This window comes from Perognathus longimembris, chromosome 8 (assembly GCF_023159225.1).
Source record: "Perognathus longimembris pacificus isolate PPM17 chromosome 8, ASM2315922v1, whole genome shotgun sequence".
NCBI classification, from domain to species: domain Eukaryota; kingdom Metazoa; phylum Chordata; class Mammalia; order Rodentia; family Heteromyidae; genus Perognathus; species Perognathus longimembris.
In genome coordinates, this window is record NC_063168.1 from 72,137,766 (window position 1) to 72,208,163 (window position 70,398).

Here is a 70,398-nt window from a genome sequence, read left to right on the forward strand (position 1 = left end):
GCCATGGGTCTGGCCCAGAAAGGAGTCGCAGGTTCTCAGTTCTGCCCACCCGGGAGCCATCCTCACGAGAGTCAGTAGTCACTACCTGCCCGGGACTGCCGGTGACACGTCCCCCGGGGGGCTGCGGAGCAGACGGCCTGGGCCATTCCAGTTCCAATACCCCAGGTCCAAGACTTCCTTTAGCCTCCGAGTAGGGGGGGATCTGAGCACCCCACCCCCTCGGAGCTCCGCCGGCCTCTCTCTCTCTCTCTCTCTGTTCTCTCTCTCGCCTGAGCCTCAGATGTGCCGTCCCGTGAGGAAGAAGAGCGGCCGGTCCTCCTTGGCGTTGGCCGTCTGGAACTCGTCCCGCAGCCGGAACTGCCACTCGTCTTCTAGCTCCAGGCGCACGACCGTCTGACGCAGCGAGTTGCGGTCCTGGCAGATCACGCACAGGGTGGCACCTGCGACGGCGGCAAGGGCAGAGGGCTGAGCTCCTCCCAAAGGAGAGCGGCAAGGAAGGGCGAGCAGGAGGAGGACACGTGGCTGGCGTTCCCCTCTGAGTGACTATCCATCACGGTGGGGCTGGAACCCGTCCGGCCAGCCTTGGTTGCGAGGGCAACATGGAGGCCAAAGAAAAGCGAAAGGGCAGGGCCGGGCACAGGTGGCTCAGGGCAAGCACTTTCCCATTCCTGTGCCTCTGTTTACCCACTAGCAAATAGGGATCAAGCCAGAGGTCCTGCCATCAAAGATGGCAGCCTGTCGAGTCAGGAATCAGGACAGGGGCGTTACCTTTAAGGAAATGGAACTTCTTTAGGAAGCTAGCTCCCACGAAAGAGTCGCAGAGGTAGAGCAGGAGCCCGCTGAACTTCAGCTCGGAGCAGCTGGTGTTGAGGGAGTGGGGCCTGGAGCTCACGTAGCACACGGAAATCTGCAAAAGAGCGGGCCCGAGAGAAGCGTCACTTCCACGCCCAGCTCGGCAGCCCAGGGCCAGACCCAGCACGCGCCAACTCCTTGGTCAAGTTCAAGATTGGCAGAGAGCCGGGGCTGCGGGGGGGGGGGGGGGGAGGAGGGGGAGAGACATAACACTGTCATGTTATTTCCAAACTCGTATCCAAAAAGAATCAGCTCTCGGAGGTTGATCGTGGTTTGTTAAACTCATGAATTGCTCCGAGATTCAGAACTATCGCGGCCTCTGAGGTGGGTGTGATTGCGACCATCTTCTACTTCCACCCTACCCAGCTCTCGGCCTCGGTCTTGCTCATTAGCAGGCGAGGATAAACAGCGGAGAGGGAGGGTTGAGCCGGGGTGGCCCTCGGTACCCACAGGTTCCCTCCGCATCCCCGGACCCAGCCAAGCACCAAGCACAAGTACTTGGGAAAACTCAGGAACCGGGTGGTTCACGCCTATAATCCTAGCTAAATACGTAGAAGGCTGACATCCGAGGGTCGTGGTTCCAAGTCAGCCAGGGCAGACAAATCTAGAAGACTCTTATCTCCAATGAACCAGACAAAAGCCAAAAGTGAGGGCACAGCTCAAGTGGCGGAGCTCTGGGCGTGAAGGAAAAAGCCAAGCAAGATCACAAGGTCCCGAGTTCAAGCTCCAGGACTGGCACAAATGTGTATGTACGCACGCATGCATGTACAGGTATGTGTATGCGTATGTGTATATGTATATACGTGTGTGTATAGATGCCAGAGCACAGTCATAGATAGAAAAAGTTGTGTCTGTACCGGACACGTGTAGACTAGTTCCCTAAGCGATGCCCACTTGCACGGCCGCAAGTATGAACGATGTAGACCCGGCTTCCAGTGCCCCGGAGGATGCGGCTCAGTGACCTGCCAGTGTTATACCGGCGTCTGGGGTGGGGGGCGCGGGGTGCTGGGGGGGGGGGGCCCATCCCCACGGGTTCCGTCCTGGCTGCCGGCCCATCTCCGTCCTCCAGGGTCCCTCCACCACCCCCCCCCCGCCCGGGTCCCGGGGCGGGCGCTACCTGCGATCCCAGGTTGAGGTAACAGTCCACGGACAGCACGGGGTGGCTGTGGTTCCTCAGGGACAGCGGGAAGAAGCGGGGGCTGTGGTACTGGAGGAATTTCTCCAGCAGGAGCTGGGCCGGGGCCGCCAGGAGCGTGTGCTTGCTGTCCGGGGCGCAGATGTACTGCGCGGGGACCACGGCCACGGAGCTGTCGGACACCTGCCGGGGAGAGCGGAGCGGGCATCAGCCACCCTCCCCCTCCCCCCCCCAGGAGGGGGGACCCGGCGGGGGGAGTGAGCTACAGGAAGGAAGAACTCAAGCCTCCGGTTGGGCGCCGGTGGCTCACACCCGTCATCCCAGCCGCCGGACAAGTCCAAGTGACTGGAGATTTCCAGCGAAGGTAGAGTGCTAGCCTCGGGTGAAAAAGCTAATAAGCAAAGGCACGAGGTCCTCAGTTCAAATCCCAGTACCGGCACAAAAATACACACACCTCAAGGATAAACGCGCCAGGAAGAAAGATGAGGCCTTGTGAACAGCGAGCGTGGAAAGCCACCCGTGCGATCGGGCACGGGGTGGAGGCGCGGCGTATCCACGCAGGAAGCGGAACGGCCGGTCCACAGGAAGCCAAAGAACAACGGCAAGGCTGCCCAGAACCCCTCCCCCCCCGCCACGGCCCAGCCCTCAGAGCCCTTGCCGCCCCCAACACGGCTCCCATAGAAAACGGAACCAGAGCCTCTGTCAGAAAGGCCTAGATCTTTCCCACGCTGGACGTGGAAGCAGGCCCAGCGCCTCGCTCCCGCCCCCTCCCGGCCGTCGAGGCTTCCTGCGCCGGGAACGCGCCCTGGGCGGCCAGTCGCCCTTCAGTCACGTGCACCTGCTCCTCACCACGGACTTGAACCTGTCTAACCGCAGCCTCGGCGGCAGGCTGCGTCCATACTGTGACACACACAGGCGTGGAAAGAATCAGGTGGCTTCGCTCCCACGAAAGGCCACGAAATGTACATACATTAAAAGAAATAGATAAGAGGAAAGGCCGTGAAGTGGTTCAAGCTTTCCTCGGCAGAATCGATATGCAGCCTAGCCTAATAGGAAACTGACATTACGTTCAGGATAGAAATGAAGGTCTGAAAATGGCACCGAGGAACACAAAAGAAAACTGGAGTTGTAGAAGTGTATCAACCAGGAGCGGTGACATTGTCCAAAGAATGTGCTGCGTACCTCACTTGTGTAACGGTAACCCCTCTGTACATCACCTTTTTTTAAAATAACAATGACACCAGCTGGGCGCTGGTGGCTCACGCCTGGCATCCTAGCTACTCAGGAGGCTGAGATCTGAGGATCGCAGTTCAAAGCCAGCCCGAGCAGGAAAGTCCATGAGTCTGTTACCTCCAATGAACCACCAGAAAACCGGAAGTGGCGCTGTGGCTCAAAGTGGTAAAGCACCGGCCTTGAGCAAAAGAGCTGAGGGACCGCGCCCAGGCCCCGAGTTCAAGCCCCATGACCAACCAAAAAACAAACAAACAAACAAATGAAAAAGACTTCAGTTCTTCTTAACTGGAACTATAAAGCCAACACGGTTTCGAGCCTCCATCAAGGGCTTAGCTCACTGGCTCCCAGGTTCAAACGCGAGGCCTCCTGCTTGCAGGCGCGGCTCTTCTGTTCAGAGCCGAGGGTGGGCGGCGGGTGAATCTAGGCCGGGCCCAGCTCCGCAGAGCGCCGCGCTCACCTTGGAAGTGACGTGGAAGGACCTGTGGCCGCCCACGGCGATCTGCTTCTTCATCACGCTGAAGCGGTTGAAGCGGCAGAGCAGGAGGCCGGCGCTGTGCACCCTCAGGTTGAAGTCGACGTCGTCACACGTGAACCTGACCGAGCAGAGGAGCCCATGGCACCGGCACGGCCCGCGGTGGGGGGGGGGGGGAGCGCCACTCCCTGGAGGCCCTGGGGCTACCAAGGTGGGTGGCCTGATCCCTCCAGGCCTTGTTCTTCAGGAGGCTGAGGGAAGGGAAGGGGGGAGCCGGCAGGACCCCAGGGGGAGGGCCGGCACTTGTCCTAGCTGAAGAGCGGGCTCAGAGAGCAGGCGCCTGGCGGCTCTGCCAAGCTAGGGAGTGGCAGAAAGCGGCTTCAGCGGGATGTCCAGCCCGACACCCCCGAAAGGGCCACTCGCAGAGGGGACCTCAATAAACACACTTCCATAGCTGGACGTGTGGGAAGCTACTCATGGAAAATACTTAAAAGCTAAGGGACGGCCCTCAGGCCCTGCGTTCAAGCTCTAGAACCAGAACCAGAAACGAAAACGAGAACCCAAGCGAGGCACCTGAAGAGGGAGTCCCAACCAAGCCATCCACAGCACGCGTGAACGCACTAACAGGTGCTGCGCGTTGAGGCGCGAAGCGGGATCATTTTATGGAACCACGCACCATCAGACAACGCTGGAAACGGCTGAGGACTGAGAGCGGGCGGGGCCGGGCTGGGGCAGAGCCTCGGCGGGGCTGTCCGTCAGGCGGAGGAGGCGTGGGGGTGTCTGCAGGGTCGGCCCGAGGCCCTCCCCATGCCCAGCCTGTGCTGGGGGACCCCCCCCCCCGCCCCCGGGAGCAGCCGGGCCCGGTGCTCACCGGTTCTGGTTGTACTGCACGTTCTGCGTCAGGTCCACGTTCAGGATGATGAAGTCGTGCACGTGGCAGCGGGAGAAGGGCTCCCGCACCTCGCTCTGCCGCGTCTTGCTGGCCCACTTCCGCAGGCCGATCAGGGCGTAGTGCGTGATGTTGGGGGACGCCTCGATGTGCTGCAGGATGTACTTGAGAGAGACGCTCCTCTCCGACCACGAGAAGTCCCTGCTCGGGGGAGGGAGAGCGAGGGTCCCAGGCTGACTCGCCCTCCGCCCGCACCGCCCCCAGGGGCAGGCGCCACGCCACGCCACGCCACGCCGTCCACCCTTGCAGTCATTTCCTTCTGTGCCCTAAGCTCTCACCCACGTTCTAAACTCGGGTCATAATTCATTTAAGCTTCACCGGAAAGGGTAGCCCAGGTATCAACACCCTCCAAGGTGAGGAAATCGGACCCCCGGAATGATCTAGTCCCTGACCTAAAGCCTAACAAAGCCAGGAGCTGGAGCCAGCCAGCCAGCCAGCCGGGGGGGGGGGGGGGGTGGGCGAGGGGGGGGGAGAGGGGAGCCCAGATGGAACCAAGAGGGGCATCTCCGGGGTTGTCACCTCCGCTCCTAGACACGGGGCTCATCAGACAGGCCTGCTCCGTTTGTAAGGACTTCCGCCTATGTATCCTAAGTAGTTCCCTTTCCTTCTTTCGTGGGGAGTAGGGTTTGGACTCAGGGCTCTGTACTGCGAGGCAGGCACTGCACCCTTCGAGTCACGCCTTCAGACGTCAATGCGCTAGTTTAGGATGGGGTGTCATTCTTAGCCCGGACTGCCTGCTGTGGGGTGACAATGACCATGTACCACCACGCCCAGCTTTTCTCTGCTAAGATGGAATCCTGAGAACTCTTCCCGCTGCTGGCCTCGGACCGTAATCCTCTCCATGTCAGCCTCCCAGGGGGCTGGAGCACCAAGCAGAAGCCACCAGCACCTGGCTGGCTTTCATATTTTTATATTTATATATACATTAAGTTACTATACACGCATATTTATTTATGGGGTTCCTTACTATGTGCATATTTAAGACCTACACAGGACTGGGAATATGGCCTGGTGGCAAGAGTGCTCGCCTCCTACACATGAAGCTCTTGGTTCGATTCCCCAGCACCACATATATGGAAAACGGCCAGAAGCGGCGCTGTGGCTCAGGTGGTAGAGTGCTAGCCTTGAGCGGGAAGAAGCCAGGGACAGTGCTCAGGCCCTGAGTCCAAGGCCCAGGACTGGCCAAAAAAAACCTACACAAACGTGTCCCTGTGTACGTATGGACGGTGAGTCTATGGCGTGTGTCTGTTCTATGTCACAGACCCTAAGAACATGGAGAGAGCTGGGTCTGGAATGGGGGTCCGCTCCGGCCACAGCCGGGGGTGGCCTTGGTCAAGAGCCCCCCACTGAGGGCCATGCCTGTGGAGGGAGGGAGGGAGGCTGTACCCCGGGAAACCGCCCACCGTGTTCCCCCACCCCCGCACAGTCCACGCCCCCCGCGCCCCCTCACCTGCCCCGCCCACCGCGCCCCCTCACCTGCCCCGCTCCCCGCAGTCCACGTCCACGCGTTCCACATGACGCAGGAGTCGTCTGCGATCACGATGAACGGCCAGATGTCCTGAGGCCGGATTCCCAGCTCCTCCTGCCGGTTCCGCTCCAGCTCCAGGTTATGGTAGGACAGCTCCTTGATCAGGAAATGGGCAGCCCCTGGAACGGGAAAAGATCCAGTTCCCGTGCGCCCTGCGCGCTCTCACCGCGGGGGGCCTGACCCCATCCCCTGCCGGGCCGGCCACCCCTCCTCCACCGCCCACCCAGGGGGAAACGCCCCGCCCCTTGCCAGCTTGTCCGCACATCTGTGCAGAAGAGGGATGGAATCCGTAACCAGACATGGGAGTCTCTACTAGTCAAACGAATGCCTTTAGGATTCCAAAAGCAGAAAGGGTAACGTCAGCGGCTGAAGCCTTCCAGCTCTCAAATGGTCTCCCGGTCACAAGAGTTTTAGCTAGCAGGGTGTGTCAAAAGGCCGAGCCCGGGGGTTCAAGCTTGCAATCCTAGCAGCTTGGGAGGTGGAGATCAAGGAACCAAAGTCCAGGCCACGCGAGACCTTATCTCAAATAATAACCAACATGGGGCTGGGAATATTGCCTAGTGGCAAGAGTGCTTGCCTCATATACATGAAGCCCTGGGTTCGATTCCTCAGCACCACATGTACAGAAAATGGCCAGAAGTGGTGCTGTGGCTCAAGTGGCAGAGTGCTAGCCTGAGCAAAAGGAAGCTAGGGACAGTGCTCAGGCCCTGAGTTCAAGGCCCAGGACTGGCAAATAATAATAATAATAACCACCAACATGGCAAGGGCTGCCTGAGTGGCTCACATGGTGGTCGACCTGTCTAGCAGGTGTGGGGTCCTGGGTTCAAATCCTACTGGGGGCGGAGGGGAACACCTACCGACTCCAGCACTGTTGAAGATGCTCGGGAGCACCAGCATGATGTGGTTGGGCCAGTACTTCTTATAAATGGCCATTTCATACTCCTTGACCACGAGCACGTGCAAATGGCTGGCCCCGTCCATCGCGTGGTACAGGTTGAAGAGCCCGTGCTCGTGGCGGCCCGTGGTTGGAGTGAACGTTGGACTTTTTATGTACTCATGACTCTGTGAAGGAGAAATCCTAGATGGGGCGTGTGCAAAGGTGGCCACGGCCCTCCCTTCCTTCCACAGGAAGATGGGGAGTCTTCCTTCCACGCCCCTTGAATCCCAGAGAGACGTGCGCCTCTATTTTACCAACAAAACGCGGCAAAAATGATAAGCAGCCAGTTCCGAGCCCCGCTCACGCCTTCCGCTCTCTCAGAAGTCACCCGTGAACGGGCCTGAGCTGCCTGGCTTGAGAGCCCCACCGAGCAGGGACGCCAGGCCGGCCAGGCTCCTCGAGACCGGAGGCCCCAAGCCAGCTGCCCCACCCCCCCAGTAGCTCAGAGCTCAGCCCAGAGGCCAGCGCCCCTCGCCCAAGCCGCAGGCTCCCAGGAGAACAAGCCCAGTGCAGCTGGGGTCAAAGGAAGCCTGGCACCCATCCACGAGCCAGAGCCAGAGCCTTCGCCCTCTCCGGTCAGAGGCTACTCGTACGCGCTGAGCACATTCTAATGGATGCTTCCAGGGTTTCTCACGCGATGAACAGAGGGCATTCTAGATGGTCCCTCTATCATACCCTGGGGCTAGGGGTCTTTGAGGTCAGCAGCTCTGTTTCCTTCATCCTGAATAAGCACCCGGCTGGGTTAGGGCTTCTCCCTCTGAATCTCTCAAAGCACCTGCTGGACAGGTGTGCATGCAGCCGGTGCTCACGGCTGATGACTGAGAGGCTGAGAGGCTTCTTCTGACAAATCCACAGCCATCGCCGTGACATTCTGACACAGGGCCGCCACACATGCCTTATCCCCAAGGCCTCATGGGCTCTGGGCAACAAGATGGTGGGCGAGATGGCGGAGCAAGATCCAGCTCCCAGGTGTCTGGCACTCAGGAGGAGGAGGGCCAGTGCTTGCCCCTTGGGGTGGACTCTGGGCTGTCCTGCTGGACCTGCCAGGTCAGGAGCCCAGTGAGGGGCATCTCAGGGACAGGGGTCATTGAGGACAATCTCTTCATGAGACAAGGAAACGGATCTGCGAAGCCAAGCCCTGACGTTCTTATGGGTGAATGGTAGGATGTCAGGGATCTGCCCCCAGAGGTACAGGAAGACCAAGAACGAGGACAGAACACGCAGCTAAGCGGCAAGAGTGGAAGCGGTCTCTACCTCAGCCTGTGCAAAGGGAGCTACCACCACCTTAAAGAAATGAAGAAGGGCAGCAGGCTGAGATCTGAGGAGCATGGTTCAAAGACAGCCCAGACCAGAAACTCTGTGAGATTATCTCCAATGAGCCACAAAAAAAAAAAGCCAAAGTAGAGGTGGGACTCGAGCAGTAGAGCACCATCCTGGAGTAAAAAAAGCGATGGGCACAGTGTAAGGCCCTGAGTTCAAGTACCAGCACTGGCGCTAACCAACTATGGGTGCCTTCTGGTACTGTGCTGGCACCTCTGGCTGCTTATTCCAAACAATTCTCACGAGCTTTTTCAAGAATGACTCCCCAGCCTCACAGATGGGGAGCCCGGCTCAGATATGAGGAGACAAGTTCCCCTGGCACCTAGTGAGGGGCAGCGCAGGCTGAGTGGCCGCCATATTGTTTCCGGACGCGTGAGGCAGCCTTGCAGCCGGGATCCCGGCTCGGGGATGCCTGGCAGCCGTTCCGAGTCACCCCACGGAGCCCGGGCTGTACCTTGTCAGTGACGAGGGGCAGGCGCATGCTCTCCAGCTGGCCTCCGGGTTGGCTGAAGACAAAATGGTGCTCCTTGGACTTGGGGATGATGAAATGGAGCTGGATTTCCTCTCCTAGCATGGAGTAAGAGAAGGCAAAGGCGTGCAGGGTGGACTCATAGAGCTGGGGTGCGAGGGAAAGGACAGAGCTTACCATCAGAGTCCAGCCTGTGTCCCAGGACCCCGGCCCTTCCTGGCCACGGCAACGCCACGGCCATCCTGCCCCACAGAGCAAAGAAATCCACACACCCAGGGGCCACCGCTGCCACCGCCACCCGGCACGCATGCCCGCCTGCCCGCAGTGGGGGGGAGGGGGTCCCCATCGGGAACCCCATCAGGAATCAGGAGCCACCCAGTCCTGTCACAGCTTCTAGCCTCAAGCCCTCTGGACTGTGGGTTTGAACCCAAGGGCCTCATTCTGGGTTGTCCAAGGAGTCATGCCATAGAGTTCACTTTTTAAGAGGAATAAGTATATTTTTCCACCGTGGGTACATTGTGAAACCATCTCTTAGGAAGACAGTATTAGCCAGGTGCCAGTGGTTCACACCTATCATCCTAGCTACTCAGGAGGCTGAGACCTGAGGATCATGGTTCAAAGCCAGCTAGGGTCGGGCAGGAAAGTCCAGGAGACTCCCATATCCAGTTAACCACACACACAAGAAAGTGGAGCTGTGACTCAAGCGGCAAAGTGTTAGCCTTGAGCAAAAAGGCTCAGGGACAGGCTCTGAATTCAAGCCCCAGGACTGACCACCCCCCCCCATACACAGCAATAATACGGATAACCGCCAAGCTAGCACATGCGCGGCAGGCCCCAAGGAGCCCACGGCTGATCATTCGGCCTCCTCTTCCCAGGTGGCCCTGTCTGCGCCCTGCCGCTCTGGTGCGACTTCCCGCCTAGCGTTGCCCTCGGCTCAGGCAGCCTGTTGGGGGAGGGGGGGCCCCAGGCTGACCCTCAGCTCTCAACTGACAGCCTGGTGGGGGCACTGGGCACCCCAGGGCTGCGGAGAGAGGCGGGTGCCTGGCATGCGTCACCTCAAACCCTGCCAGGCACAGCGGCTTCTTGGGGAAGAGAGGTTTGGCTCTAGGGCTGCAGGTGCGTGCAGAAGGGCGTAGGGGAGGAGGGGGAGCCTTGGGGGGGAGGTAGAGAGAAAAATGAGGGTGTGGGGGGCTGGAAACCATAGTCAGGGGCTGGCAGGGGCCTGGTCATCACTTGCTGGACGGGGTCATTCTGAGCATGCTCCTATCCTCTCTGTGGCCGCAGAGCGAGGGTGGCCAGGACAGCCCCTCTGCCCCTCCGCTCCCTGGCCTCCATTCATGCTGCACAACCACGCTTTAAGTTTAAACGAATTCACGGCTGCAACTCACTGGAACCATCAGTGACTACAGCTTGAATTTCAGAATCAGGAAAATAGATTCACACGTATTTCTTTTTTTCCTTGAAAGAAATACTTCATCTCCGAGCTGGGGGTAGGGAGTGGGGAGATGATAAAAGGGTTTCTTTGGTCAATGGGGTTACGGCATAACTTGGTCCTTTTAAAAAAATTGTTCAAGTGGGCACTGGTGGCTCACACCTGCCGCCTCAGCTATTCAGGACGCTGAGATCTGAGGATAGGAGATCAAAGCCAGCCCTGGCAACAAAGTCTATAATAGACTCTTGTCTTCAATACACTTATTTTTTAAAGACAGTCGAAGCGGAGCTGTGGCTCAAGTGGTAGAACACTAGTCTTGAGCTAAGAAAGAAGCTGCTCAAAGATTGAGCTCGGGTTCCGAGTTCAAGCCCTAAGACCGGCATCAAAACTAATAAACATCATAATAATAATGTTCAGATGCGCCAGGTGCTGGTGGCTCGTGCCTGTAATCCTAGCTACTGAGAAGGTTAAGATCTGAAGAGCGCGGTTTGAAGCCAGCCCTGGAAGGAAAGTCCCAGGAGACTCTTATCTCCAACTAACCAGCAAAGAAAAAAAAAAAAAAAAAAACCTGTCAGAAGTGGACCTGTGATTCACGTGGCAAAACACCAGGCGTGAACCAAGTGAGAGTGTAAGCCTTGAGTTCGAAGCCCAGTACCAACTCCCCCCAACTAAACATTGTTCCTATGTACTTTATAATTTCAGCTCAGCCAGTATCTCCGCTCCTTAGACGGGGATCCCCAGATTTAGGTGAGGATGAGGTGAGAAACTTGACACCCCGATGGAGTGCAGAGGTGCGGCTACACCTGCTAACCAGCCGGAGCCGGAGCCGGAGCCAGCCGCGGCCCTGGGCTGGGAGCCGTGTCCGTGCATGCACGTCCGGGTCAACTCTGTCCCTCCGCTCCCCGGTGCTGGAGAGGCGGCAGGCCCGGCGCCGCGGCCTACCTGGTAGCGGGGGTGGAAGCCCCTGTACTGGTGGCACTGCTCGCAGTGGTGGTAGGTGTTGTAGGCCGCGTACTTGGACAGCCTCATCCGCGCCGTCTGGCGGCGCACGTACAGGTCCTCGGGCTTCCGGGGCATCCCTCTGTCTGCACAAAATCGCTCGGTGTCAAGGAGCCGCACGAGTCCCCGCACACACGTCACCCCGGCCTGCCGGAGCCCAGAGCGACCCGGCTACTCAGGAGGCCGAGTGCCGAGGAGGAAAGTTCAAAGCCAGCCAGGGCAGGGAAGTCGATAAGACTCTTATCTCCAATTAATTACCAAAGAGCCAGAGGCGGAGCGGTGGCCCAAGTGGTAGAGTGCCAGCCTTGAGTGAATACCGCTAAGGGACAAAGGCGACGCAGCCCGGGGGAAACTGAGGAAGATACAGCTCATACCAGGTCTTATGGAATGTTCCTTAAGGGCTGGGAATGTGGCCTAGTGGCAAGAGTGCTCGCCTCGTATACATGAAGCCCTGGATTCGATTCCCCAGCACCACGTATATAGAAAATGGCCAGAAGTGGGGCTGTGGCTCAAGTGGCAGAGTGCTAGCCTTGAGCAAAAGGAAGCCAGGGACAGTGCTCAGGCCCTGAGTCCAAGGCCCAGAACTGGCAAAAAAAAAAAAAAAAAAAGAATAATCCTAATGAAATGTTCCTTACACACAGTGACAAGTGGAATGGATTGTACCTAAACATATAAATGCCATCATGCTGGTGAGTACTTTTTTTTTTCATGCCCCAGTAATTTTTTTCAAATAATGTGGCAAAAACAAGATGGGTTGTTGATTTGGGGGGGGGGGAGGGGAGGAGAGGGAGGGTAGAGGAGGTTTGTGCCAGTCCTGGGGTTTGAACTCAGGGCCTGGACGCTGTCCCAGAACTTCTTTGCTCAAGGCTAGTGCTGTACCAGTTGAGCCACAGCACCACTTCTGGCTTTTGGGTGGTTAATAAAGTCAGGATGGCACAGATTTGTCTGACGTCGGTCTCTGGAGTGGGTAGGATTACAGGGGTGAGACGCAGGTTCCCGGCTTCCATCTTGGTTCTGAGCCAGGCTCTGCAGATGGCCGGGAACCACCAGCCTCCATCACTATGGAGGAGCAGCTCAGCCCGGTGGGATTCTGTCTAATGCGGAAAGGGCTACCGCCCACCCCCCCCCCCACCGCCCGGGAACTCCACAAGCAGGGCTGACCTTCGCTCTTTACGCCCTGATGGTGCGAACAAATCAGACTGGCATCCTCGTACTTGGGGTCATGAATGACATAGTCGAAAGGCATCTTCTGGAACAGCTCCAGGTCCGGCCAAGGGTCTGTGAGCTGGAGGTAGTGCCAATCTGCTTCTTCTCGGAGGCCTACAAGATGGGCACAGACCAGAGGTGAGGATGAGCTTTGTAAACGGTGGCTGGGAAAATGATCCATGGCACGTAGCTCTTACTGACCCATGGATTCCCGGGGAACCCCAGCCTATCTCAAGGGCTTCTGGCCCTGGTGGACCTCCGCGTGGTCCTAAGATGGCAAGCATTTGCATGACGCACTGTGTGCGCCCGGAGTCAGGGCCCTGGGCGGCACCCCCCCCCCCGGGCCGTCTGCCCTCTGACCTTCATGGTGACCTTCCCTCATCCCAGAGGCCTGCCGGACCCGCAGACCCGGGCCTCTGTGCTGGCTTCTTCCTCCGACGCCACCAAATGTGGCCCAAACCACATTTCTACCGTCTCCCACCAGGACGGAATGCAGCCCTAATATTCAACGTAGGTATGCAAAAATGGAAGAGGACAGTTGGAGCGATGGGTGGGGCGGGAAGGACCGGGGAGAATGAGGACAGGAGTGGCACTGGTCAAGGCACACTGTGTTCACGAGCTGACATTTTGAATTGCGACTCCTTTGTACGACTAAAGATACTAAATCAATCAGCGTATAGGCACTAGGAATACAAAATATATCAGTCTACTGACATATTATACAACGTTGATGTGTTTATATGTTGTTTATGTGTACGTTATATAATTATATTTGCATACGCCGATGTGTGTACATTATATACGCATCCTTCCCATTACGGGCAGTGTACAAGTCCAAAAGGAGGAGGCAGAGCAAGGGGTTTTATATCCTATGTAGTTGCTCAGAAATCAGGAACGATTACCATTTTGCAGGAGAAAACTGAGTCAATCGGGAATTTAATAGGCCCGGAAGTCAGTCCGGTGAGGTGGGTTCAAATTCTGTCTTTTATATTTGGTGGACGTAAGAAAGCCAGGTGACGGAAAGGCGACCATCCCGCTGATCTTCATCAGAGACGCTGCCTCAACCCACGGAAGCTCTGAGCTCCGCGGGGGCCCCTCCCCCACAAACCATAGCACAAGCCCAGCCTGGGACAGGAGTGGAGGACTGTGTGAGGGACAGACGGACAGCAGGCCGCCAGCCACGCCAAGCCCCAAGCCGATGCGAGTGCTCACCGCCAGGTGGCAGTCGCGCGCACACAACAGGGGTCTTCCCACAGGGATGACAGTCAGTCAGTCAGTCATCTGTCAGCCGGAGGCTACAGCCCTCCAGGCAGAACACAGATAGGAAGCGGAGATGTGTTTCCCGGAGGCTTAGAGCGAGGCCGCCCCGGGCGGGCAGGTCTGCGCAGGAAACGGGATTTGCCCACACTTCACCTACTTCAAGCGGGCCCGGTGGGCTCAGCTGCCTGGGGGCCGGGCACCGAGTCCCCTGGATGTCCGCCCTGCCACTGCCCAGCCCGGCCCCCGAGCTTGTCACCCGTCAGGAAAACGGGGCGAGGGGCGCCCACACCACTGTGCGGAAGGACAAACTTGGAAGTTTCTGTGAAGCACCCAGCGTGGTGTACCCCGCCCGGCAGGGACTCCGCCACCACTACCTACCCTTCCATTCGTCATTCCTCCCCTGGGGCTCTCGATCTGTGAGAGCCGCAGCTTGGGCCACCCCGGCCACTGACGGAGGCGACCGGACCCCCGGCCCGGCCCGAGCCTCCCCAAGCAGGCGACTCACCGATGTTGATCTCTTCTTCATCGTAAACATCCACTTCCGTCAGACGGATGAGCATCCGGGACAAGATGCTGAGAAACTGCAGGTAGGCGCCCGTCTTCCCGATCTGTGAGGACCCTGGGGTTAGAGCCGCCGGCAGGAGGCCCCGGCGCCCCCCCCCCCCCCCCCCCCCCCCCCCCCGTCTGTGAGGACCCAGGGGTGAGAGCCGTGGGCAGGAGGTTCTGTCCCGCACCACACCACAGCTGGAACATCTGCCTGCCCCGGTCCGTATGGCCCAGGAAACCCACATATCAAGGGAACAAGAGCGGCGTGCACACCCGGCGAGGGAACCCCAGCCTCAAGCCATGGGGCCACAGACACACGGACACACGGACACCAGGAGTGGGAGAGACGGCTGCCCTCCCACCACCCCCAATGCGTCTCTCCGTATCACCCCACTGCAGGCCATTCCAGAAGCTTCCAGAGAGTGAATGAGCGGGTACCGTCAGCCAGCGCCTTCTCACCGGCTACAAGGACATCCCCCCGAGTCCCGGAGCACACGGGGGACACTGAGGCACGGCACCCACCTGCGGGGGCCCGCTGAGCAGCAGCCTGCGGGGGTGGAAGCCGTCGGGGCGGCCCTCGGCCCGGTTGCCGTAGTCCATGTGGCTGGGCCTGGGCACGGTCCACTGGCGGTAGTAGAGGGACTGCTCGGTGGAGGTCATGGTCTTGCTCAGCAGGGGCCGGAAGGAGCTGGTCCACATGACGGACGGGGCGGGCAGGAGGGAGGCGGCCTTGGGCAGCCCGCTGCTGTCGGTGGCCAGGACCATGTCGTACACCAGCTTGGGCAGGAAGACCACGGGGGGCTGGCGGCTGGCCTTGCTCATGGCGCAGGGCGGGGCCTGGGGCAGGAGGGGCCCGGCCGTGGGCGGCGGGCCCGCGGGAGAGGAGCCGGAGGGCGGGGCGGCGGCCACTTGCGGGCGCTGGCCGGGAGGGGGGGCCGGCCCGCTCACCGCCGAGGGGGCTCCCTGACTCGCTCGGAGCCCCTGCCTCTCGCCAAGCATCCTGCTGTCCTCCACGGAGCCACATGGGGCGGGGGGCGAGGCCTGCTCCCCCGGGGGCGGCCCCAGGGACTCACCACCACCGAGCACGGAGCCTGGGGAGAGACGCGCCTGCTCAGGGGCACCCCGGGACACCCAGGGGCACCCCGGGACAATCGGGGACACCCAGGGGCACCCCGGGACAATCGGGGACACCCAGGGACACCCCGGGACAATCGGGGACACCCAGGGGCACCCCAGAACAATCAGGCACACCCCGGGACAATCAGGGACACCCAGGGACACCCCGGGACAATCAGGGACACCCAGGGGCACCCCGGGACAATCGGGGACACCCAGGGTCACCCCAGAACAATCAGGCACACCCCAGGACAATCAGGGACACCCAGGGACACCCCGGGACAATCAGGGACACCCAGGGACACCCCGGGACAATCGGGGACACCCAGGGGCACCGCGGGACAATCGGGGACACCCAGGGACACCCCAGAACAATCAGGCACACCCCGGGACAATCAGGGACACCCAGGGACACCCCGGGACAATCAGGGACACCCAGGGGCACCCCGGGACAATCAGGGACACCCAGGGACACCCCAGAACAATCAGGGACACTCAGGGACACCCCAGGACAATCAGGGACACCCAGGGACAGCCCAGGACAATCAGGGACACCCAGGGACACCCAGAGGCACCCCAGGACAATCAGGGACACCCAGAGACACACAGGACAATCAGGGACACCCCAGGACAATCAGGGACACCCAGGGGCACCCCAGGACAATCAGGGACACCCAGGGGCACCCCAGGACAATCAGTGACACCCAGGGACACCCAGGGGCACCCCAGGACAATCAGTGACACCCAGGGACACCCAGGACAATCAGTGACACCCAGGGGCACCCCAGGACAATCAGGGACACCCAGGGGCACCCCAGGACAATCAGTGACACCCAGGGACACCCAGGGACACCCCAGGACAATCAGTGACACCCAGGGACACCCCAGGACAATCAGTGACACCCAGGGGCACCCCAGGACAATCAGTGACACCCAGAGACACACAGGACAATCAGTGACACCCAGGGACACCCCAGGACAATCAGTGACACCCAGGGGCACCCCAGGACAATCAGTGACACCCAGAGACACACAGGACAATCAGTGACACCCAGGGACACCCCAGGACAATCAGGGACACCCCAGGACAATCAGTGACACCCAGGGACACCCAGGGAATTTTATTGTGGGAATTCCATCTGCACGTATCCTTGCTAACTGATCTGCAAATCGTAATGAATCGTGCCGCGAGCCCACCACGCGTGCGGCTCCTCCCGTGCGTGCGTGTGGCTGTGTGCAGCAGAGCCAGAGCTGCAATCAACGCTCCCCGGGCGGGAGGACGAGGCCACCCAGCCTTTCTCTCCCAATGCGCAGATCCGGGTCACGTGTGCCCCCGGGTGAAGCAGCGGCCTCAAGCCGGAAGACAGGCGAGCCACTTCCCATACTCGATGGGCTTTGGGGCCCTGGACCCCAGCACCTCCTCTCCTCCCCCTCCCCTCCCTCCTTCCCCTCCCCTCCCTCCTCCCTCCTTCCCGTGGTGCAGAAGCCCTGGGGCTCCAGCACTCGCTGCTTCTTCTGAGACATCGCCAGTGTCACCTTCGGTGTGAACCCCCGGGTCTCCGCTGGCCCTCCAGGGGCAGGGACGACGTGAGACCACAGGCGTGCACGCGGCGCCTGTCCACGCACCCCACACGCGCAGGGCCCTGCCGTCCAGTCCTCTCCCAACAGCCAGTGCGGCTGGACGGTGGACTCGGCTGCCTTCAAGATCCCAGGGCCCACGTCCCTCACTCGCTCCTCCGCAGCCCGTTCTCTAAGGTCGTCCCTCCCCGGTCCTGGCTGGAAGCACAGGACGCGCAAAGGCCCCGTGCACCCCTCTGCCCCCCCCCCCCGAAATCGCGAGCAGCCTGACCTCTGAGACTCACCTGAGGCTCTGGAGGAGAGGGAGGAGGATGCTGAGTCGTGGGACCGGGACCGCTCCCTCCGTGCGGGGCTCCTCTTCTCCGAGGGGGAGCCTGCTTCAAACACACACTGGAAATGCACCCCGGCCCCTGCCCCAGGGTCCTCCTCCCGGCCACAGAGCACGATCAAAACGTTCCTGAGGGCCCATCCCGACCAGCATAGAAAGCTGGGCACCACAGAGTGTGTGCCTGCCGCTGCAGCTACACGGGAGTCAGCATCCCGAGGCTCAGTCCAAGACAGGCCGGGTATAAAGGCAAGGCCCTTGTTTGGAAAATGATGAAGGAAACAGGGATCAGGTATGGGGCTCAAGTGGATGAGCACCTGCTTAGCAAGTGCAAGGCCCTGATTTCAAACCCCAGTACGACCAGTGTGTGTGTGTGTGTGTGTGTGTGTGTGTGTGTGTGTGTACTTATGTAATATAGAGTGTGAAGGGAAGGCTGGGGCCCAACCATGACACCCCCAATTTGCAGAGGATTGGGGCGTAGGTGGGAAGCACAGAAAGGAAGGATGAACAAGTACAATCAGTATCTACTATTTGAAAAATGAGCTACGTCACTTGCGGGCGGGAACAAGAGGGACAAAGCGAAGGACAGGGTGACATTGTCCAAAAAGGAAATCAACTCATTATCTGACTTATGACACGGTAGCCTCTCTGTACAAAACCTTACCGACCTCAATAAAATTACATTAAAAAATAAATAAAGTCACCGACTTTAAGAGTCTGCCTGGTTAGCACCCTGCTGAGTTATTCACAGAGAATAACTAAGCGACTCTTACTCCACCCATCATTTGAAGAAAGCATGAACGTCAACTCAAGGAAGGACAAAGGTTTTGTGTGCTGGTACTAAGGCTTGAACTCAATCTCATGGGCTTTCCTGCCCGGGCTGGCTTTGAACTGTGATCCTCAGAGCCCGGCCTCCTGAGTAGCCAGGATTAGAGGGGGTAACCTGCCACCAGTGCTTACCCCGCCTTACCTTCTGCTCCCGGCTCCTCGTCCTCGTTGTCGGTGCTGCTCAGCTTCTCCCCGTCGCTCTCCAGGGCCTCGGTCCTGGCCCCCTTCTCCAGCGGCCTCTCGCTGCTCACGAAGTAGGCGGCCAGGCCCAGCTCCTGCTCCAAGGCCGTCCTCACCAGGCAGGACGAGTTGATGAGACGCAGGTCACAGTATCGCAGGGACCTGGGAGGGCACGGAGGGCGTTTGCGCTGGCCTTCCGCCAGGGGGCGATGTTCCCAGAGCTCCGGTACCCATGTGGGGATGCGGGATTCCCACACGTGGGACTGCAGGTCCTCCCACCCCTGAGACCGCAGGCCCCCCCCCCCCACCACGTAGGAGCCTCACGGCACAGCCAGGCGCACAGTCAGGCTCTGGGCACCTGCCGTGTGTTCTGCCCTGTGGGATCTGAACTCACAGGGGCACCCAGGCGAGCCAGGCGTGGAAGCGCGGCTCCGCCCCCTCCCCAGAGCTGGAGGCTTTGGCAAGCCGTGCGGCTGCTCGGAGGCTCTGATTTTGTTTTGTTGTTGTTTTTAATCGGAAAGATGGACTGAATCTCAACAAGCGGCGGCGCGCGCCCCCAATTGTGAAGAAATGGAGTGACTCGGTCACACGTAGCCAGGCCAAGGCCCACGCTGTAAGGAAGGGGCGGAAGCGGGGGCCGGCAGCCATGGATGAGACAGCAGACTGCTACCCTGAGGGTCTGTACAGAACCCTAGGGACCCCTGGGCCAGGGGCACCCCACCTCCACCCCCCTACCCCCCAGCCCCCAGCCCCACCTGGGCAGGGACTCCCCGTGGGGATCCATGCCACTGAAGATGAGAATACAGGGCAGGCCTTCCAGCTCCAGGTAGGTCTGAGGCCTCCACTCGGCATCCTCGATCTTCTGCCACATCTGCAGACAGGAAACAGAGAGAAAGCTGGAAGCTTCTACACCCCAAGGTCCAGGGCACCGCACCGTCCTCCTGCGGATTCGGGCTCCGGACGGTGCTCGGCAGGAAGGAAGCGCGTCTATGCCTTCCCTCATAGGCGGACGCTGGATCTGAACCGTGAAAGCCAGACGCGGCTGACACCCGCCCAGGGTAGAGGAGAGTCAGCCGGACGCGGCCGACGCCCGCCCAGGGTAGAGGAGAGCCAGCCGGACGCGGCCGACGCCCGCCCAGGGTAGAGGAGAGTCGCTCTTAGGCGGGAGCCAAAGCGCATGTCATCTCTGCACATACAAGCGAGGTGGAGAGAGACCACGTCCAGGAAATGGAAGCATGGGCTTTGCTGCTGGTGCTGGCGGTGCTTGGTTTGGGTTTTGTTTCCTTTTTCTTTGGGGGACGGGCGGAAGGGGAGGCAAGGTGAACGAAGGAGTCACGACGGTATTCGGCGTGTAATATAATTTATGGGCAGAGACAAGAGGGGGGCGTAAAGGAAGGGGGGACGATCGTCCAAAAGAGGAAGGCGCTCACTCCCTGACTTAGGAAATGGTAAGCCTCTGTTCCACGCCTTAATAATAACCAGTTATCTTTTTTTTTTTTTAAGGAAGCACATTGCACTATGAACAAGCACTCACGGCAGGTTCCCTGCGTGTGTGGCGGGTGTGAGTCCTGACCCGCACACGCCCCCTCGCACGCGCCGGGTGTCAGGGGGCAGCTGGCGGGCCGGCCGTCCTCCGGGAGGAACACGACCCTCATCTGCCTCTGCCCTTCCCGTTTCCCGCGGGCTCGCTCCTCCCAGCTTCCCGCCCGGACCCTTAGCCCACCGTGGAGCCGGCACCGCCAGGCCTCGGGGTACAGAGCCCCGTGGGGGTGGGGGGGGATGGGAACCCTGTCTCGCGCCCCTCCAGATGTGCGCTTGAAAGGACGGGCCGCCCCCGCCCCCGCCCCCCCCCGGGGCGCCCACCTTGAGCCGCTTCACGAAGTGCTTGGCCACGCTGATGCCGGAGCTGGGGCTGCCCAGGATGATCTCGAAGTGCTCCTCCAGGGCCAGGCGCGCCCGCACGTGGGCCAGCCGCTCGTAGGCCACGGCGGCCAGCGGCGAGCAGGGCACCCGCAGCAGCACCATGAGCCCGTGGCCGCAGGGGCACCGCTTCGGGGCGTCGAGGAGGTTCTGCGTGATCTCCAGCGTCTCCACCGACGTGTGGTTCTTCATCTGCGGCAGGCCGCTCGCCGCCATCAGCGCAGCCGCGTAGTGCTGCACGAGAACAAAGGTCCTGATCACCGCGCTGTGCAGGCGAGGGAACCTGCGGGGAACACAGAGACACCGCGGCCGGCCGTGACCCCGGGGGCCCCAGGCCGGCGGCTGCCCGGGCGCCTTGGCCTTGCCAGCCAGGCCCCAGCGCGGACCAGGAGCGCCGCCCGCGGGCGGAAAGGCCTTCTTCGCCCCTGCCCGCCGGAACGCATGAAACACGGGCCTGGGCGGTCAAGTAGCGGATGAAACATGAGCTCTACTCAGGTTCCCAACAGAAATAGAATAAAGGTGGTTGCCGCGTTCCCCAGACTCCTGGAACATTCTTGTCAGTGACAGAGAGTTCCCAGAAACAGAACTAAATGCGATCCATTCCCACCGATGGGCTATACAGGTCAAGACAGTCAAAGCAAGAGTCCCCATCCAGCCTGGTGGGGGGGGGTCCCCTACACCAAGGGGGCGGGGGGGGGGGGCCGATGGCAACACCGTGTGTACTGCCGGAGCACCGCCGGGAAAACAGAGGGCCCCGGGGAACCACGGAAATAAATAAATAAATGGGTGTCCACGAGGCTGTGTGACCTGTTCAGGCCGGAGCCATCGTGTGGCAATGTCGCACGGGGTGCAAGCCATCGGGGGACCAGCTTCCGGTCCTAGCACCGGGGACAGCTCCTCTCCACCCCCCCAGCAGGTCACCTGCTCCCGGTTCCCAGTCTGCCTTCTCGTCTCCATGTGCAGCTGCTTAACTGCTTTGGGGGTTGGATGAACAGGAGGACAGGCCTGGACAACTTGCTACTCCCACTGCTCTGTCACATAATGCCCTCCCCAAGGGGGCGGGGAGGGGAGGCCCGCAGGCAGGCAAGCAGGCAAGTGAGCCCTCAGGCAGGAAGGTAGGCCCCAAGGCTGGCACCCAGGCAGGCTGGCAGGCCGGCGTGTCAGCCCCCAGACAGGCATGCAGGCAGGTTGGCAGGAGCTCTCTTTTTTTTTTATTTTTTGCCAGTCCTGGGCCTTGAACTCAGGGCCTGAGCACTGTCCCTGGCTTCTTTTTTGCTCAAGGCTAGCACTCTGCCACTTGAGCCACAGCGCCCCTTCTGGCCTTTTCTGTGTATGTGGTGCTGAGGAATCGAACCCAGGGCTTCAAGCATGCTAGGCAAGCACTCTACCGCTAGGCCACCTTCCCAGCCCCAAAAATGAGGCAGGCCTCTTGTGATGGGATCGAAGGAGACATTAAGGAGTCTCCCTCTCTTCGTTTTCAAAATGAGAACAGCGGCGGCGGCTGTCTTGAGGAGGGGAGAGAAGCACGGAATGAACGAGCGGCTAGCGCTCCCCCGAAGTAGCTGCCTGCAGCCGTTACGACAACGGCTTCCGTCTCCTCCCACCGCCCCACCCGCCCGCCCGCCATCCACAAATACCCGGCTTCAGAAACAACCCCGTGTGTTTCTGCCCTTGCTCATCTTTAAAACATAAAAATACCGCCGATCCGACGTGACTTGAGCACACCATGAGGGAGGACTCCTTCGTGGGGAGCCTGAGTCGTGCAGGGAGGGGGGGAGGGGGGACCCCCTTCCTGGAAGCGCTCCCGAGCCCCAAGCCCGACGTGAGACCCGTACCTTTTCCCCAGGGCGGTCACCATGGCCTCGAAGGAGCTGTCGTATCTGAGCAGGGGGAGGCTGTGTCCTGACAGGGTGGACTCGATAAACTCGGACAGCCCGAAGTACTTCTTATTCTCCTGATACAAGTCCACACCCTGAAACACACACGAGCACGGGTCACGCACCGGCGTCCAGGCCCGGGGGGGGGGGGGGGCCGGGACAGACCTGGGTGGGCATCGGCATCTGCCCCCGCGTCCACCCTGAAGTCCCCTACACGGCCTTCTACCAACTTCATTCTGCAGTCCCAGGGCCAACCGCAGCTGGGCTTTAAGGGGGGTGTCACCCCACCCACCGGCCCGCCATTCACTTGGCCCGGGGTCTTCACTAAAAAGAGATCTGCCTCAGCTTCCCTCTTCTTTTGTCCATTGAAAGCGTAATCCTAAACCTGGTGCTGGAGGCTCACCCTGTCATCCTAGCCACTCAGGAAGCTGAGATCTCAGGACCACAGTTCAAAGCCAGCCTGGCAGGAAAGCCCATGAGACTTGTATCTCCAATTAACCACCAGAAAACCAGTGGTGCGGTAGCTCAAGGGCTAGAACCCTTCTCCCCTGAGTTCCTGGGTATAAAGCACTTGGTGGACAGTGTCCAGCCACCATTAGCGGCTGAGTCCCACGCTTTCACATTCTTAGAAGGCCTCAGGATGCTCTCGAGAGTTCCCAGCTACTTATTCTTCCTGGAGTTAGCTAGAATCCAACCCACCAGACTTGCTTTGGTCCTTCGCTTTGAGGAGAACATGGCAGGTAGTAAACTAAAGCCAAACTCCCAGGTGCATGTTCAGCCCGGAAAAGGGGACTGTGAAGCTGGCTGTCCACCAATGCAGGACAGAAAATACAGAAACGGCTGGGTGCCAGTGACTCACGCCTATCATCCCAGCTACACAGGATGTTGAGATCTGAGGATCCCAGTTCAAAACCAGCCGGGGCAGGAAAAGTCTGTGAGACTCTGATCTCCCAATCAACCACCAAAAGGGTAGAAGAAGTGGGGCTGTGGCTCGAGTGGCAGAGTGCTAAGCCTTGAGCAAAAGAGCCGAGTGCAGGGCCCTGAGTTCAAGCCCCAATGCTGGCTCCAAGAAAGAAAAGAAAAAAAAAAAGCAAGAATTTAAACCTAACCCTGAGTCAACTCAAAGATCCACTCCTCCCCAACCACAGGGCTGGAGACTTCTGCGGGACGCCACCTAGCTAAACGCCGTATTAGTGCGGCGTTCCGGATGCACTCACGTTGCTGTAGGCGACGGGCCAGTGGATCTCGTTGTAGGGGCTGATGAGCGTGTGCTGCGTCTGCAGGGCGTATGGGAAGGAGGTCACGTGGAGGGTCACGATGTTGGGGGCCTCCTTCACCTCCCTGCAGTTGAGCAATCTGTCCACCAGGCCCACGGTCGGGTCGCTTGGAGAATAGAGATTATGAACAGCGCTACTGAAGGGGAAAAGGAGAAAGAAACGGTAAGTGGAAGCATCAACACAGTTTTCTAATTCCAAACTCGTGTCACTGGCCCCCAACTATGTCGACCATTGAAGTCAATGGCTTTGCCCGTGACTAAGAAAAGAAAAAAGCAAGGGCGGAGCCTGAGGGATCCGTCAGGGGTCTACGGACTCGATACTGTGGTTACAGAGGATTTCCTGCAGAGTACACGGTCTGACGACTCATCCAGACTCCGGCCCTGGGGGGGGGCTCGTGAATCACACTGAATCCGACCTGATGGTGGGCCTGTGTCCTTCATGATGGAGACGCAGGTGAGAAAGGAAGGAGGCGTGTGAGCCTCCCATGAGCCTCTTGGTGTCCCACTGACGGGACACGCGTGCTAGGAAACACTCTGAGGTTAGAGGAAACGGGAAGCACTGGGCCTGAGATCAGTAAGGCAGCCCCGCTCAGTACCCTCCGTGGGGCAGTGGCCCCAGCACTCTATGAATCTAGAAAATGGGGGGTGGCGGGGGGAGGGAACCAGCGCTTTTGCTTCCAGTGGCTGGAAGTCCCTCAGAGAAACCCACCTCCAAGCTAGCTTTTTCTATCATTTTAAGACGGCGATAGCTGCCGATCACTGGAGACTGTTCGAATCTCTGGGTTATAAATTACGCAGAGGACCCTCCAAGCCCTGGCCGGCTCTGTGACCTGGTCCTGGTGTCTACCGGGTACAGTTACCTAAGCCCGGTTCCGGGGAGGTGACCATTTACATCAGACACCGCGGCGTCCTGCGCGGCCGGCGTGAAACTTGCCCGGATGGACACTCACCTTAAGTCACCCCTCAGGCAGCGGAGGCAACAGCCCGGACCCCTGGACCAGGCCACTAACACCCCTGCCCCGCGCGGCCCTGACTGGGGTTGCAGCAGATGAACCCTAAGTGTCCGGAAAACACCCATGACATCTGCTGACAGTGCCCGGCCCCCACCCCACAGGTCTGCGTGAGCCGCGTGCCCTCGGCCCCAGTGCTGGGAAGGCAGACCACGGGCCCGCCACGGACCCGCCACGGGGCCGGCCGTTCTCACCTCACGAGATCCCAGTGGGCATGGTCGTGGATCAGGACAAAGAGCGTGTGGGGGTTCTGGAAGGAGTTTTGCACAAAGGCCTTAAATTTCGTCTGGGCCTCGGCATCCAACTTCAGAACGTGCTGTTCCACTCTCTGCTTCGTCGTGGGCTCCTTGTCCAGGCCGAGCTCCAGCAAAACCCCTGGAAGCAGGGGGACACCTCAGTAACTCTGAAATCACCACCATGGGCGGGGGGGGGGCACCACAGACACCCGAGCACCCGCTGCTGCGGGCGGGCGCCGAGCCGCAGACGGGACAGGCAGGAGGCCCCTCTGCAGAGGCCGGCCTGCCACACACAGGAGATGTGTGTGCATCCAGACGTGGCCTCTCCGGAGGGGCGGGCAAAGCCGAGTCCCCGAGCAGCTGTGCAGGAGCAGGGGAAGGCGAAAGGAGGGGCTCTGCACCCAGAAAAATCACCTCTGCGTGTGCACGGCCGGCCCCGCGCAAGGCCAGGGCAGAGGGACCCCTCAGAGCTGAGGCCCGGCTCTGTGAATCTGACACACACACACAACACCCCCGGAAGGGCAGGAAACCGGGTGGGTGTGGGAGGGAGCAGTCACTAATGCCCAGGACGCTCGCCTGGAAGGGACGCAGCAAAGGCTCCGGACTTGGTTTTGCCAGGGCTGGGGAAGCCTTGATTGTGCCAAAGGCCATCTGGACACTGACCGCATTACTGGATGCATTAGCCATCGGGCCAACAGCCACAGGCGGCCTGCGAGAAGCAGCACCCCTGTCCTGTCCTTGACCCAAAGACCTCGCGGAACTTTCCCACCCCCCACACATGCTCCCATGCTGGGCCGATAAATCGCGGTCCCCGAGCGTCCGTGCCACGACCTAGCACGGAATGGCATCGGCGTTCATCACGGGAACGGACGTGAGCCCGGAATCCTCCCCCCCCCCCCCCCCCCGCCCCGCGGGCCCTGACCTGAGCGCCAGACGTGGCAGACGGTCTGCTGGTACGTCACTTCCGACGGCGGGATGCAGATGAGGAAGTCCACCTTCTCGAAGGATCCCAGATCCAGATTCTGGGTGCTGGAGTCCGCGATGGAGCACACGTGAGACAGAAGCTTCTGGGCCACGGCCAGCTGGAAGGGCCCGACGCCCCGCGGCTCCAGATGGTAACCTGCAGCCAGGAGGGGGGCCCGGGTGAGGAGTGGGGGGGAGAGCCGAGGGGGACGCAGGCAGCACCCACCCGGCCCCGCTTCAGTGCGGGGGGTGGGGGGGAGGGGCAGGGGCTCACACTTGTAATCCCAGTGACTCCCAGGAGCATGGATCAAAGCCAGCCCGGAGAAGACGCATCTGAGAGACTCTTAGCCCCCGTGAGCCAGCAGAAGAGCTGGAAAGGGAGCTGGGTGTGGCTCCGGAGGTAGGGCGCCAGCCTTGAGCACACACGAGAAGCAGGAGTGCCCAAGCCCCGAGTGCAGGCCCCAGGGCGGCATTAATTAATTAATCGTTAAGTCCCCCACCTCCACCCCCGTGCCCACCGTTCTCGCTCCGTCCTCTCCGCCACCCGCCCGGCCCTTGGCGTCACTCACTCGCACACGCGGGGCCCCCGCTGACGTCCAAGGCTGCCGCTTTAGCCACCGAGGAGACGGTGGGCGGGGAGGAAACACGGCCTTGCTTTTCCTGATGGAATTGGTCCAGCAAAATGTCAATGTCACCCTCTGCCCAGAAACAGAGAGAACGGACAGAAGTGGGTTTCCAACGGAGTGCAACTGGGAACCGCGGGGAGGACGGCCTCGTGGGTGCCGCGGGCACCCCACGGGGCGATGGGAGGAAGAGGCTGACACCCAGACTAAGACCCGGATGGTTCCACGAGGCGAGGCACGCCACAACACGGCAGGCGCCCGGGCGGAGGAAGAGGGCCGCCGCGGTCACGGACAGAGCGGAAGAATCCCAAGTGTGTCCGCGACGTCGAGAGGGAAGAGCAGCTCAAGAAACAGGAAACACAGCCGGGCCGTCCTGGCTGCTCAGGAGGCTGAGATCCGAGGACCGCAGCACAAAGCCGGCCTGAGCAGAGAAGTCTCTAAGGCTGGCGTCTCCAGTGAACCACCAGAAAGCTCGGAGCGGAGCCGTGGCCCAAGTGGTAGAGGGCTAGCTAGCCGTGAGCAAAAAATGGGATCTGAGTTCAAGCTCCAGTGCTGGCACGCACAAAAGGAAAAGGAGGAAAGGAAAAAGGAAGGGAGTTACAAATCCCTGGCCCCCTCCACCCCCCACCCAAAGAGTTGCAGAGCCCAAGCAGGAAGCAGCAGCCAGCCAGAGGTCATCCGACAAGAGGCGGGAACGGCCAGCCCATCCCCGAGGAGCCAGACACAGCCGGCTCTGCTTCAGCAGGTCACACACGGAGGCGGAGACCCTGCCTTTCCAGTGCACGCGTGCGCCCCGCGGTGCAAACCTACCCGGACAGAAGGTGCTGAAAAAGGCCCCCAGGGAGTCCACTTGACCGGTGACCAGTTCATAGTGGACCTCCCTCTGGTACTCCGCGGGGCTGAGCAGGCTCTCGGAGAGGATCCGGGCTTGGTATTTGCCTGGAAAGCAAGCAGCAGCTAGCTGTCCCTGAGCCTCGTCCTCCACCCGGAGGTCAAGCTCGGGGCTTCTCGGCTCATACCCGAGCCCTGGCACCCAGGGCACCCTGGCAAAGAGCGATCTCGTCCTGTCCCAGTGGAACGCAGGGAGGGAGGGAGGGAGGGAGGGAGCGACTGAGAAGGTGAGGTCACGGAGAAACTCCTCTCTCCTCCCCGGTGACCTGTGAACTGGAGCTGGTCACCGACCCCCTGTGTCCACCCACCCCCTCCTCTGCCCGAGCCGCTGACGGCAGCGTCGGCCTCGCAGGCCCGTGGTGAGGTGCCGCCGATGAACTATGCCAGACACGCGAAAGGAACTGCTCAGATTCGGGGGGGGGGAGGGGGTGCCGGGGGATTCATCAAAAACAATTCCTCTCATCTGCAGGAACGCAGGAGAACAGCCAAGGCGGTGCACAGGAGCAAGGTGCATTCTTTAGAAAAATAAAACGTAGTACAAAAAAAATGTCAGGTTAAAAATGCACCACATCCGTGAACACTTAAAACAGTCAAAAAAAAAAAAAAAGAAAGCTGGGCACTGGTGGCTCACGCCTGCAACTCCCAGCTAGTCAGGAAGCTGAGATCTGAGGATCCTGGTTCAAGGCCAGCCGGGACAGAAAAATCCCTGAGACTCTTATCTCCAATGAAACCGCCAAGAATCCAGCAAAATGGAGGTATGACTTCACTGGGAGAACTCCAGCCTCGAGCAAACAACCCAAGCGGGAGTGTAAGGCCCTGAGTTCAAGCACCCATAACAATACACACACACCACACACCACACACACACACACACACACACAGGTGTGCACCTCCCCAGGTGTGAACTCTCAGGCCAGGGACAGTCCTCAGCCCCGCCCAGCCCCCCGCGGCTGTGCAGAGCAGGTTTTCAGGGGCTTTTTTCGTGCTGACTTGGCAGGCTGGCTTGTTGTCTGGCAGCACCATCAGGGCCTTGTTTCTTATTTCCCTTCAGCCCCGCAATCAGCTGAGAACGGGAGTCTTAGTGTGCCAGGTGCCAGGTGCCAGGTGCCAGGTTCCAAGCCGGGCCCAGTCAGAAGCCCAGGCAGGGCCGGGTCTCTGGGGGAGGGAAGGAGCTGCTGACGGCACCACGGAGCTCAGGAGTGGGGGCTGCGTGTTGCAGGCCCAGAGCCCCCCGCCCACCCCCCTCCCGGTTTCCCGCTAGCCGAGCGGCCGGCCGGGGCTCACCCACCGGTGACGGCGATGCAGGAGTCGATGGCGGCGTTGCGGCAGGCGCAGATGATGACCACGTAGTTGGTCTTGGCGAGCTTGCCCTCGACGAGCAGCCGGAACATCTCGGCCAGGCCCTCGGCCAACGAGGACGCGCACTCGATGACGTGCACGCTGTCGTTGCAGGAGCTGGCGGCCAGGCCGGCCAGCCAGGGCAGCTGCGCCGAGGTGACCGGGGCCACGGCGCCGGGGCCCAGCGCGTAGGGCGGCGGCGGCGGTGCCGCCTGCGGCTGATACTGGCGGATCTCCGTCAGGTGCGACTCCCGCCAGGAGCGCAGGAAGATCTGCTCCAGGTCCTCCATCAGTGGCACCTGGTCCGCCGCTGCAACACGGACATCGACGCTGTGGGCGACCGGGCTCACACCAACCCACCACCAGAAGCCCCCCGGCGTGAGCAAGCTGAGTGAGAGCACGAGGCCCTGGGTTCGAGTCCCAGTGCTGGCACGGCCTACAGACGCAGCTGCACCGTCCTAACGCAGCCACACCCCCAGGTAGCCTGCTTCCATGCCCACATGTGGGCGTGGAAGACGGTGACTGCATTCGACCCCTCCTCTCCTCTCTCCATCCACCCGCCTCCCCCCCCCCCACCTCCCTGCACGCGACAAAGCACGTCCGGCTTCCCGGCTCTCGCTCGCCTCGGCTGTGAGTCGGCTGCTCTGAGGGGTTCCACAACTGGAACCCTGCCCTGCGTGCCCCCTCCCCGAGCCCCTGCGGGACTGAAATAGCTGTAAGGACGGTGGACACGCAACACGGGCTCTTCCTGCCTCCTTTCTGGAACCAGAACTCTCCAACCACCGTCCCACGCCGGGTTAGCGGGTGTCAACACCCGAGGTACCGCGTGCTCAGCGCCCTCTACACACACTTCCCAGGCGCTCCTCTTTCTCTACGGAACACCGCGTCCCGCGCCTGGATTCTTAGAGATGGCTTATGCGCAGCCAGTGTCTCGTCGGATCGTTTGCAAAGGAGCTACCCGTCAGCTCCGCGCCATACCGAGTTTCCTACACCCTCTACGCGCAGGGCCAACGCTGGGTTTACTGGCTGAAAATATATCACATCTGTGCTCATTTGCACCCCTTCCGGGACTTGTGAGGACAAAGGCTTTTCAACATTGGGTTCCGATGAGGTTGCTCTGGCTTTGCTTTAATGAATGGACTGGCTTCTTTGGGGAGGGGGGAGCAGTCCTAGGCTTGAATTCGGGCATTGAACTAGGCGTGGTACCCGAGCTTCTTTTGCTCAAGGCTGGCACTCCGCCACTTGAGCCACAGCGCCACTTCTGGCCGTTTCCTATATACGTGGTGCTGGGGAATCGAACCCAGGGCTTCCTGTATACGAGTCAAGCACTCTTGCCACTAGGCCATATCCCCAGCCCTCGAGATGCACTTTGTAAATGGCCACCTTCCCAGGGGGCTGGGCCCAAATGCATCTTTGTGACACAGCCGTGATTCGCAATCGCCATTTGAATGCGGTGGTCAAACTGGGTGGGGCTGGTTTAACCACACCTGCTCATCCTTTACATCTTTCCCTCGAGCCCACGTTTCCTTTCCGGAGCCAGGGCCACCCGGCAAAGTTCCTCCAGAGACGTGACTACATTCCCAAACGGCTTCCCCCGCCTTCCTCGTGCAAACCCGGCTCACCTAGGCGGCCAGGGTTCCGAATGGCCACCTCCCCCGTCAATCAACAGTGTCCCCCTGCCCACAACACTCCAGCCGCGGGGCAGCGACCGGCACGGACCTGGAAACGCCCTGCTTCACTGGCTCCTGAGTCAACCCCCACCCACCCCCTCCACGCACCCCGGCCCCACGGGTCCCTGGGGCTCCGGGTGGGGGCCGTGGTGGGGGCGGCGGCGGGGCTCACCCAGCTGGACGAGGTAGTAGACGGTGAGCAGCAGCTGCATCTCCTCGGAGATGGGCTGGACGGAGGCGCCGTACTGCTCGTAGGCCCGGGAGACGGACTGCGAGTTCTGGTAGCAGGCGTGCAGCAGCGGGCTCACCACCACGTCGTTGAGGTTCCCGCAGAGGTACGGGAAGGTCCCATGGCCTGCGGAGGAGGAAGCAACGCGGGGCCTCGCAGCCGGCCTGGGCCACCGCCGCGGCCCCAGCTCCCCGAATCCGCAGGGGGAGGACAGGGGAGCTGCATGGGGGGGCGGTCTCGAGGACCCCTTTTCTGGGGAATCTCGGACGCACCTGCTCTGCCCTCCAGCACAGCCGCGAGTTCCCATTAGCACCGGAGCTGCGTGGGGCCTCGGTGGCGAGGTTCGGTGCCCTGATCTCGCTACCCCGTGGGCTGGGTTAGAACCGGGGCCCCGCCCGGCTCTAGGGTGAGCCTGTGAATCCCCAGCTCCACTAGGTCCCTGGACTGGAGGCCGAGGCTGGGCAGCGCTGCTTATAAACGTGGCAGCTCCCAAGAGGCCTCGCACTCGGGGCTCACCGCAGCTGCCACGGAAGCCAGAGGAAAAGAGAGCCAGGAGGCTGGGGTTGGGGGGCTGGGCGCCTTACAAGATGGCCAGTGTCACAGAGACGCCATGAGGAGACCCGGTCCAGAGACATGGGGCGTGCCTGGGCGCGGGCGGGGCCCATCCATCTCCAAGCCGGAAACACCCCAGCCCCCGCCCAGCCCAAAGCCCACATCTGCATCTTACTTCATGTTTTTTTTTTTTATATAAGAAAGAAATTTATTGTTATTATAGAGGCCATGTACAGAGGGGTCGCGGGGATAATGAACACATCTCGGCGTGGACAGTGCACCCTATTTCCAAAAGGGGACAGCCGTTCCTGGCTTTGGTTTGGCGGAGGTGGGGGGAGAGATTGTTTAGGAAAAGAAGCGACTCTTCTTAAAACGCAGCGGGCTGTGCCAGGCACCTGTGGCTCACGCCCGTCGTCCTAGCTACTCAGGAGGCTGAGATCTGAGGATCGCAGCTCAAAGCCAGCCCGGGCAGGAAAGTCCCTGAGGCTCATCTCCGGTGAACCACCCCAAAACGCAGGAAGTGGAGCGCGGCCCAAGTGGTAGAGCATTAGCCTTGAGCACAGCCACTCGGGGACAGCACCCAGGCCTTGAGTTCAAGCCGCGGAACCAGCACGCACACGCGCGCGCACACACACACACACACACACAAGAACAAACTGTGGATTACTTCTGCCACTTTCTTACCACAGTCCCTCCTCCACTGCCCACACCGGGCGGCGGCTGCTCAGTGAGGTCAGTGAGCAGCTCCCCACAACCAATCTCTGACTTCACTGAAACATGATTCCTTCTCTTCCTTTCTTTTTCCCACTCACAGCTGGTGCTCTGCTACTTGAACCATACTTCCAGCCCGTCCTTTTGCTGGTTACTTGGGAGATGGAGTCTCGTGGACTTTTCTGCCCAGGCTGACTTGGAACCTTGATCCTCTAGACCCCCCTCATTCGCTAGAATAACAGGTGTGAGCCGCTGGCACCCAGGTAGGATGAGAGTTCGTCAGGTGAGACAAAACCTAGCGTCCCCCAGAGCACGGCACCCATCAGCCCCTCGCGCAAACGGATCAGATTACGCTTTGCCCGATCCGGGTCGGGCTGCCTGGTCAAAGCGGACTTGTGGCTTTGAGTAACATTAGCAGACCAGGGCGACCGACCTCCTGGACTGAGGTCTGGGCTCACTGTCCACCTCCGATTCCTGGGTGCTCACCCAGCGTCGTGGCCTGGGGCGAGGCTGAGGATCCCGAGGGAGGGAAGGAAGGCCCTGGTTACCCACGGACGCGCGTCCCTGCGTGGGGCGGGCGCGGCCACGGCTGGCTGTGCGATTCCCGGCATCTGAGCAGGGACCGTGGCGCGCGGAGGATTTGGGGTTCGTGTCAGAAGCAGAGACTGAGAAGAGGTCCCCCTTCTCCCTCTGTTCTTGTGGCGTCTTCCCGGCTGCCCGCACCACTCCACTTGCCTTTAAAGATCACCGGCTTGGCCTTGCATATTTTCAGCAAGTTGTCTGGGACAGACACGGGCTCTCCAGAGGCCACCACCGGGAAGGTCACGGAAGCGGGTCCCACCAAGCCGGCCTGGGCCACGCAGGACAGGCCGGCACTTTCTAGAAACATGCCAAGCGTGTTAGGAAAACAAAGCACACACGGCAACCCCACCGGCCCTCTGTCCAACCAGGTGCCACAAAACTGCCACCCACTGACCCCCACCCAGCCAGGCACCCGGGGCGTCCCCACCCCACAAGCCACCAGCGATCCCCCTCCACCGAGGCCCTGCCTCTGTCCCCGGAGCCCCGCCCACCGCGGCCCTGCCTCTGTCCCCAGAGCCCCGCCCACCGCGGCCCTGCCTCTGTCCCCGGAGCCCCGCCCACCGCGGCCCTGCCTCTGTCCCCGGAGCCCCGCCCACCACGGCCCTGCCTCTGTCCCCGAGCCCTGCCCACCGCGGCCCTGCCTCTGTCCCCGGAGCCCCGCCCACCACGGCCCTGCCTCTGTCCCCGGAGCCCCGCCCACCGCGGCCCTGCCTCTGTCCCCGGAGCCCCGCCCACCGCGGCCCTGCCTCCGTCCCCAGAGCCCCGCCCACCACGGCCCTGCCTCCGTCCCCGGAGCCCCGCCCACCGCGGCCCTGCCTCTGTCCCCGGAGCCCCGCCCACCGCGGCCCTGCCTCTGTCCCCGGAGCCCCGCCCACCGCGGCCCTGCCTCTACTGTGTCACTTACCAGACTTAGCTCTGTGCCCGCCGGCTGGAGGGCACGCACCGTCTGGAGCCGATGGCGACTCTGGAGACCACCCTTTGTGGCGCTTCTTGGGTGGCCCAGAGTTCGACAAGATACCTAAGCAAAATTCAGACCATCACTAGGCTGCTACTGGAAATGAGCTTCCGTAAAATACACACACACACACACACACACACACACACACACCCCGCCACACCGCCCCGATCTAGGGAAAACCTATTTGGCATTCCTTTTCATCTGCAGTCTTTACGCAGTGAAATACCTAGGCAAAAAAAGGAAACATCTCACCCATCTTTGTAGATGCTTCTCTCCAGAGATGTGGGGGTGCCTGACATTTCTCGCTCCGCCTAAGGCCCCGTAAGTCTTTTAAATATAATAACAAAACCTACTCAGAGTGAAGGAGCAGTAGCACATGCCTATAATCCCAGCGGCTTTGGAGGTGGAGATAGGGAGATCGCGGCCTGAGGCCAGCCTGGCCAAAAGTAAGAGACCCTAGCTGGAACGTTTATGGGGACAGAGGCTTGGATCCCATGGCAGAGCGCTTGCCTAGCAGGCAGAATTCCAAGTTCAAAACCCAGTACCACCAAGAAAATAAACAAATAGGTAAAAACCCTACTTGCGGGGTGAAGGCACGCGGTGATACACTGTTGCACGTGTAGTTTGGGCTCAATACCCGCGTCGTCGTCATCCCTGTGATTCGCCTATGTATGTACATCTACATACATGCATGTTTGGCAGCAATTGTTTTAGTTCTTAACTTTTTTTTTTTTTTTCTGATCCTGAGTTCGCTTGAACTCTGGGCCTGGGCGCTGTCCCTGAGCTCCTTTTGCTCAAGGCTAGCACTCTACCACTTGAGCCACAGAACCACTTCCAGCTTTTTCTGTGACTTAGTTGATGATAATAGACTTTCCTGACCCTGCTGGCTTCCAACCGTAATCCTCAGATCTCAGTCTCCTGAGTAGGTAGCATTACAGGCGTGAGCCACCAGCACCAGGCTTGTCTTCCTCCCTGCCTTTTTTTGCTTACTGGGGATTGGCCTCAGTACCTCACACATTCTAGGCAGGGTCTCTCCTATCCGAGCCAGGCCCTCAGCCCTTTTGTCTGATAGGCCGTTTTTTATATTGAGAGAGAGAGGGTCTTGTTAACTTTGACTCTAGCACCAGATTCTTCTGCCTCTACCTCTCAAGCATTTGGAATCACAGATAAACTCCATCATGCAATAGATACTTTTTTTTTTTTTTTGGCCAGTCCTGGGCCTTGGACTCAGGGCCTGAGCACTGTCCCTGGCTTCTTCCCGCTCAAGGCTAGCACTCTGCCACTTGAGCCACAGCGCCACTTCTGGCCGTTTTTCTGTATATGTGGTGCTGGGGAATCGAACCTAGGGCCTCGTGTATCCGAGGCAGGCACTCTTGCCACTAGGCTATATCCCCAGCCCGCAATAGATACTTTTGTTGTTTTTCATTTGGCCGGTTTCTGTGCTTGTCCTGAGGCTTGAATTCGAGGCCTGGGCACCGTCCCTCAGTTTTTTGCTCAGGAATAACACTCTACCACTTTGAGCCACAGCTCCACTTCTGGCTTTTTGATGGTCAACAGGAGATAAAAGCATTTCATAGACTTTCTTGTCCAGGCTGACTCTGAACCGTGATCTTCAGATCTCAGCCTCTTGAGTAGCTAGGATTTCAGGCATGAGCCACTGGTACCTGACTACGACAAGACGCATCTTTGAAGAGCTAGAAGAGGGGGAAAAGTGCAATTCCAGAGTGCACCACCAGAGTCTCACCACTTGGGGGCAGTACTGACCCACCTGCTCTCTCTCCTCCCTCGCCCAACCAGGAACTGCAGATTGAAAGGGAACCAAGGTGGGTGGGACTCACTGCCGCTGGACAGTGGTTCCTGCTCACTCTGGATTAAAAACATGCACACGACCCCATTCCCACGACATGTCACAGATTAGGACGCAGCAAGTCCCTTCCATCCAGCCTAGAGGGTGGCTCTGCAGCCAAGGCCATAGGGCCCAGATCTCAGGTCAGGGTGACGGCCATTGGTGGCATGGGCCTCCTGTGCTCAGAAACTGGGTGAATCAGCCACATCGTGGCTGCCGAGTTCAGAACCCCGCGAGAAAGACAGGCCTGGCTGGCAGTGACTGAGATCCAGAATAGAGACCACAACCGGGACGAGGGGGGTCCAGGCTTCGGCTCAGCCAATGTGTTCGCCCCATGCCCAGGGGCTTTCCTGGGCCGAAAGATGTTCACCGACGGAGCAGAGCCGGCGCCCAGCCCCGCCCTGCCTCTTCCCCTTCAGGGTCTAGCTGGATGGCTTCTTCTTTCTTTCTTCTTTGAAATCCCTGGACTACCGGTGTGCTCAGAGGCTCCGGCCAAGCCACCCCAGCTTGCGTCCAAGGCCCAGCTGCCCCCGCCCAGTGCCCCCCGCCCCCCGCCAGCTCCCTCCCACCCAGGCCAGGCCAGGCCGAGCTACCTAAGGCTGAGGGCCGAGGCAGGGCCAACAGGCTGCTCTTCGCCTGCTGCTGGTGCTTGGGGGAGCCTTTGCCGTTGAAGACAGCCGGGGCGGGGGCCGCGGTCAGCAAGGCTTGGTCACAGGCTGGTCCTGCAGGCAAACAGGAGCAAGGAGGGGGCGTCAGTGTACCAGACACTCTGAGGAGGCGGAAGGAAACTTCCTTCTGTTTCCTCCAGTTTTCACAACTACCTTTGTAGTCCTGCCAAGCCAGAATCCTTCCTTCCTTCCTTCTTTCCTTCCTTCTTTCCTTCCTTCCTTCCTTCTTTCCTTCCTTCCTTCTTTCCTTCCTTCCTTCTTTCCTTCCTTCCTTCCTTCCTCCCTCCCTCCCTTCCTACCTCCCTCTCCCTCTCCCCCCTTTCTCTCTGTCTCTGTCTCTCTGATTCTCTGTCTCTCTGTCTCTCTCTCTCTGTCTGTCTGTCTCTCTCTCTCTCTCTCTCTCTGTGCCAGTACTGAGGTTTGAACTCAGGGCCTGGTCACTGTCCCTTAGCTTTTTCACTCAATGCTGATGTTCTACCACTTGAGCCACAGCTCCACTTGTGGCTTTTTTTTTTGGTGGTTCGTTGGAAATACCGAGATTCATGGACTTTTCTGCCCAGGCTGACGTCGAACTCCAGTCCTCAGGTTTCAACCTCTTGAGCAGCTAGACTGCAGGTGTGAGCCAAAGCTACCGCACTCAGCCCCCGTCTTGGGTCACCCTGCCCTCCCGACACACCCATGCAAGCGTGCACACATCTATGTCTGCTTGTATGCACACATACACACGCTTGCACATCTGCACACATACACACAAGCACGCCCATGCAGAGTCCTGCCCGCACACACGCACACGTGAGCGTGAACACCTGCACTCTCTGCCCATCCTCGGCGAGAACAGCCTGGGGCGAGCAGGAACGGGAACTCGGGGTGGCCGGGGCTCCCCACGCACGTCTGCCGCCCCTCTCACCCTCTAGAGTTCAAGTCTGTACCCCAGTACGGGCAAGGAGCCCCCTCAGGTTCTGTTTCCTGAGTCTGGTCTGCTCCCGGGGCCTGGCTCCCCAGACAGCTCCCAGGGTAACCACAGCTGCGGGTCCCCTGTTCAAGCTGTCCAAGCCGGGGGTCGCGGCTCTCGTCTGTCAGCCCAGCTGCTTAGGAGGCAGAGGTAAGGAAGATCTTGGTTGGAGGCCAGCCCTAACAAAAACGTCAGGGACACCCCATCTCAGCCCGTAAGGCAGATGGTGTGGTGTACGCCCGCCCCCACAGCTACCTGGGAGGCTGTAGGTAGGAGGACGACAGTAGGAAGGCAGCTCCCGTCCAAAAAAATAAATAAAATAGTGAGCTCTTATCTGAAAAGTAGAGCGAAAAAGAGCTGAAGGCGTAGCTCAAGCAGAATGTCTTGCCAGTGAGCACAAGGTCCTGCGTTCAAGTCCAAGTCAGTTCAGTTAGAACGGCCTGGAAGGCTTGGGTCTGGAGCAACACCAGCCCTTCCCTGTGGGTGCAGCAGGCCAAGGGGAAGGAGGAGCGTGGGGTGTGAAGCTGACGGGCCAGTGTGTGAATTCCAGGCCCGCCACCGACACGCCGTGGCAGCTGAGACACACTTCATAGAACAGAGCTGGTGGGCAAGGTGCTAAGAGGGAGAGCCAACAGCCCCCAGATCTTACCCAGTTCTTAAATCACCTGGCAAAGGGGACACGTGATTTCCCCCCACATACAGCCGGGTGGTGGCTCAAGCCTGTCATGCTAGCTATTTAGGAGGCAGAGACACACAGCCCAGGCATGAAAGTTACAGAAAATCCAACTCAACCAATGGCTGGGCGCAGTGTCGCCTGTCCCCCCCAGCTTTGGGGGAGCACATGGCTGGGCGCAGGGGCGCCCCTGTCCTCTCCAAGGACGCAGGGACGCGGAAGTCGGGGAGAGGCAGCCCAGGCCGGCCTGGAAAATGGTAAGCAACGCGCACAGAGGCTGGAGGTGAGGCCGCAGCAAGAGGGTGCGTGCCCCCTATGAGCGCAGGCACCCCCGAGAGAATCAAATGAGTGACAGCAGCCTCCGGTCGCCCCACTGAGGCGGCCGGGCCAGACCGCAGCCGACGGCAGAAGCCTGGCACTCCCCAGCCCACCACGGCCGAGGTGCCCGGAGCCCGTGGGCGTGCGGGGCAGAGGCCCACGGCACCCCTCCCCGACGAGGGAGGGAGGGAGGGAGGGAGCCCGGAGCCCCACCCTGTGAGGGACGGGCCAGGCAGGCTCAGAACCTCCCGCAGTGTCGGGGAGGGAGGGAGACAAAGGAGCCAGCGGTCTTCCAGAGTGTTCCAGAAGGCTGGTTTCTCCGGGTCACCACCGCCCTGTTCTGCAGGCCTGTTCTGCACGACAAGCAACCCCCCGACACTGAGTGCTGCTCCCACCGCTCCCGGTCTGGGAGGGGCCGGGGGCAAGTGCTCGGCCTCCTGAGCCTCAGTTTCTCCACTGCTGCAGTCTTGTGAGGATGAGGTATCGGGGGAGAGGGAGCCAGGGGCCCGACACCCACGCGTGGCTCCACGCGAGTCTTGAAATTCAGTTCCGACAACGGCTTAGCACCTGCTACCTACTGAGCTCCAGGCTACAAAGCCCGGGGCTGGCCGGGGGCCCTCAGGGTCAGGGCCGGTGGAAGGGTCCCATTGCCTATGAGACAGAGAGGGCGGGGAAGCCTTCCCAAGGCACCAATCCCCAAGGCCAAGGCCACGATGATCTCTAGCGTAGGGAAAGATCAATCACAGTGTCATGCAGACTGGCTGGAGCCTGGGACAACGCTGTCACCTCACCTGCCGCTCCCACGGGGAGGCCGGAGGTCACCCCCGGCACCGGCTCGCCGGGCGAGGCAGCCGCGGGCCCCGCGCCCTCCAGCGGCGGGAAGGGGGAGCTGGAACAGGTGCTGGCTGAGTTCTGCCGGCTTCTGAACTCTAAGAGGACGAGAAGCACAGAGGAGCGCCGTGAGTCTCCAGACGACAGGAGGACAGAACACATGGACACCAGCATCCACAGACCACCGGGCAGGGGTCGCGAAGCTTCCCAGCGGCCCCGCGCCACTGTCAGAACCGGGAACCCCCACGCACAGGTGTCAGAAAGCGTCTGAGCTGCGCACAGGTGGTCAGCCAGGTAGAAAAGTCCACGAGACCCTTAGCTCCAGTCACCGTCAAATGGAAATGAAACTGTGGCTCAAGAGGTAGAGCGCCAGCCTTGAACGAAAAAGCCAGGCTTAGTTCTGATGCCTGGGTCCTGGGGGCACGCTCCAGCCTTGACCACGATCACATCATCACCCCCGGGGCAAAACGATTGCCCCCAAATACTTGCCACCAAGAATCACGGCACAACATGGCCTGCCGTCAACGTGTCAGTGTCCCATCCGCCCCGTGTGTCACTAGAGTAGACACAGCGGGCAATCCCGGTCACCGGGGCCTGCTTCTGGCTGCGCTCTGCCCCTGGACGGGGGTCCCTCCGCAGCCTCTCGCCGCCAGGCTCCCTGGCCCACTGAGCAGGGCACTTCCTGCACCCGCCCGCCCGCCCCCTCCAGAGCCCAGCTTCTCACCTGAGCCCTTCCAGCAAATCAGAGGGCCTTTGGTGAGAGCCCCTTGGGCATTGCGGACCAGGTAGTACTTGAGGTGCTTCTGCTTCTTGGGCTGGGTGGTCAGTTTCAGGTTGATGTGGTTGGAGAATTCGGTGAAGTAGCAGAAGCCTTTCTTTCCACAGCCAACACAGTTCCCAGAAAAACCTAGAGGAGGAAGCAAACCGTGAACCTCCCCAACCTCATCCACGAATAAAACACCCAACACGGCAGGAACACCGGCGGAGATGGGGGGAAAGGAACCCCACTGCACTGCCGGTGGGACTGTAAATCAGCACAACCACCCTGGACAGCAGCCTGCAGGTTCCTCAAAACACTCAACGTAGACATGCCCTATGACCGGCCACATCACTGCTGGGCATCCGCCCCGAGCACCGAGAACATCACGAGCATCGGAAGGCTTGGCTTGCACAGTGGCATATTTAAAGGCCCCTATATCTGCTGGGGGCTGGGCGTTCATGCCTGTAACCTTGGCTATTCAAGGGGCTGAAACCTGAGGGTTGTGGTTCAAAGCCAGCCTGGGCAGGAAAGTCTGCGAGACCCTTTTCTCCTAATTAGCCACCAAAAAAGCTGGAAGTGGAGTTGTGGCTCCAGTGGTAGAGCACCAGCCTTGAATGAAAAAGCTAAAGGTTAATGCCCAGTCCCTGAGTTCAAGACCCAGCACAAGCACATACATGAATATGTGCATACATATATACATGCATGCATACGCGCATACATCCATACACATGTACATACACGCGTACATATATGCACACATGCATACGCGCATATATCCATACACAGGTGCATACATACATGCACACATGCATGCATACGCACATGCACACGTACACATACATACATGCACAATGCACGCACACATGATACACGCACCATGCATCTGTGCACACATGCATACATAGACGTGCACACCTGCATACATGCGCGTGCATACACGCATACACACACGCGCACACACATACAAACTCGTGCAAGGAGCATACTTGGAAGGGCCAGAACTCTCCCACTCGGCTGCCCACAGGGACCAGGGACCGGAACTGACTCCCCGGGCCCCTGTTTCCTTGGCCCTGCCTGGCTGGGGAGACTGTTAGAGCAATCTGACCCGTGAGGCAGGACCCGCGGAGACGTCTGGAGCGTCCCGAAGGCCATCCGGGAGTCAGGTTGACTGCAGGAGTCGCTGAAAAGAACCAAGAGCTTCAAAAGGCACAGTGGGGACCGGAAAGCGCCCTGAGGGGCTCAGCGGCCAGCGGCGCGGGGGGGGGGGGGGGGGGACACCACGTGAGATTATGGCTGGTTTGGGCCGGTGTCCTTCCGCCAGGCTGGACGGGGCGTACCGGGAGCTGACCCACCAGCGCTGGGCCGGCCACCTGGCATGGGACGGTGCCCACCCACACATCCTTCTATGAACTAGTCAGGGTGCCGTGCGGAGGAACACTATAAAGGACGCTGATACACCGATACGGCCACTGGCTCTGCTCTCGGCAGTGGCCACGGATAAAGAGAAACGTGACGCCCTCGGCTTCTCTACCTGACAGCCGATCCCAGCACACTACTGCAAGAAGCAAGATAGGTTTTCTTTTCTAAGCTTACAGGTAATGTAGGTGAATTATTAGCAACACACACACACACACAGAGAGAGACCTAAAACAAAACCAAGTCCTGATACCACACATTGGCTTGTAATCTTTCCGCTTCCTCAGACAAAACCCATCGGTGCACTCAGAGCCAGTAAAACAAGGCCCCTGAAGGCACTGCTTCCTCCTCCATGTTCTACAGCCTGGGTTTTATAGATCACTAAAAAAGCAGGGAATCCGGCGCTGTGGGGTCTCAGGGACCGCCTTGTCCTGTGTAGCCATGCAGGGGGAGGGGAGGGGAGGGGGACTAATTGCAGGAAACCTAAACAGTGCTAAGTCTGCAGGAGGAGGGCATAAAGTTATTTTCAAAGAAGAAAGCACCGGTTATTACCAGCCAGCCCTTGTTACCCATTCTGGATGGCTTTTTGCAAGCAATTAACAAAATCTCCTACTTCCTGGGCACTGGCCTGCCTCGGGAGGGGCGGGTGGGTGCTTCCTCCTCAGGGGCCTCCTAGGTTTACCTGATTTACTACCCTGGCAATTCCCTGTCAAACTCGTGCAATTCAGACAAATCCCCGGCCACCCAGATCAAACACTACCGGGCCCTCACCACCAGCACTGGTTAAGCAAGCCCAGTTCAAGACCCAGTGATTCCATCAGCTTCCTGCAGACATTAAGTTTTCCAGGTACCAGGGGCTCACACCTGTAACCCTAGCGACTCAAGAGGCTGAGATGGAGACTCACAGCTCAAAGCCAGCTCGGGCAGGTAAGTCCATGAGACTCTTATCTCCAGTTAAGCAGCAAAAAGCCAGGAGTGGAGCTGTGTCTCAGGTGGTATAGTGCCAGTCTTGAGTAAAAAAGCCAAGTAAGAGTGCCAGGCCCTGAGTTCAAGCCCCAATACTGGCATTAAAAGTGTTTTGTGTTTTTTTTTTTTTAAATCAGGCACCAGTAGCTCATACTCCTAGCCACTAAGTAGGTTGAGATCTGAGGATGGAAGTTCGAAGCCAGCGGGAAAGTCTTTGAGACTCTTATCTCCACTAACCTCCCAAAAAAGATGGAAGTGGAGCTGTGGCTCAAGTGCTAGAGCACTAGCCCTGAGCAGAAGAAGCTGAGGGACAGCACCCAGGCCCAGAGGTCAAGCCCCAGGACCAGCACATACACACATAAAAGTAAATAAGAAATAAAATAAAATAAAGAATTAGAACCGGTTACTTTAAGTACACAGACCTGCCTAAGGGCAGTGGTTTAAAATCTTTTTCCCTGTTGTCGTTGTCTCTGGCTGTGCTGTTCCTCCTTGAACAGTCACCTGCCTTACTCTGGAACTTGCACACAGAATTTCTGTTCTTCCTTTCTTCCCTCCATCCTTCGCTAAGACTGAAAATGGGCTCAGAAGATGCTCTATGAAGGGGCTGGGGATATGGCCTAGTGGCAAGAGTGCTTGCCTCATATACATGAGGCCCTGGGTTCAATTCCCCAGCACCACATATACAGAAAATGGCCAGAAGTGGCGCTGTGGCTCAAGTGGCAGAGTGCTAGCCTTGAGCAAAAAGAAGCCAGGGACAGTGCTCAGGCCCTGAGTCCAAGCCCCAGGACTGGCCGAAAAAAAAATGAAGATGCTCTATGAAATGACTTTACCAGCCCGGCTCTCAGGGCCAAATGCTTACATGTACACCTGACACGTAAGCAAGACATGGTATTTCTAACCCAGAAGTGGATCCCCTAACTCGCTTCTACAGTGACAAGTATCCATTGCCCAATCCTTCCACTGCCACTCCAAAGGGGACCCCAGACCAGCCAAGGGGACCCCGGGCCAGGTGAGGAGCAAACATCACACAGGAAGACAAAGGCACGACTTCCTGGAGAAATCTCCCCCCATCCTCAAGTGCACTCCAAAGCCAGAAGTCCACATGGAGACCTGTGGCAGACACAAGACCAGAACTCAGATCTCGGGGATCTCTCCTACATTGTCAGACATCTAGAGGAGCATGTGGGTGGGTCCTGGCATAAGTGAGAGCCCAGCAGTGCCATCTGAGCGAGAAGTAGCCGGGCTTGGACAGTGGAGTGGTGACTGACCACCGAGGCTAGAAGGCCTGCGGCCCAAAGGGAAGGTCAGCCCTCACCCTGACCTTGACATCAATGCAGCACAAGTTGGATGGCGAGTCAAAGGCAGAAACTGAGCTGGGTCCCAGTGACTCAGACCTGTCATCCTAGCTACTCAAGAGACTGAGACCTGAGGCTCATGGTTCAAAGCCAGCCTGGGCAGGAAAGTCCGTGAGACTCCTAGCCCTAATTAACCACCAAAAAGGCTAGACACAGAGTTGTGATGCAAGTGGTGGAGCGAAAGCCTTGAGCACCAAAGCCCAGGGACAGCGCCCAGGCCCTGAGTTCAAGCCCCAGGACTGGTACCAAAACACAAAAGGTAGAACTTAGATCCTGGTCAAGTTCATTAACATTCAAGCTCCTCTGCAGACGTGGAAGAGTGAGGCCAGCCGCAGACGCGAGCCGCACACCAGGAGGAGAGTGAGAGGCCAGGGTAGTCACTTGGCAAACAAACACCCTGGGGGCAGACACACACGGGGGGGGGGGGGGGGGGGGGAGGAACCTTCTCCTGCCGGCCAGCTAGCGGCCCATTCCCCCGAGAACCATTAGGAAGGAAAAGTAGAGAGCACGCTAGGAAAGACCTCAGGCTAAGCAACAGCCCTTCTACAAGAAGGCCATTTTTCATAGTTTAGATCCCACAGATAAGCAATGTCTCTATGCCTCTTTATACTTATATAAAATCACAGAGAGAGAGAGAGAGAGAGAGAGAGAGAGAGAGAGAGAGAGAGAGAGAGACGAGATCGCTCTATGTCCTATCTGTGGATGGGTCTGTCTTCTTGTCTTTATGTAGGGTATATTCAAGTGTGTATCTTCAGGAGGACAGGAAGGAGGGAACAGAACTCGAGGGGAAAAGTGTAGAAACATACAGCAGTGGAGCTCCCTGGACACTGAGGAAAGTGAACTGTACAACTCACTGGTGGAGATGGGAAGGAGGCCTGGGAGAAGAGGGAGAGGAAAGCGAAGACGCGACGAAGGGAAACGTACTCATTCCCCGACTCGTGGCACTATAATCCCTCTGCACACCACAGGAAAGTAGATAACGAAAAAGATCCCGTTTCCACTCCAGTCCACCCGTCTGGTGAAAAGGTAAACAGACTGCTAAGACCTTCGAGATGGCGTCGGCGCCTCTGTGGTCCCCGCCGCTGCCCGAGGCCTCCCCCACCCCCCCCCCCCCGTGTGCAGACAGCCCCAGAGGAGGGCGAAGGGGACCTCACCGAGCAGGGCGTTGTGGCCGTGGTCATCCGGCAGGAACCTCTTGTCAACCGCACACACCAGAAGATGGTCGGGCAGGCTGGGGGCCTTGGCCCCCACGAGGAGGAAGCCTGGGGGGACCTCGATGGGCTCGCTGGAAATGGAGACCAGGCGCAGGTCCTTCCCCGCTTGGCAGAACCCTAGGAGGGGTGGACAGGGCTCTCACCATAGTGCCTGGAACTTTCCAGAAGCAGGGACATCAGAGGAGAAGGTGCTGTCCCAGGGTTGGGCAGGAACAGCCTTCCCGTCTAGGTTTGGGTTCTGGCTATTCATATTCCCTAAACTAACGAGAAAAAGAGGCCCCGGAGCCGGTCCAGAACCTTCTCGGTGAGAAGATGAACCCTGTCCTATCATGCTCGGGGCCAAGTCTGGGCCCCCAGAAATGGAGGGAGGGGTCCTCCCAAACCAACTTGATCTCTCCTTCAAGCCAAGACCTCTCACTAAACATTGGTGGCTCCCCGGGTGTTTAGGGGAGCCGCTCCCCCTGGCGGGCTGGGTGGTCCCTCTCAAGCCTTTGCCCCTCCTGTTTCCTTAGCCTAGAACTTTCCAGCCTCTCCCCTGATCAGACTCTCCTGCTGACTCCTACGAGTTCTTCAAGACCCAGAAGAAGGACCACCTCCTCCAGGAAGCCTCTCCTCTGTTCCCATGCACCCCGCTTGTCCCCCCCACCCCACCCCACTTACCCCACCGCGTGCAAAGCTTTCCCTGACAGCCCATTTCCAGCTCAGAGTCCACCGCAGTGAATCGCTAATTAGGTCTGTAACAGGGGGGCCCCGGGGGCTGCTACAGGGACCTGGGACGTTGGGCTGAGGCTGTCCGGAGTAGCTGCAGGGCTGGGAGGGGGCTCTGTGCCCTGCTACCCTGTGGGAGGGGGCTCACCCTGGTGGGGGCCGGGGAATCCCCGTGGCACCTAAGTGCACACCTGGCCGCAGCCCAGCTGCAGATTCTGGGCAGGGAGGCTGGGTGCTGCTGGCCAAACCTTACCGTCTGTGGTGCAGCACCCTTCAGGCAGGGGGGGCAGCTGGTAGGGGTTTGGGGGGCTGCTGGTCTCCAGCCCTCCTTCCCCCTCTTCCTCTTCCTCTTCATTATCCACTCGGCCGCCACCTGGATGAGGGAAGGGAGAGTGATGGCGTGAAAGACGGCTGCCAGTCAGGCCCTCAGAGCACCCTCCACCCACGACGCCGGGGCACAACACGGGCCTGGAACCTACGGACCAAGCCCCAGGCTGCGTGCCTTCTAGGCCGGTGCTCTCCCCCTGAGCCACTCCTCCAGACGCCACTCGCCTTTCAGTGAGTGCTCGGTCTGTCTTAGCTACCTTCGAACTCATCAGTCCTCGCTCCGGGAGCTGGGTACCAGCCGTCCACGCCTGTCATCCCAGCTACTCAGGACGCTGAGATCTGAGGATCGCAATTCAAAGCCAGCCCCGGGGCAGAAAAGTCCGTAAGATTCTCATTGCCGACTACCAAAAAAGGGAGGAAGTGGAGCGATGGCTCAAGTGGTAAAGCACTAGTCTTAAATAACAAGCAGCTCAGGGACAGCACCTAGGTCCTGAGTTCAAGCTCCAAGCCAGAAGTAGAGGTGTGGCTCAAGTAGTAGAGTGCTAACCTTGAGGAAAAAATGGTCAGAGACATTGCCTAGGTACTGAGCCAAAGTCCCAGGATGGGCACATACACACACACACACACACACACACACACACACACACACACACACCTCACAAAATGAGGCACCTGGCATTGGTGACTCTCCCAAGATTGTGCTGTCAACAGACTAAACACAGAGTCTGGGCTCATGACGTCAAAGCAAGCTTACTTCTCTTCCATCCACCATAGCTGTTCATGCTACAAACACTAGAGGTTTAATACGTGTATGATTACTTGGTAAGAGAGCACCGGATGCCTGGGGCTTATGCCTATAGTCCTAGATACTCAGAAGGCAGAGATCCAGGATCCTAGTTCGAGGCCAGGGAAGTCCCAGGCAGGGAAGTCCATGAGACTTTTATCTCCAACTAACCAGCAAAAAGTTGAAAGTAGAGGTGTGGTTCACGTGACAGGGTGCCAGCGATGAGTGAAACAACTAAAGAACCGCACGCAGGCCCTGAGTTCAAGCCTCTGTATCGACACAAAACACATTTAAAAAAAAAAATAGTTCTGTAGCAGCGCCCAGAGTCTACTTTGCAGAGCACTGTAAGAAAAGAAGCTGAGGCTCGGAGAGATTCAGGGATGGGGCCTCTGGTTTCACAGCGAAGCCCATACAAAGCCTGGAAGTTCTTCGTCACATCTGATGGCCCAGCTTCTGTTCTCACCACTCAACTTCATTGCTCTTGTTTTCCTGGTGGTACTGGGATTCGAACTTAGGGCTTCACGGCTGGTTGGCTTGCTCGCTCAGCTGGTGCTCTACCACATAAGCCATGCCTCTAGCCTGGGTTTTTGTTGTTGTTGTCGTTGGCGGCGGTGGTGGTGGTGGTTATTTGAAGACGGAGTCTTGCAGACCTTTCTGCCTGTGCTGGCTTTGAACTGCAATCCTCCAGATCTCAGCTTCCTAAGGAGCTAGGATTACAGGCGTGAGCCACCATCCCCCACTTCACTGCTTGATTTAGAATACAAAACATGAGTCTTAGAACCTGTCCTAAGATGGTCTAAGTGCCAGTCTATAACTCTAGCTACTCGGGAGGCTGAGATCTGAGGATCACAGTTCGAAGTCAGCCTGAGCAGGAAAGTCTGTATAATTCTGATCTCCGACCAAACCAGCAGAAAGCCAGAAGTAGAGCTGTGGCTGACGTTGTGGAGCACTAGCCTCGAGCAAAAGCGCTCAGGGACAGCACTCAGCATTGGCACAAAAACAAATAAAGATGGTTGAAAGGAGCTGTTAAACTACCGTGATTATTTCTTCCAAAGGGAAGAATGTGTGTATACATTGTCAGAAATACATAGAAACAAATTTGTCACACACATCTGCAGAAAAATAGCCATTGCAGAACAGTCTAGAAAAGAGCTGGGCAAGGTGTGGCTTTAGGAAACTAAACAAACAGCTCTTTTTGTTTTTCTTTTTGTTGATTTTGGGGGCTTGGACTCAGGGCTTGGGCGCTGTCCCTGAACTCTTTTACTCAAGGCTAGCGCTCTACCACTTTGAGCCCCAGCTCCACTTCTGGTTTCCCAGTGGTTAATTAGAGCTAAGAGTCTCACAGACTTTCCTGCCCTGAACTGGCTTTGAACCGCGATCCTCCTATCTCTGTCTCCTGAGTAGTTGGGATTACAGGCGTGAGCCACTGGTCCCACTTCTCCACAGAACAGGATTTTAGAAAGCGGCCCCGAATCCTGTGGATTTGATATAGTCATTTCCTCCGGGTTCCATACAGTGGCTTGTTTTTTCTATCACCTCTGGCTGTGGTTCCCTGGTGGCTCTTCCTCTCCCCTCTCTAGCGGCTCTCACGGCTTCCATCCCGCCCCTGGTGAAGGTGGATGATGGAGCCCTGTGCACCTGGAACTGGGGAGCTGGACTTTCAGTAACTTGGGTGGCCACTGCCTCGGTCACCACAGGGCCGTCACTTCGCCTTTGCGCGCACTGGATGAATTCTAAGGTCACTATGCTTTGTGACTGCCTATAGGAAGGAAAATGTGGCCCGCAGAGTTACACAGAAGGTTCCAGAGGTGCAAAATGCTAGCCGGCCGTGCAGGGTGCCCTGGTGTTCAAGGTGTCAGCGGGCCAGAGCGGAGGAACCTGAGCAGTCGAGGCGGGCGGGGAGCTTTGAGGGTCAGCTCCCTGGAAGAAGGGCAGCGAGAAGGCCTTGTGCCCACAGCCACCGGCTCAGGCTCCTAGGGAGGCTGAGGATCGCAGTTTGAAACAAGCCAGGGCCGCAAAGTCTGTGAGACTCCGACCTCCAATTAACCAACAAAAACCCCAGGAGTGGAGATGTGGCTCAAGTAGTAGAGCGCCAGCCTTGAGTGAAAATGCTAAGGAAGAGCAATCCAAGCCCTGAGTTCAAGCCCCAGGACTGACATGACACACACAGAAAGGATTCCGGGTGCCTTGGTCCGTGAGGCCCCAAAGGACAGTCACAAGTGGCAAAAAGAGAATGGGGGAAAAAAAAAGTATACAGGAAGAACTCAAAGGAAGAGGGCACGATGGCTTTCGCTGCCATTAGTGTGAGCACAGTGTGGTCTGTGACGGACCCACACACCCCAGAGCCAGCCTGGAGCTCAGGCCCTCGTGCCACGGGGGACCCTTGTGCGAGGCTGAGCCTTGTCTCTGAGCCGGGACTTGGAAAGGGATGGAGGACCCCAGCAAGGCTAAGAGCACAGGAACCCGTGGGGTGCATTATTCTGCTAAGCCATAAGCTGAATCAGAGAGAGGAGGCCCTTCATCCTCAGCCTGTCAGAGGAAACACACGCGCGCACACACACACACACTCACACACACTCAAAATGGTGTGGGTAAGGAGGTAGGGTTGAGGGTCAAAGGTCTCCAGCAGGCATTCCAGGGCCTTTGATGGAAGTCTTAGGCAGACACGAGATAAAGAGCTGCTTCCAGCCAGGGCAGACTAAACAGATGTGTTTACCCAGGTCCGCTGGCAGGATGAGGGCTTTAAAAGTGTCCTCAGACAAAACCAAGGGGGAGGGGAGGAGCTTATAATAAAACACAGGAACCCATGGGCCCTGCCCCCCATCCCCCATCCCCCCACTACCACCCCCCACCCTCCCCACCCCCGGCCAGGACTATTCACATGAATGTTTAGAATCGTCTCTCTTCAATCCATCAGAACCCCACACGGCCTTCTGAACAGGTGGGGTTTACTGAATAAGCCCTCCTGCTTAACTAATACATAGGTATTCCGTAATTCAGGGCCTTATCTGCTTTCTTGGCCTTTCTTTCACAAAGTCACTACGGTCTAAAGGGCTGGAAGGAAGGGGTGGGTAAGAGCCCTAATCCAAAGAACAAAGCTATAATAAAGTTCTTAATCACCCCCACAAATACAGAAAATGTTAACAGATCCCAGGGGTCAGCAGTGTCCCGGCATGGGTGACTGCCTAGCCTGAGGAAAGCCAATAATAAGATAAGAGACCCTGGGGAAGAGCCAGCCAGACAAAACAAGACTCAGCCTGCGCGGGCCGGCCCGCCCGCCCCGCCAGTGTTCCCAGGCAGAAGGCTCGGGTTATGGTGACATTTACCACACAAGGGTCTCCTTGCCCCTGGCCAACCCCACAGCTCCACTCCCTCCCTAGGAAAACAAGAATCTCCACGGAGGGCTCTGCACTAGCCACCGGGGAGATGGAAAAGCCCAGAGAGGGCTGCTGCCAGCTTTCACCCTGCTAAGCAAGCCCCACACCGGCTAGCAGGCACCTGGGACGCTCAGGATTGAACCCGGGGAGCCCCTGTGCTGTCTGAGGGCTGGGATGTAGCTCAGAGGTGTGGAGCAGGCGACTAGGATGCAGGACGTACTGGGTTCCATCCTTGGCACACACACACACACAAAAAAAAGCTGGGGTCGGACTGCTCACACCTGTTATTCTAGTGACTTAAGAGGCTGAGCTCTGAGGATCAAGGTTCAAATTCAGCCTGGGCAGGAAAGTCCGAGACTTATCTCCAATGAAACAACAAAAGCCAGAAGTGGTGCCGTGGCTCATGGTGTAGAATGGCAGCCTTGGGCACAAAAAGCTCAGAGACAGCGCCCAAGCCCTGAGTTCAAGCTCCAAGACTGGTGGAAGGAAGGGAGGGAGGGGAAAAAGAACAAGGAAAGGAGCCAAACTGTGCCTTCTGGAAAGTGCCACCCGTACCCTGAGGAAACACAGCCTCCCTGCTGGAGCTAGGGAGGGCGGTGGCGGTGTACAGTGTTTAAGCAGATTGGGAATCACCAGTGGCTGTCTCCTCTCGGGCGGGCATGGGCCCCGGACAAGTCCCCCACTCTGTCCCCGCTCACATGGGGACTGCCACACTAGTGAACGGAATCTGCAGCCACTAACCTTCCTCCTGAATGCTCAGGATGTGACGGACCCGGGCCTTTGTAATACTTTTCCCAGTCCCTTACGAGTGGGCCATTAGCCACGGAGCTTTTCCACACACTGCGTTATTAATGATCATGCTGTGCAAACACCACACCAAAGTCTTTCGGCTGGTCTAGCAAGCCTTCTCTCATGAAGTCCCAGGAATGGTCCCTAGGCTGGAAGACCCGGCACTCCTGAATGAACACCGCACACGCTTGCGCTTTCCTACTTCATAGTCGGGAGCACAATCTGCCTTCTCTGAGACCCAGATCGAGTTCTTTCAGGTCCCTTAGCTATGCCCTCTGCGAGGTCCTCAGCGACCACACACACACACACACACACACACACACACACACACACGTACTCAGCAGAGCACAGACCCAGAATACTATGCGGTTTCTCTTTTCGTCAGTTAATTTCTGCTCTAAATCATAGCCCTTTTTGTGTCCACAGCTAAATGAAAGCCAAGTGCTGGTAAATCACACCTGTAAGCCTAGCTACTCAGGAGGCTGCGATCTGAAGATCACTGTTCAAAGCCAGCCTGAGCACAAAAGCCTGTGAGATTTACCTCCAGTTAACCACTAAAAAGCCAGAAGTGGAGTTACAGCTCAAGTGTGCTAGCTAGCCTGAGTGAAAAAGCTCAGAGACAGTGCCCAGACCCCTGAGTGCAAACACACACACACACACACACACACACACACCCCTAAATGAAGTCTGCACGTAACCTTAAATCAAACATACGAATTTATAGAAAGGACTTCCAAAGCACTAGCTTTCATAAAACCTACACAGTTATTTTGAAAAATACAAGCATTTTCTTTTTTTTTTTCTCTGAACAAGGTCAACTGTGAAGTCATCCCTATGCCTGAAAGTTGCTTTTATTTATTCCTGACACATATTAACTTCATGCAGGTGTAGTCATGGTGTTAAAGTTTCCAGTGAGTTCTTGGACCCTTCACAAAGGGAAACTATCTAGACTATTTTGCAAAGGTATGATCCTGAATTACAGGACAAAAAGAAGAAGAAAAAAATATATATATATATATATTGCATCAAATGTAGATTAAAATTTCCTACCCATCAAAAAGCAAAACTGTCGAGCCTTCTATAAATGTGGTCACTTTCCAAACAGTCTAGCATAGCCTGTCCCTTTCTCCTCGGAAGCTAATCGACAGCCGCCCTCCTTACAACTTCATGGCTGAGACCCACGCTCTCTTTTTGGCTGAGGAAGAACTTCCGTGCAACTTTCTTTTCCTACTGATTCTTGGACCCACGCATCCCTTCCACGGGGCAGAAGAGGAAGGCGAGGGGCTCCAGCTCCCTCCGCCAGCACGACCCCGCGCACAGGAACGCAAACCCGGTCCCCAAGCCCGCGCCTCCTACCTTCCAGGGAGCTCAGCTTCTGCTCGGCCTCCAGGTAGAGCTGGGAGAAGATGGGCCGGGGCACCGGGTTATTGGAGCGCAGGGAGGCCTCGATGGAGTTGTGCAGAACCTCCTCGAACCGAGTCGTCTTCAGCTGCCCGGCGTAGGAATTTCCCATCTTCAGAAAAACAAACAAACAAGCAAAAAGGAAGGTGATCGAGTCCTCTCTCTGCAGTGGCCCTGTGGTTCTGATGAGGAAGGCTGCCACAGGAGAGGAGGAAGCGAGCAGCCGCGGGCGCGGGGCTGGAGGGGGCAGCGCTCCTCCGAGCCTCCCGCAATTGCAGGAAGTGACTGAGGTCACAGCCCTCTCGGAGGTCGCACCCACAGCGCCTGACACCTGACGGAATATTCCACCGGGAATTGCTCCTGCGCCATCCCACTTTCCCCAGAAACGCGATCCAAACTTCCCAGAGTCCCTGGTCAGGTGACTCTTGATTTTCCACGCCTCCCTCCCCGAAGTGACACCCCTCCGAAGGTTCAGCCTCCCTCCCGGGGACAAACAGCCCAGATTGGAGGGCTACTGGAGTGGCCGTCCTCACCTCACCTAGAGAGGAGCTAGCAAGGCTGTCCCTGCCTTCCCCTGGCCACAGCTCCATTATTAACACCCTTCCTGTAGGGGTTTGCTTATGGAAACACCGTTAGACAATACAGAAAACACGGGAGGTCCGGAGGTCACAGAAGAGGTTGGGATAAGAAGAGAAAAATCACCACTATTTCCAACCCCCAAGAGGACTGCTATGTGTGTTTTTTTTCTTTCCTTTTTTGTTTTCCTCAGGACCTGAGCACTACCCCCGAGCTGTTGTCTTTCTGTTCGAGGCTGGCACTCTACCACTTGAGCCACAGCTCCACGTGCAGGATTTTGCTGGAGAGAAGAGTCTCGCTGACATTTCTGCCTCGGCTGGCTCTGAGCCGTGACCCTCGGATCTCAGCCTCCTGAGTAGTGAGGATGACAGACTCGAGCCCCTGGGCACATGGCTACTGATACGGCTTCCGTCGTGGCTTAACTGAGATATAACTCACATACCAAGGCATAGACCTCAGTGTTCATAGTGCGTCCACAGTGTTGTGCGATGGACACACAATTTGACACTTCCTTCACCCCCACAGAAACCCCGTAGCTGCCACTGCCCAAGCCCTCCGGTCCGAGGGGACAACTTGGTCATTCCTATCGTTGTAAATTCTCTCCTGCTCAGCCCATTTCAACTCTGTCCATCAGCACTGTGAGTGACAGATTCCAAGATTCATCTAACTACAGCATAAAGCAGAACTGCACGGACACTAAGATTTTTGTTCGTTTTAGGGTTTTTTTTTTCTTTTTAAGTGACTTTCCCAAGGTGTTATCTTTTGATTTAGCTGGGCGTTGAACCCGGAGCCTGGCAAATGCTCTACTACTGAGCAGCCCTCCTTCCCCAGCCCACCACTGTGATATTTAATCTATTTTTACACACTTACTCTTCAGAATGTTGGGGTGGGATGGACTGGAAACTAAATTCACAGAGTTATAGCCACATTATAATGTAAGAACTCCATACAACCCCCTTAGAAATGCTTTCAAAGCAATTTGATGGTTGTTTAATATTCCACTGAGCTATCTATTCTAATCACATGCGTGGTACCACTTCTATTTCTGGTCCTTCTCAAGAAGAGACATTTGAATGGTCATTACATATGGCATTAGTTTTAACTCCTTTTTACGCACCCCACTTCTATTCCTCTTGGGCTTAATCTGTTGTATTTCTTACAACCCTTTAAAAGTGATCATGTGCCAGACATTGGTAGCTCATGCCTACAATCCTAGCAATCTCAGGAGACTGGGATTTGAGAATTGCCGTGTGGAGCCAGCCAGGGCAAGTTCTTGAAACTCTTTATCTCCAACACAGCTGCAGAAAGCAGGAAGTTGAGGTGAGGCTCAAGTGGTAAAATGTAAGCAGAAAAAGCCAGGTAGAGCCCAAGGCCCTGAGTTTAAGCCCCAGTACCAACACATTTTCGTTCAAAAAAAAAAAAAAAGGTTATGTTATCAGTACCTTTACTTTCCTTATTACTTCTTCAACAATGGCTTTTAAGGCCACAGCCTCCTTCGGCTGCACCGTATTTCTTATAAAGCATTTCCCTCTGTGTTTTCCTAGACTGTTTAAGATCTCTTTTTGTTCTCTTTTCAATCCAGTGCTTACAGCAGAGTGAGTGTTTATTTTCTAAACAGTCAAGACTAGGGGGGGCTGGGGATATAGCCTAGTGGCAAGAGTGCCTGCCTCATATACATGAGGCCCTAGGTTCGATTCCCCAGCACCACATATACAGAAAACGGCCAGAAGCGGCGCTGTGGCTCAAGTGGCAGAGTGCTAGCCTTGAGCGGGAAGAAGCCAGGGACAGTGCTCAGGCCCTGAGTCCAAGGCCCAGGACTGGCCAAAAAAAAAAAAAAAAAAAGACTAGGGGACATAGTCTTATAGTATTCCTTCTATTTTCATTGCACTGTAATTAAGACTGTATTCTTAAGTTCCACCTTTTAAACTTATTGGGGGTTTCCTCTTCATTGATGCGAGGGGGGTATTTGGGATGCATTATGCAGGTGAGAAAAGTAGGAGCTCTTTTCAAGCTATAATACGATGGGTCAGATTATCTGACTTCCTATCTTCCTGTGCACTTCTTTCTTACTATATCGTTAGTGTCTAGTGTCTTAATGTATCATTAACACGCAGTGTCCTGCTCTATTGTTACCATGTAGTATATGGCTGGCTGTATCACTAATGTGTAGTGTTTGGTTATATTGCTAATGTGTAGTGTCCATCTGTATTACTAATGTGTAATGTCTGGCTATATTGTTAACGTGTAATGTCTGACTGTATTGCTAACATGTAGTGTCTGGTTGTATAGCCAATGTGTAATATCTGACTGTACTGCTAACATGCAATGTCTCGCTGTACTGGTAACATGTCGCACCCGGCTGTATTGCTAATGTGTGATGTCTCACTGTACTACTAACATGTAGCATCGGGCTGCCCTGTTAATGTGTAATATCTGACTCGTGTGCGGCAGCACCGCCCTACGACACGTGCCGGACCCGGCCTTCATCGACAACCGCACACGCTGGTGAGGAAACAGCTCCGCCTCCCCCGAAGCAACACTGCCGCGTCCCGATCCCAAGACAGACAGACAGCCCCTCCCCCTCGCGCTGTGCCTGGCGGTCTCCCGCCAAGGGAGCCCAGCTTCCCTCTTCTGCTGGAAGTCAAAGAAAACCATTAACCGCTTCCAGCCTGAGGCAGTAATTGCTGCCCACAGGGCCCGGCTGTTGGCGGCCAGGAAATGAGCCAGGGACAGCACTTCAGGAATTAGCCCAACAAAGACTCGGGGCTCCCCCCGCACAGAGGGGTCAGCGCAACAGCAGCCCGACTCCTTCACGTGAGACTCAGGCCCCTGGGTACTTGGCTACTCAGGGGATGAGACCTGAGGGTCATGGTTTGAAGCCAGGTGACAGAAAAGTCTATGAGACTCTTATATCCAATTAACCAGCAAAAAGCCAGAAATGGAGCTGTGGCTCAAGTGGTATGGTGCCAGCTTTAAGAAAAGAAAAGCTAGGGGATAGCATCAGGCCTCGGGACTGGCTCCAAAAAAGAAAAGAAAAAAGGAGCATGAGGCACACAGGAAGGAATGGCCATCCGCCCACCAACACAGCCCTGATAGCCCACCCGATGGCCGGCAGAGGAACACCCGGAGCCCCGAGGCCTCTACAGTCTCAGCACCTCCATGCCTAACGGCGGACGGGCAGGGGAGGGGAAGGGGATGTACAAAGTGGCATTGTGCTGCCGATCGTACTGGTTAATTACTTGTGGGTACTGAGTCAGAAGGAACTTTATCGATTCGTTTTGTGGTTGTTGTTGTGCCGGTACCGGGGCTTGAACTCAGGGCTTGGGTGCTGTCCCTTTGCTTTATCAAAACCCAAGGCTGGTGCTGGACCACTTGAGTCACAGCTGTACTTCCAGCTTTTGGGTGATTAATCAAAGGTAAGAGTCTCCCGGACTTTTCTGCTTGGGCTAGCTTTGAATAATGACCCTCAGGATTTTAGCCTGCTGGGGAGCTGGGATTACAGGTGAGAGCCACAGGAGTCCAACCCTGAAGGAATTCTTATTGAAAGGAAAGAATCAGAAGGAAGGATAAGAAGGATAAGGGGAGAGAGGTGCACAAATGAACCCAAAGACAACAGGAGAGACATTTCCACGTCCAAACAACGGGAGCTCATCTTACCAGCCTAAGCTAACATCCACGTCTTCATGTGAATGGTAGAGAAGCTGCACCCACAGTCTACCAACTACAATCATGCCGATTGTAACACCCCAACAGGTATACAGGCAAAGGAGAATGAAGCAAGGAGAACGGAGGCGGTTCGAAATGCAACCAAGTCGTGGGTGTGAACTTCCCACAAGCCACGGTGGAACTCTGCCTGGGCCTGGCAGACAGGGCCTGTGAGGTCTCTTATCTTTCCCCTCCTCCACTTGATCTTTCCAAACAAAAGCCACACTTGCCTGGAAGCCATCTGGCTGTTGGACTGTTCACTTGACAGATGGGCAACAAAGCACCTAGAGAACCTAGGTCAGGGTCAAACACCAAGGTGAAACAACTAAACACCCAAGGCCAAGAGAAGACAGGGCGCCGCCACCTCCCAGGGCTGGACTTCTCCCCCAGCGGCAGCTCTGCCGACTCACCTGGGTCCAGTCTCCGCTTTGGTGGTTCAAGGCTGTGGTCAGCCTCTCGGATTCCCCGACACGGGTACCCACCGCCTGCCTCCCAAGGCCAGGACCCCCTCCCCTCGGGCTGGGCACTGACCAGCCACAGAACCTGAGGCCCCCCGCCTGGAAGAACAGAGGTAGTGTCAGACCCCGGCCCTCACCCAACACACGGGGCCTTTCTCCTCTGGGCCTCGGTCTTTTCTGCTGTAGCAAAGACTATTAGAAGGACAGGCTGTGGTGATGGAGACTTAAGAAGAACAGTGTGGAAGTGTCTAGCTTAGCACTTGGTAGTTCGTACGCAGGCATGGATTTCCGTCTTCACTCCGAACCTTCTCACATGAAGAGATGAGAATTTCAGGTCACACAGGCCGGGCGTGCCAGCGACGCATGCAGAGGCAGAGACGGGGAGGATCATGGTTCCAGGCCAACGTGGCAAAGAGGTAGTGAGACTTAAGCTCAACAAGTAAGTTGGGTAGAAGTAGTTCATCTTTATGACACACTAACGTGGGAGGCGTAGGTAGGAGGATCGCCAACCGGGCCAGTTTGCCTGTCTAAAAATAATATTAAGCCAGGGCACCAGTAGCTCATACCTGTCATCCTAGCTACTCAGGGGGCTGAGATCTGAGGATTGCAGTTCAAAGCCAGCCCAGGGAAGAAAGTTCGTGAGACTCTTATCTCCAATTAGCTACCAAAAAACAAGAACAACAACAAACGAACGAAAACCCCCAGAAATAGAGCTGCACAAGTGATAGACTATTAGCTTTGAGCAAAAATTAATTAGTTAAAAGCTCAGAGACAGTACCCAGGCCTTGAGTTCAAGCCTCGGGACTGGCACAAAACAATAATAATAATTACTAAAGCCAAACAGGAAAGGGCCAGCGGTGTGGCCCAAGTGGTAGAGTGCCTGCCTAACAAGCACGAGCCCCCGAGGGCAAACCACAGCGTTGACAAAATAGTAATAATTACACTAGAATAAAACCCTTTCCGATGGGCTAGAGAGGACGTCAGGGCAGCCGAGAGAGGGGACAGGCACCGCCCAGGGCCCCTAAGCAGTGGTGAGCGGCTTACAGCCCGGACACACACGGCGGCGGAGACACAACCCACGTCACCTTTCACGGGCCGCATGCAGAGCTGGAGCTTCAGAAGGAGGGATTCTGGATGACCAAGGTGACATTTAGGGCAGCGTGCCAGACAGGGATGTCCCGGTCAACTGGAAGGATGACGCCGAGGCAGAGACCTGCTGGACACCGGACCAACTGACCTCTCCATTCTGCTCATTGAGGAATGAAGCACAGCGCGGAGGCCCAGTGCCGGCCGCCCCAGAGGAGGCAACCAACGCCAGCAGGAAAGCCTACGAGGCCCATCTCCAGAACAGCCAGAGGGGGCGCTGTGGAGCAAGCGGCGCTCGGAAACGGGGCCCAGGCCCGCAGACACACAGAGAGAGGCAGAAAAGGAAAAGGGTGAGGCCCCGAGACGTGCTCAGAAAGCGCTCCCGAGAGGCAGCCGGCGGGCCAGTGGGCCTCGCGGGCTCTGAGCTGAGCTGAGGGCTTACACCAGATCGCCTCGGCTACAGCTCTTGGGTCAGCTCGGCCCCCAGAGCCCACCCTTGGCCTCTGCGGACCCTCTGGCCCCAGGAACACCTGCAGATGTTCCCAGATGAGGCAGACGGGCCCGGGTGGGTTTGGCGTCACAAAGTCAGCTGTCTCAACCTACCGGCACAGCTGCCCCGCAGACCCTGGCCGGTCCCCTCCCCGTCAATCACATCTCTGGGCGAGGCCGAAGGTGAAGTCCGGTAGGCGCCGGGCAGAAGCTGGGGACGGTATGGAACCGCCGGAGGCGGGGGTGCGGGGGAGGAGGGCTCAGCAACAGGACAGGTGGGACCCCACGTGGGCGCCGCTCCCTCCAAAGCCACGGGAAGGGAAGGGAAACTCGGACTGTCAGTGGACAAGACACGTCGGTGATATTTAGGTGAGAAGCAGAGACGCGGGGGCCAGAGTCTGAAAGGAAAACGAAGCCCAGTCCCGCAGCGAGCGAGGTATCAAGAGAATAAACCAACGCAGAGCCACAGCGGAAGCCAGGTGAGGGGGGACACCCAGCTCGGGGGGACACGGCGGGGGGGGGGGGGCTGAAGAACGCTTCCCTCCCCAGGCTCCTCCATGCCGGCTCCGCGGAGCCCCGGAGTTTCCCCAGGATAAAGTAAACCGGAGGGCACTCTGGACTCTGGACAAAGCTAACAGACAAGTCACATGACTGAAAACGGGGAGTGACACGGGTCCCCACGCTGAACGGCCGCCCAGGTCCTCCCCCACCCCACCCCCATGGAGCCTCCCTAAGGATGGGCAGCGTGAGCGCGCATGCATGTTGGTATGTGCACACTTGGGGGGGACACTGTGCACGTGTGTTTGGGGTATAAATGCAAGAGTGTGCGAGAGCGTGGAAGCAGAGCACTCTACCACGACGAGCCACAGCACCACTTCCAGCTTTCCGGTGGGTCACTGGGACGCGAGTCTCATAGACTTTCCGGCACAGGCTGGCTTTGAACTTCCATGCTCCGATCTCAGGCTCCTAAGCAGCTTCCATGACAGGCATGCGCCACCCGCGCCTGGCTAAAAAATGTCTTTAAAAGGGGTGGTGAGAGCTCGGAAGCGGAGGACAGGCGGGGGGAGGAAGGTTTTCCATAAGGTTACGAAGGGGAAAGCTTTCGGAGGAGCCCTGAACGCGCAGGCCCCGGGGGGGGGGGGGGGGGGGGGGGGGGGGCGGGGCACACTGTGGTTGCAGTGAGGGTCCTCGAGGTCACGACATGGCCCTCCCTCACCTGCAGACCCTGCTATCTATCCTCTGCTCCAATCAAAGCCAAGGGTGTCCCCACCCCCGTCCCCGCACTGTCCTTACGGGTTCCCAGCCCTCAAGGCCTCTTCTTCTTTCAGCGACTCAAGGCAAGGCAAAGTCACCCCTGTCTCCTCCCCGGCGTGGCCCTGGCTGTCCTCCTCGAGGCCGCGGTGCCCCTGCCGCGCAGCCGGCCGGTCCAGTTCACACGGCTGCTCTGTCCCCAGCCGGCCCTGGATGGACGCGCCCCGCCTGCCTGGCCCCGCTCTCCAGGGAAGCACAGGGCTTTCCCCTCCCAGGCTTCCAGCCGCTTCACAGGCGCATGGCAGACACACTTCATTCCCACTGGCCCTGAGGGGCTGTGTGCAAAGGTCAGGGCCCCACCTGGGAGCACCTCGATGTGGCGCAGGGAGCTGGAGCCGGCTCAGGTTCACGGGGGAGGGCTGCGGACCCTTTCTGTGGACAGCCTTGGGGCAGGAGAGAAAGAAGAGGACCGCAGAGAGCATGTGGGGAGGGGGAGGGGAGGAGGAAGAAGACAAGAGGAGGAAGAGAAGGGGAGGAGGAGGAAGAGCAAGAAGAGGATGTGAGGAGGAGGAAGAGGAAAAGGACGGGAGGAGGGAGGGGAGCAGGAAAAGGAGGAGAGACGGAAGAGATGGGAGGCTGAAGAAGATGGGGAAAGGAAGAGGATAGGAGGAGGAATAAAATGGGGGAAAGACGATGGGAAGAGAAAGAGGAGGGAAAGGGGGGAAGGAAGAGGAGGAGAAAGGGAGGTAGGGAGGAGGGGAAGAGTAGGAGGAAGAGGAAATTAGAAAGGGAAGAGGAGGAGGGAAGGAAGAATAGAAGGGGTGAAGAAGAAACAAGAGAACGAGGAGGAGGAGCAAGAATAGAGAACAAGAGGACAGGAGGAGGAGGAGGAGGAGGAGGAGGAGGAGGAGGACAACCATGAGAGGAAGGAGCAGAGGAGGACAGAGGAGGGAGAGGAGGAGAGGGAGCAGGAAGAGGAGGAAGAGCTTGAGCAGAAGGAGCCTGGCTGCTTCCGGCTTTGGAAAGGGGGGTGGGGGGAGCTTCCCTCTGCAATGCAGAAATCAGAGAAGCGGCGGGAGGGAGGCCGGAGCTGCCGCCTGGCAAGCCAGGTGTTCTGGGTTCCCCCGAAGTCCCCCCTACCCTCAACCTATACACAGATCTGTGGAGCCCCCTGCCCAAAGCCCCCTCGTATCCCTGCCCATGACGGGGAAGAAAGAAAGACGCTGTGCTCCGAACTCCTGTCCACACACCGCGTCCTGCCGGCCTTTCCGGGGACCAGCTCGGGCCCTCCAACCTGAGCCGGCTCCTGCAGAGCCTCCACGAGCCCGGGGCGAAGAGGACAGGCACCTCCCTTACCAGCCCCGGGGGGACATGGCCTCATCCACAGCCTCCCCAAAACACCAGCACCTCAGCTCCCTCCTCTTCCCACCCCCCAATCACTACCCACCAGCCAGATTCCACCAGGAACCGTTCTCAGGCAAACACAGGACGGGGTGACCTTACTTCCCCTGAGTCCCCACTTTCACAAAGCCTCGGGGGACCACGCTGTCACCGTCCCCGTCACTGCCAGCGGTCCCCCACATATATGGTATGTCCATAAAGGCATTAAGCGGCGGGACGGCCTCCTCTAAGCCCTTTGACGACGCTCCCGGCGGGGTGTCTCTGATCTGTTCTACAGGAACTCATAAACCCCACAGGTGCTGCTGTTGGGGGCCGGGAGGGCAGTGAGCGGCCCCACGGGCGGGTCTCCAGCCCGCAGCCCGGCCCGCCACGCCCTGCCCACCCGAGTGGGTGATCACAGAATCGCTGGGGCCCTTTGGCAAAGGCCTCTCCAGGGCAGCCAGGCAGGACGCGCAGAGCAAGCAAGGCCGCAGCCCATCCCCGGCCTTCCAGAGCCACACTGAGGACGACCCGCGCCGGCGTCTGCTCCCCACACCTTCTTAAAGGGAACAGCCGGAGCTGTCCTCCTTACCATTCACCATGCGCCAGCCTCTCCCACCCCCAAAGCACGCGCTCCCTCCCGGAGTCAGACACTTACAGCGCGTCAGGAGCCCCCAATCCACCGCGGGGGAGGGGGTGCGCCGCGGCGGCTCCCACCTACTCCAGCTGCGCCTTTGATCTGCAGCCAGAGGAGGCCCTGTGGGGCGAGGGCTGCGCCCGCCCGCCCACCCGCCCGCTGCTCGGCTCAGCCCAGGTCGACCTGACACGGTGGCTCCTGGGCCCTACCCAGGAGGGAGCAGCAGCCAAGGCGGCCACAGAAAGGTCTCCAGCGCTCCCACCGCTCCCCACGAAAAGAAAAAAGAGAAAGGGGGGGCGGGGGGGCAATCGCGGTTTCGGGCTGAGCTTCGCGTGCCCCAGGCTCTCTGGCTGGGTCATCTGGCCACCGCCACACTTTTACATCTTCTTAGAACTGAAGCCGCCCGCCCGCAGGGTCAGCGTGCTCTCCGGCAGGTACATCCCAATCCAAACACCAGCGCTCAGCCCATCCTTCTTCAGAAAACTCTCGGTACTTGGAGCACAGAACCACAGATGATTGTGCAGGAACCAAGGGCAGCACCACTGCGCCCGGGAGGTGGGCAGCCCCAGCTGGGGACCCCAGGAAGCACGATCTCTGAAGACCCCGGCCTCTCCCACCCCCTGGGTCCCTGCACTCACCACAACTCGGAACTCACTGGAAAATCTCAGGGAGCATATTTTGCTGTTGTTGCTGTTTGCCCGTCGTGGGCCTTGGACTCAGGGCCTGAGCGCTGTCCCTGGCTTCTTTTTGCTCAAGGCTAGCACTCTGCCACTTGAGCCACAGCACCACCTCTGGCTTTTTCTATATATGTGGTGCTGAGGAATTGAACCCAGGGCTTCATGTATACAAGGCAAGCACTCTACCACTAGACCACATTCCCAGCCCATCAGGGGGTATATTTTAAACTCTTTCATTTAAAAAAAAAAAATGTGTTTGTATTACTGTGAATGTCTTTGGGGAAAAACAAACCAGAACCTTTTATCTAGAACTTTCTGTGCATCCCTGTTGTGGTGAACTCCTTCCTGCAAACCTGAGACTCCCGACCCAATCCTACTTGAAAAAAAGAAACAAATGGAACCACAAGACACCAATGTGTGCCAAACATATTTGATTTTGGTTCCTATCTTCTTGATATAGGCTTTGATTTCCCCACAAAGGTGTCTGGGGTATATGACTCAGGGGCTTTGGTGTCATCTACCTTTAGTGACACGACTTGGGTTACTCCTGGAGTCCTCAGCTGTTTCTAGATGCAGTGTCCCAAGTCACCAAATCCTAGGAAGAGAAAGGAAGAGCCCCACGTCCCCAAAAGGGCTGCAGATGCCCCACCCATCCCAAGGCTTCACGTGGAGGGCGGAGGCACGCCCCCTAGTGGTTCTGCACGACGGAGGACCCCAGCCCGCCAAAGTCAGGTCGGAGGAGGAGCAAGAGGGACAGGCCGAAGGCCCCTGTGCAGAGCCCGGCTACCTTCTGTCACTCAGAGCCCAGCAGGGCGCCCTCCGGCCCTCAGTACCCACGGGCGCGAGCATGAGCGATGGGAACAGACGTCCAGCCAGAGAACTTAAACTTGTTACGGCTGTGGATAGACACTTTAATTTTCTCTGTGTGTGTGTGTGTGTGCGTGTGTGTGTGTGTGTGTTTGATATAGGGTGCTTAAAGCTCGCTCTCTCTCTCTCTCGCGCGCGCACACACACACACACACTATTTTCTGCACATGAGAGGGTCACAGCTACAGGTATAATTATTAAGCTTTCAGTCTGTAAGTAAGTAAATGTATTGAAGGGACAGACAGAAAACGTCACTGAACGCAAGAGTTCTTTCGTCTTTGCTACACTCTGCTAATCTTTTAAGTTGACCTACCTCGTCTTACCATGAGAAAATTAGCAAACCAGAGCCCGGCCTTTCTCAGATCTGTCTCTCAGATCTGTCTCGCAGGGGCTTTGAACTGCAGGTACTTTGCTGCTGTTAACATATACTTGTGATGTGCGAAGGGCATGGGGGGCTAGCCCTCCTGCCCCCCCATCCCCCGCCTCCTCCTCCACCATTGGATGCTGGGTGCTTTCCTGCGAACTCAAATCTCCATGCCAGTATTCCCTTCCTTCTCCTCAAGTGCACAGTCACGTCTCTCACGTGCGTGCGTATACACACACACACACACACACACACACACCCCAGCACTGGGGGTGGGGGGTCTGGGGGGAGCCCGCTTCGACGTGGTCCCTCTGAAAACAGGCCAGGCACCTCCTCCTGTGGTGGCCCTGCCTCCTTCTCTACAGGGAGCCCTGAGCCTCACTCCCAGTTGCCACCCGGGCTACTACGCTTGCATTTTTCCTTGGAACAATGATGGACACCAACCACAGGGGAAGTAGCAGGAGTTCACTGGAAGAAGAGTTCCTTTGCGAGGCAGTGCGTATGACTCCCAGAGAGAAAATGGAAAACAGAACTGAGTGAGAGGCTGCAGATACGGCTCAGGTAGCAGGGAGTCAGCCAACGAGCAGAAGCTTCAGATACTGAGTTTGAGTCCTGCTCTTGGACAGATTTTTCTTTTAAAGAGCTCAATGAATAGAAAAAAGAAAAACGAACATAAACTTCAGGCATCGACGTCCAGGCAAAATCCACCTTGCAGATTTAAGGGAGAAGACAGACAGTACAAACCATGGAAATGGAGCTAATGTAAAATTTTCACATGCTGGTAAAAACCCAAGTCTTGCTCTCTCTTTTTTTGTGCTTTGTTTTGTTTCTTCTTTCCCTTTCCGTTTTCAAGGAAATCTCTTTTCTGCTAGGCGCCAGCGGCTCATGTACATAATCCTAGCTACTCAGGAGGCTGAGAGGTGAGAATCAAGGTTTGAAGCCGGCTCAGGCAGACGAATCTGGGAGACTGCTATCTCGAGTTAACCAACAAAAAGCCAGACGCGGACGTGCGGCTCGCGTGGCACGAGGAGACGCGGCGAGCAAAAACGCCGAGCAAGAACAAGAGGCGCCGAGTTCAAGCTCCAGTGTGGGTGGCCAGGCTGGGATTTGTTTTCCTTTAGAAACATTTCCAGAACGCCGTAGCATGCATCTGAAAGCCAGTCCTCAGCCACCCCAGCGTGCTTCTTCTTGGGTTGTGTCTCGTTGCTGTTTTGTTCCGAGGCCGGGTCTCCCCACGTAGCGCAGGCCGCGCTCTTACTGCGGGTCAGTCCCGGGATTACAGGCATGCACCGCGGGACGCGGCTGAGCCCGCTCGCTTCAATTACGGAAACCCAGGGGCGCTGCCTGGCCTCCGGAAAGGACTGAGAACAGGGGAACTCTGTCCAAACACATCTGCAGAGCAACTGTCCCCCCCCCCACATCCCCCACCCCCCGCCAGGAGCCACAGGCCAATGCCAAGCTCCAGCCCCGGGCGCATCCCATCCCATCTCCGCACCAGTCACAGCAACCCCTGGGAACTAGTCTGGCTCCAGAATACCTGCTGAGTCTGTCCTGGGCCCCCCCCCCCCCCCAAGAGCAACACCTGCCTTCAGCAACCTCCAGAAAATCCAAGGCTTCCTGGTACTTCAAGAAGGAAAGAAACACGGAACGAATCAGGGTTGCCAAAAAAAAAAAAAATTTTTTTTTCTTCAGGAAAAAGCCCTAAGTACTGTCCTGAGAGAGACTTGAAGACTGTCCCCCATCCAGCCCTGCACTGCTGGCTCTCAGAAGGGAGGGGGCGTCCCAGGAGATGAGGCAGGTCACCCGGCCCCTGAGAAGAGACCCAGGCTAGGCTAGCAGGACGCTGAGCAGGACAGCTGACGGACAGCCACCCACCTGCCACATCAGTACCCATACGAGTTTCAGCTCCACGGCACCAGGGGCTCACGCCCGTCATCCTAGCTACTCACGAGGCTCAGACCAGAGGACCAGGGTTCAAAGCCAGCCCAGGCAGGACAGTCTCTGAGAATCATATCTCCAATTAACTACAAACAAACCAACAACACCCAGAATGAAACAGAAGCGGAGCCGTGGCTCAAGTGGTAGACCACAAAAGCTCAGGGACAGCACCCAGGCCCTGAGTGCAAAAAAAAACAATTAAAAAACACGTTTTCATTCCCCAGCGATGTGGTTCGGTCAGTTGTGCCGCGTGGCTTGCTTTGGGTTCACAGATTGGTCCCAAGAGACGGCCGGGCAAGAGCTAACTGAGCGTATCTCGAGATTCGTGTACGCTGGGGCATGCCTTCCTCTGCAGCACAGACCAGGGTGAGCCCAGCACAGATAGCTAGACAGCCCAGCTTAGTTAGGAACACGCAGACACGTGCACGTAACCACTACCTAGAACATTACGAGTCAGGATACCATAAAGACACTTGCACATTTGCACATCCATATTCATTGCTGTATTATTCACAGGAGCCAAGTTATGGGGAAAACCCAGATGCCCTCCAACAGATGAGTAGATTATAAAAACATCTCCTCTCTCTCTCTTCTCTCTCTCTCTCTCTCTCTTTCTCACACACACACACACACACACACACGTGATTTTATCAGAAAGAATATTATGTTCTTTTCAGGGAAATGGAAAAAATTTTATGTTAAGTGAAGTAATAAGCCAGGCTCAGAGAGACAAGTGGCGCGTATTTTCTCTCATATATGGAAGTTAGATGTAAATTTTAAACATACATAAAACAAATATAGGGCCATATGGTGATACACACAAAATTGACTAAAGGATGGGCCAAAGAGGAGGAGTCCAGTGGTGTAATGCCTCCCAACAACTAAGAAACAAATGAAAGGGTTGTTGTGTTTTTTTAAGCAAACAGTAAAGGGGGACAGAGGAATAGAGAGACGGGAGGGCAAATACAGTCATGATATTCAATATGCATAGGTAAAAATGGAACTGCATAATTTGGGAGTAGGGATGAGACTGGGAAAGATGGGGCTAAGGATAGGAAGGGGTGATACTGATCAAGACGCACCGTCTCATCATCTGACTTGTTGAGCTGAAACCCCTTTGAACTCCTCAAAATAGAAAACTTATTTTTGTTTTGGTCAGTCCTGGGGCTTGAACTCAGGGCCTGGGCACGGTCCCTGAGCTTCTTTTTTGCTCAAGGCTAGCACCCTACCACTTGAGCCACAGCGCCACTTGCGGCTTTTTCTGTTTATGTGGTGATGAGGAGTCGAACCCAGGGTTTCATGTGTGCTAGGCGAGCACTCTACCACCAGGCCACATTCCCAGCCCAATAAAATAAGAAAATTTTAAATGCATGTATGAGTAGTCTCACAAGGACTGTTAGAACTTTCCAGAAACCTGAGCTCCTTTCGTCTTCCACTGATCGCCCTCCATAACACAACAGCCACCTCCTTGTGACAAACGTCACGCGGTTATCAGTGCCCTTCCTGCTGAAGTTGTACTTATTCCATGATGTGTTTTCCTTTTCTCGTGTGTGTGTGTGTGTGTGTGTGTGTGTGTATACATGTGCGCATGCACACACCACTGACTCCTGGGGCTTGAATTTGGGGCCTGGGCGCTGTCCCTGAGCTTTTTCCACTCAAGGCTAGCACTCTACCACTTGAGCCACAGTTCCACTTCAGGCTTTTCGGTGGTTAATTGGAGAAAAGAGTCTCGTGGACTTTCCCGCTGGGGTTAGCGTCAAACCACCATCCTCAGAATCCAGTCTCTGGAATCGCTAGGCACAAGCTACCAACGACTGGCTAATTGTTGGGTTTCGTTGCTCTAAGAGAAATCTATATATCATTTTTCTTCTTTTCTCTTTCCTCCATCAAATATAAAACACAACTCGAACCTCAAGAATGAGATACCCACTCTTGCCTCTTTTGGCTTTCGTGAAAACAGTCTGCAGGAGCGAGGAGTAAACCGCAGAGCTAGGCATGCTACATGACCTTGCGCCGGCTACAGGAGTCTCGGACTTCCAGCTGCGTGGGCTCTAGGTGGTGATCATGGCCCTGACCTCTGAGGGGCTTTGTTTCGATTAGATAAAAGTCCAATCTAGGGCTGGGGATATGGCCTAGTGGCTAGAGTGCCTGCCTCGTATTCATGAGGCCCTGGGTTCAATTCCCCAGCACCACATATATAGAAAATGGCCAGAAGTGGCGCTGTGGCTCAAGTGGCAGAGTGCTAGCCTTGAGCAAAAAGAAGCCAGGGACAGTGCTCAGGCCCTGAGTTCAAACCCCAGGACTGGCAAAAAAAAAAAAAAAAAGTCCAATCTAGCTGGACTTAGTGCTTCTCTATTTCTCTTCCTTTCCACACCTTGGAGAAATTGCTGACCTCCCTGCTGTTCACAAACATCTTCCCTCTCAAGTTCTGTGGTTTCCTACACTTACATCTCCTCCTCTCCCCCATCGCTCTTAAATTAGGAGCTTCAAATTAGGGGGAAACAGCAGGGTGGAGCTGGTACCTCACACCTGTAATTCTAGCTACTGAAGAGTCTGAGCTCTGAAGATCACAGTTCAAAGCCCGTCAGGGAAGGAAAGCCCATGGGACTCTTATCTCCAGTTAACCACCAAACAGCTGGGAGTGGTGCTGTGGCTCAAGGGGTTGGGTGCCAGTCTTGAGCAGAAAGAGCCCAGGGACAAGCACCCCAGGCCCTGAGTTCAAGCCCAGGGCTGGCACCAAAAAAAAAAAATAATAATAACTCTGGACAACACCTTTATAATAACAACTCAAAAATGTGGATGGCACGAAAATAAAAGTTGGATGTGAAAAAATAAACAATTTTTTTTTTAATTAAGGGAAACTAGATCACCGCAAGGCTCACCGTCTCTCTCTACTTTGGTCTCTCCTGTGGTCTTTGTCTTCCATTAGCTTCATTCATTCCTTCCTTAAGTCATTCATTCCAATCTTTATCTTCAGGAGGTGACTTAATTTCCCAGTCTCCATTTCTCTCAACCAAATGAAGACTGGAATACGGCTCATCCTTGAACACTGGTGGCAGCAAATCCGCTAGTGCGGAGGAACACACACTTGGGCGCGAAGAGCCGCGCATACTCCCATAGACCCCAGCAAATGTGCGTCTTGCCACTGGACCTTGCGGGGGGTGGGCGGGGGGGGGAGGAGTGGGAGGGTGGACAGCCGCGGCCCAGCTGTGACTCACCCCCGTCAGCTGCGGTCACCAGGAAGGTTGCTAATGGCTCGGGGTCACCGTGACCCCGTTGCTACACTTGATTTTCACTGCAGTCTACGGTCAATCTTGGGAGGAAAAAAAAAAAGCGGGGTGGGGGGGGGCCTTGAAAAAGAATAACCTTGATGGTGTTTGCTCGAAGGAAAAAAAACGTTACAAACTCTGCCCTTCTGAAGCAAGAAAACCGTTCACACGCTCGGTCCCTTCTTTTTCTGGACACCAATGACCGCAAGTCTCGTTTCCCTCGGGTGGTGGGGGCGGTGGGGGGGAAAGCTCTCACCCCCTCCCCTTACAGGAGCACCCGGGAAGCCGCCCTCCCTACGACCTGATGCAAAAGTGTTCCGTGAGCGCATTGACTGACAAATTTATGCAAGCCAGGCACCAGGCAGAAAGGTAAAAAACTGAACACTCTCCACGTGGTTCTTGCCAAGGACAGACGCTCATCAGCAAGGCTAGCTTCTATGCGTTTCACGACTTATTCGTCTCACAGAAGGTATGGCCTCGTAGAAAGCAGAGAAAGTGCACAGGGGACCTAGGCAGGTCACCCGGGCCTTTAGTGGAATCCTAACGTTCTGGCTGTTGGGATTTTGCATGTCAGTACTGGAACTTGACCTTGTCGCTTCTCATTCTTGCTTAGCATTTTTGCTCAAGGTTCCTACTCTACCACGTAAGCCACACCTTCACTTCAGGCTTTTGGTGGTTCACTGAAGATAAGAACCTGGCGGGCTGGCTGGCTTCAAACTGTGATCCTCGGATCTCAGCCTCCTGAGCGGCCAGGTGTGAGCCACCAGGACCCCGGCTTAAAAGGTATTTAATGCATAGGAAAAAAAAAAAAAAGACAAAGGAAATAGGTTAATGGTGGATGTTTTGGAAAAGAGAATTATGGGCAAATGTTTTCTTCTTCCTCATCTGTATTTTGTTTTTGTTTGTTTTAGTTTCTTCTTTTGTAATTTTTACAAATTTGGAGAACAAAAATATGATGATGGAATTCTACCAAATGGAGTCAGCTGCCAGGCAGAACGCTAAGGGGCAGATGGAGGGCGGGGATGCTGGCGTTACCCGCCCTCCTCAGCCACCCTCCAACCATGGAGTCAGAGGTCCAGGCTACGTCCCGCCCCCTGGCAACCTGCAGCTCAACACCTGGCCCACTGCAGGGGACTCCAGGAGAAGCCAACGTCCCCCGGGGTCGCCAAGGCACAGAGGGAGAGAGGGAGCCGTCCTCCGGGTCAGCAGCTGTGCCACCACAGCTGGAAAGTTAAGAAGCAGCCAGGGGCATCTGCCTACCCTTCCCACAGCCCGCCAACCTGTGTAACTCCGCAGCCAGGGGCTGGCATGGAAAGAAAGCATTGCATGCAGGCTTTCTGACCCACGGGAACCAAGCTTCCGCTGGTAAGCCTATCATCCCACCTAGTCGAGAGGCTGAGGTTTGAGGCTCATTTGAAGCGTGCTCTGAGGAGGGAAGTCTATGACGCTCCTATCTCCGACGAACCACCACAAGCCTGGACGTGGAAGTGTGGCTTAAATCATAGAGCTCTGAGTGTAAAAGCTAACAGACAGCACCCATGCCCTGAGTACTAACACACACACACACACACACCTATACACATTAAACTTAGGTGGACACACAAAAAACTGATTGTGCCTATGTCTCAAAGACCAACCCACCATAGAATGAATGTCCTGGTCCCTATCTGCAGATTCACAGCAAATCCATCACCACCTTCCCGAACACCCGCACCCCTCATTTGTCCACCTGCCCGGAGTCCCGCTTTTACGTCCTTCCCTCCCCTTGCTTCCCTTCATATGTTGCACAAAAATTTCAACATCACCGTCACTTAGTTTTAAACTAAACTTAACATAGCTTAACACAGACTTTCCTTTTTGGCAAAGAGCATACAGGCAATTCCCTTAGTTACAACTCAGATTCTGCCGGGCGCTGGTGGCTCACGCCTGTAATTCGAGCTCCTCAGGAGGCTGAGATCTGAGGATCACGGTTCAAAGCCAGCTTGGGCAGGAAAGTCTGTGAGACTCTTATCTCCAATAAACCACCAGAAACCAGAAGTGGCGCTGTGGCTCAGAGCGGCAGAGCGCTAGTTGAGCTGGAGATTGAGCACTTGTTGCTGTTACTAGGGCTTGAAC

The 70,398-nt window shown here is 57.3% G+C and overlaps 1 protein-coding gene across 1 annotated transcript; it reads right to left on the minus strand.

The window, feature by feature from the left end:
- Positions 1-276: 276 nt before the first annotated feature.
- On the minus strand, positions 277-51,700 carry Greb1 (growth regulating estrogen receptor binding 1). The gene is given in 33 exon segments (XM_048352175.1): positions 277-440; positions 769-907; positions 1,970-2,170; positions 3,678-3,813; positions 4,564-4,782; positions 6,118-6,148; positions 6,151-6,288; positions 7,027-7,231; positions 8,881-9,042; positions 11,270-11,412; positions 12,488-12,646; positions 14,298-14,400; positions 14,861-15,429; positions 17,317-17,406; positions 18,328-18,527; positions 19,121-19,236; positions 20,229-20,568; positions 22,121-22,257; positions 23,380-23,575; positions 24,643-24,823; positions 25,607-25,804; positions 26,217-26,345; positions 27,081-27,209; positions 28,450-28,809; positions 30,342-30,524; positions 32,397-32,540; positions 33,148-33,261; positions 35,641-35,769; positions 38,450-38,587; positions 39,214-39,396; positions 44,141-44,317; positions 45,162-45,281; positions 51,542-51,700. Coding segments are annotated over 33 exon segments (5,790 nt in total). The 5' UTR covers positions 51,699-51,700.
- Positions 51,701-70,398: the final 18,698 nt, after the last annotated feature.